The sequence below is a fragment of the Papaver somniferum genome, chromosome 5 (assembly GCF_003573695.1).
Source record: "Papaver somniferum cultivar HN1 chromosome 5, ASM357369v1, whole genome shotgun sequence".
NCBI lineage: Eukaryota > Viridiplantae > Streptophyta > Magnoliopsida > Ranunculales > Papaveraceae > Papaver > Papaver somniferum.
The window spans coordinates 191,739,018-191,811,106 of record NC_039362.1 but is presented as its reverse complement, the minus strand read 5'-3'; the positions used below and the strand labels follow the sequence as shown (position 1 = coordinate 191,811,106).

General features: G+C 36.6%; 4 protein-coding genes, 1 long non-coding RNA gene and 1 pseudogene across 16 annotated transcripts; 5 read left to right on the top strand and 1 right to left on the bottom strand.

Moving 5' to 3' along the window:
* The first annotated feature begins 34,983 nt into the window (after nucleotides 1–34,983).
* On the top strand, nucleotides 34,984–40,092 carry LOC113284099 (inositol transporter 1-like). The gene is made up of 6 exons (XM_026533504.1): nucleotides 34,984–35,689; nucleotides 36,500–36,570; nucleotides 36,681–37,016; nucleotides 38,487–38,594; nucleotides 38,675–38,860; nucleotides 39,151–40,092. Exons 1-6 carry the CDS (start codon nucleotides 35,542–35,544, stop codon nucleotides 39,856–39,858), a joined length of 1,557 nt encoding a protein of 518 aa, XP_026389289.1. The 5' UTR covers nucleotides 34,984–35,541; the 3' UTR covers nucleotides 39,859–40,092.
* Nucleotides 40,093–43,086: 2,994 nt separating this feature from the next.
* On the top strand, nucleotides 43,087–45,413 carry LOC113280415 (annotated as a pseudogene).
* Nucleotides 45,414–46,553: 1,140 nt separating this feature from the next.
* On the top strand, nucleotides 46,554–47,459 carry LOC113280414 (F-box protein CPR1-like). The gene has a single exon (XM_026529041.1). The coding sequence runs from the start codon at nucleotides 46,554–46,556 to the stop codon at nucleotides 47,457–47,459; it is 906 nt and encodes a 301-aa protein (XP_026384826.1).
* A 2,534-nt stretch (nucleotides 47,460–49,993) lies between these two features.
* On the top strand, nucleotides 49,994–53,423 carry LOC113284097 (THO complex subunit 4C-like). Of its 11 annotated transcripts, none has more exons than XR_003327916.1 (6): nucleotides 49,994–50,134; nucleotides 50,947–50,954; nucleotides 51,094–51,206; nucleotides 51,356–51,650; nucleotides 52,166–52,796; nucleotides 53,077–53,387. XR_003327916.1 is itself a non-coding variant. In XM_026533500.1 (6 exons), the coding sequence occupies exons 4-6, from the start codon at nucleotides 51,628–51,630 to the stop codon at nucleotides 53,249–53,251; spliced, it is 255 nt and encodes an 84-aa protein (XP_026389285.1). In that variant the 5' UTR covers nucleotides 49,994–50,134; nucleotides 50,947–51,206; nucleotides 51,356–51,439; nucleotides 51,509–51,627; the 3' UTR covers nucleotides 53,252–53,423. The 11 variants fall into 11 exon arrangements, 4 of the variants coding, with proteins under 4 accessions (XP_026389285.1, XP_026389287.1, XP_026389284.1 ...); XR_003327914.1 differs by having other exon boundaries at nucleotides 50,947–51,206; nucleotides 52,166–52,410; nucleotides 52,740–52,796; XR_003327915.1 differs by having other exon boundaries at nucleotides 50,947–51,206; nucleotides 52,166–52,410; nucleotides 52,720–52,796.
* Nucleotides 53,424–53,531: 108 nt separating this feature from the next.
* On the bottom strand, nucleotides 53,532–54,968 carry LOC113284098. 2 transcript variants are annotated; one of them, XR_003327921.1, is made up of 3 exons: nucleotides 54,758–54,968; nucleotides 54,590–54,667; nucleotides 53,532–54,460 (listed from the first exon to the last, which is right to left on the bottom strand). It is a non-coding gene; the product is annotated as an uncharacterized LOC113284098 (long non-coding RNA). The 2 variants fall into 2 exon arrangements; XR_003327922.1 differs by having other exon boundaries at nucleotides 54,628–54,667.
* Nucleotides 54,969–63,386: 8,418 nt separating this feature from the next.
* LOC113284096 lies at nucleotides 63,387–64,862 on the top strand. The gene is made up of 2 exons (XM_026533498.1): nucleotides 63,387–63,952; nucleotides 64,365–64,862. The coding sequence occupies exons 1-2, from the start codon at nucleotides 63,457–63,459 to the stop codon at nucleotides 64,442–64,444; spliced, it is 576 nt and encodes a 191-aa protein (XP_026389283.1). The 5' UTR covers nucleotides 63,387–63,456; the 3' UTR covers nucleotides 64,445–64,862.
* Nucleotides 64,863–72,089: the final 7,227 nt, after the last annotated feature.

Sequence of the window (72,089 nt, the reverse complement as noted above, 5' to 3'; positions counted from 1 at the left end):
ATGCATTCCAAGAATCTAGGCTAGAACAGGCACATGCTATGTTTCAAAAACAAGAGCATAACCCTTATTCACAGACCTACAACCCAGGATGGAGGAACCACCCCAATTTTTCATGGTCTAAAGGACCCATTCAAGGAGGACCATCTCAACCCACTCAAAGCTATCAAAACAATCAAGGCTATCAATACCCTAAAAATCCTCAACAGCAGTCGTACCCTCAATACACTGCTGACAAGAAATTGTCTAGCATCGAAGAGAGTATCAATCAGTTGACCCAACATCTGATGAAAATGAGAAAGCAACTGATCAACGAGTCTCCGCTCTAGAACTACAGATGGGTCAAATTTGCGATGCACTGAATACAAGAGAAAAGGGTAAACTTCCTAGCCAGCCCCAACAAAATCCAAAGAGGATATTTCAAGCAGGCACATCATCTTGCAATGAAACCTCACCCGATCAAGCCATTCCATCACCACTCTCCGAAGTGGTAAGATTGTTGAGAACAATGTAGGCATACCACAATCAAATGAATCTGAGCCAAACATATCATTGCCTACACCACCAAAGAACACCTCCAACTTAGAAAAGGAGCCTGAGCACATTAGCGAAGCCGACAATCCCACTGTTGTGAATATCCCTCTAACTCCTAATGCTCATGTTGCTCCATATCCTCAGAGGTTAGTTCGCCAACAGATAAGCACCCACTACAATGAGATGTTAGAACTGTTCAAAAGAGTCAACATCAACATTCCTTTTCTTGAGGCAATTAAGCAAATCCCTGCATATGCCAAATTCCTCAAAGACTTGTGCACTCAAAAGCGCAAGATTAATGTGCACAAACGTGCTTTCTTAGCTGAACAGGTGAGTTCCATCATTCTGAACAAAACTCCACCTAAGTTTAGGGACCCAGGTTGTCCAACAATTTCTTGCACTATAGGAAACCACATGGTCAATAAAGCTTTATTAGATCTAGGTGCAAGTGTGAACCTCCTGCCATATTCTGTTTATGCGCAGTTAGGTCTTGGAGAATTGAAGCCAACACCCATAACTCTCCAATTGGCGGACCGATCCGTCAAAGTCCCTCGAGGTGTAATTGAGGATGTTTTATTAAGGTTGATAAGTTCTACTTTCCTGTAGACTTTATTGTCTTAGACACTCAACCTGTACAAAACCCGGATAGTCACATTCCTGTCATTTTAGGACGTCCTTTCTTGGCGACGTCTAATGCGATCATCAATTGTCGTAATGGAGTGTTGAAGCTGTCTTTTGGAAACATGACTGTAGAGCTGAATGTGTTTAATGTTAGTCAACAGCATGTGAATCTTGATGATGAGGATGTACATGAGGTCAATATGATTGAGAGTTTGATACAAGATTCATTGACTGGCATTATGTCAAAAGATCCCTTGCAAGCATGTTTGGAAGATGTTAACTTGGAGTTGTATGATGATGAATACATTGGTGAAGTCCAATCTTTGCTCGAATCTGTACCTCAAATGGACATCACTAAATGGCAGACTACAGTGGAACAACTCCCACTTTCTGAGAAGTCTGTTATATCTTCGGATGAGTCTCCTAAGGCCAAACAGGAATTGAAACCATTACCTGATACTTTGAAGTATGCATTTCTAGGTCCTTCTGATACTTTACCTGTTATCATTTCTTCACGATTAAACATAGAACAGGAAAACAAGCTTTTAGAGTACTTAGGAGCAGAAAGAAGCCTTAGGATGGACCATCTCAGATCTCAAAGGGATAAGTCCCACCATTTGCATGCACCACATTAATCTTGAAGAGAATGCCAAACCATCTAGGGAAATGCAAAGGAGACTTAATCCTAACATGAGAGACGTTGTTAAGAGTGAGATCTTGAAGCTACTTGATGCGGGTATCATATATCCGATTTCAGATAGTAAATGGGTTAGTCCCATTCAAGTTGTGCCTAAGAAGTCAGGCATTACTGTAGTTCGGAACGAAAAGAATGAGTTAGTCCCTTCACGTACAACCACAGGATGGCGAGTATGTATCGACTACAGGAAGTTGAACACAGTAACAAGAAAAGATCACTTCCCCCTTCCCTTCATAGACCAAATGCTAGAACGTGTGTCTGGACACAGTCACTACTGTTTTCTAGATGGCTTTTCCGGTTATAACCAAATTCACATTGCACCGGAAGATCAGGAAAAAACTACATTTACGTGTCCATTTGGGACATTTGCTTTTAGACGTATGCCCTTCGGGCTGTGTAATGCACCTGCTACTTTCAGCGTTGCATGATGAGCATTTTTTCAGACATGATAGATAGTTTTCTCGAGATCTTTATGGATGATTTCTCTGTGTTTGGTTCCTCTTTTGATGAATGTTTGGACCATCTGGTCCTTGTGCTAGATGTAAGCAAAAGAATCTGATTTTAAACTGGGAAAAATGCCACTTCATGGTAAACTCCGGCATAGTTCTAGGACACATCGTTCGGAAAAAGGAATTGAAGTAGATAAAGCTAAAGTCGACCTCATTCAACATTTACCACAACCCCACTCTGTGAAGGGGATTCGATCATTTTTAGGTCACGCTGGGTTCTACCGGCGATTCATCAAAAACTTTAGCCAAATCTCAAGACCTTTGTGTAATCTACTTGTCAAAGATGTTGTCTTTAACTTCGATGCTGCTTGTGTGAAGGCATGGGAAGAACTCAAGACTCTCCTCACCTCAGCTCCTATTGTCCAACCACCCAACTGGGAACTACCGTTCGAACTCATGTGTGATGCCTCTGATTATGCCGTTGGCGCTGTTTTAGGACAGCGTGTTGATAGACTACCATATGTGATATACTATGCTAGTAAAACTCTTAATGATGCTCAACTCAACTATTCGACTACCGAGAAGGAGTTACTTGCCGTGGTATTTGCATTAGACAAGTTTAGATCTTATTTGATAGGATCTAAGATCATCATATACACTGACCATGCGGCTTTGAAGTATCTTCTTTCTAAGAAGGATGCTAAAGCTCGCCTTATTCGATGGATACTCTTATTACAGGAATTCGACATCGAAATCCGTGATAAGAAAGGTTGTGAGAATGTGGTTGCTGATCACTTGTCCCGATTAACTAGTGAGTCTATTGATGAATCTGAGCTGATTAGAGAATCATTCCCTGATGAACAATTGATGTCTGTGTCAAACCTTCCTTGGTTTGCCGACATTGTTAACTACCTTGCTACAGGTAGAATGCCCTCACATTGGTCGAGACAAGACCGCTCCAAGTTCTTGGCTGAAGTTAAACATTTCCTTTGGGACGACCCATATTTGTTTAAGTACTGCCGAGACCAAATCATTAGGAGATGTGTACCCGACATGGAACAGAAATGTGATATCTTTCTGTCATGACCAAGCATGTGGAGGGCATTTCAGTGCCAAGAAGACCGCTGCAAAGATCCTGCAGTGTGGGTTTTACTGGCCATCGCTGTTTAGAGACTGCCATGAGTATTGTATTGCTTGTGAGCGCTGTCAGAAACTAGGAAGTATCTCGAGGAGAAACATGATGCCGTTGAATCCGATTTTGATCGTTGAGCTATTTGATGTGTGGGGGATTGACTTTATGGGTCCATTTCCTATTTCTGAAGGCAAATTATACATCCTAGTTTTGTTGATTACGTTTCGAAGTGGGTTGAAGCTGTTGCAACCAAGACAATGACCACAAGGTGGTACTCTCATTTCTGAAGGAGAACATATTTTCACGTTTTGGTACCCCTAGAGCTATAATCAGTGACGGTGGTTCACATTTCTGTAACAAGCATTTGAGTCTTTAGTACGCAAGTATGGCATAACCCACAAGGTTGCAACTCCGTACCACCCTCAGACAAGCGGACAAGTAGAAGTTTCTAATAGGGAAATTAAGCACATTCTGGAGAAGACGGTCAACCCGTCAAGGAAAGATTGGTCATTACGATTGAATGATGCTTTGTGGGCCTATAGAACAGCTTATAAGACACCAATTGGCATGTCCCCTTATCGTCTAGTGTATGGAAAGCCATGTCATCTTCCTGTGGAATTAGAACATCGAGCTTACTGGGCTATCAAGAAACTTAACTTTTCTCTCGACAAGGCGGGTGCACAACGGAAACTTCAACTCAATGAGTTAGAAGAATTGAGGAACGAGGCTTATGACAGTGCCAAGCTGTATAAGCAAAAGATGAAGTTGTTTCATGATAAGCGTATTCTGCGCAAGTCATTCACACCGGGTCAGAAAGTTTTGTTATACGACTCTCGGCTGCATCTTTTTCCAGGAAAATTGCGGTCCCGATGGACCGGCCCGTTCCTAGTACGCACGGTATTCCCTCATGGAGCTGTGGAACTTGAAGATGTCTCCAACAAGAACATTTTCAAAGTGAATGGGCAGCGATTGAAACCGTTCCTTGAACCACTTCCGCCTGACATTGAGGCAACCGATCTGGAGGATCCCGTCTATGCGGCCTGATTGGTCCACCCTTGTACATAAACCAGGTTGAACGTTCCATTTTATTTTATGTTTTTCCTTTTCTGTACAGTTCTTTCTTTTGCACTTTTTAAACATTGAGGACACTGTTTAGTTTAGGTTTGGGGGTGAAAAGTAGATACTTTGATAATATGCCATAATTGAAAACGAACTCCTTCTTCTTTTGAAAAAATCGAAAAAATTCAAAAAAATTAAAAAATTAAAAATCATAAAAATGGAGCTCATTTACCTTGAAATGTTGACTCTTGTGCAAATATGTAATTATTAGGAGTCTTAGTCTAGATATTTAGGCACCCTGATTCTAGCATAATTCACATAGTGATAAGAAATTTGCACGCGCACGATCTACCAATACATGTATGGCCTCGATCTTCAAGGTGTTTGATAGGAAGTTACGATTGCCAATCACTTTAGAATACTGAACGAAACTTGACTAGCTTGTTCTTTGGTTGGTTGGGATAGAAGGTGGAGGTTACATTAAGAAAAACAACCATCGAATTTAACTGGGTGCATCAAAAAGGGCTACCTCTTGCAAAGTGTCATGTAATCTTTTGTTTTTTTTGTATTTGTATCAAAAGTGTTTCCTTATTCAAAAAAAAAAAAAAAAAAACAAAAAAAAAAAAAAATCAGAAAAATACAAAAAAATCAAGTATTTATCAATTCCATCATCTCTTGTTCCAAAAATAAAAGAGAAGTCAATGTAAATAAGAGTCATGTAAATAGTCATTTTGTTGTTTCATTGTAATAAGCAAGGAGGGTGTATGCCATTGATGTACAACGCGAGTAATTGTGAAATACCTCCAACTCATTCACAATTCTCGTAAAGTCCGGACAGCTAGCTAGATTTCGACCTTGGTTCTTAGCCTGAGAAACTATCTCTTGGTGATTAGTAGTCATAACTTCAGATCTTTCTTTACACATGTGTAGATACACTTTACACTCTTATCACATGTCTTTTTTTGTTATCAGTGCTAGGATTGTGCCTTTGATAGCTAGATTGACATCTCCATTTTGCTGTGAGCTTAAACTGTCTTGCACATGTCACATTTGATGGAATCTGAGCTTATATTTTGACCTAGAACTTTGTAGGTACGTTCTAAGCAAACCTTCACGAGACTTCACTCGTCCACTAGGGACACTTAGTGGTTTAAAAGGCTTAGTGCATACGCTAAATGCATTCGAGAGACCAGCGACAGTGGTATAGGTAGGATTTCCTTAGTTTTGTTTTACTTGAGGACAAGTAAAATTCAGGTTTGGGGGTATTTGATGAGTGCTAAAAAGTGCATATTTCTATATATTTTTCTTGGCATTTAACTCATCTTTTGTGCATTAATTCTACATTTTATCCCATATTCTGTATTTTCTTTGTTTTCAAGAATAAATATTTTTATTAATTAATTTTGCATTTTTAGGTAATAAATAAAGTTTGGATGAATAGCGGAGCGGAAAAGAGCAGAAAAGTAGTGAAAAGCCGGGAGGAATTACACAAGGAAGCCGCGAAGAATGTTGTGCACAAGACCAAAAGGCTAGAAGTGGGCTTGAAGAAGAAGAATTGTCCTTAAAGAAGATATGGGCTTGGCATACCCAAGGCCCAAAACCCTTACTCAAACACATTTCCACTATCCAAGCCCGTCTCGGATTTCAGCCGTCAGATCGAAGCATTTCAGCATCCTACGGTCGCTCCATCATCGCACATCAAACTCCGAAGCCCCCGCTTTACATCGCAACGCCCATCTCCATCTTGGGTCGTCCGTTTTGCTACATCCCTTCATCCGACGGTCGCTCCACGCTTACCTCCGTATCGCCGTTGGATCCACCTACCATCTTCCCATCCATCGCTCCTTGTCGCAGATCATCAAACCTCGCTGAACCCGCCTAACACCCAAGCATCGAACACCCTATACCCATCGCCAAACACACCCTTCTTCCAAAACCATCGAATCCATTCTCTTTCCCCTCACCTCCGTCTGCAACTCCATCACCACCACGCCCTGCCACTGCCACAACCACCTTCTGCCACCACCACATCCACCACCAAAGCCATCATGGCTCCTACCAACTAAACCCATCCCCTACATCACGTCCTATCCCTCTCATACCCTCTCAGCGACTAATTTCACCCATTTTCACACCTCTAATCCCTAGCTGTGGAGTTGGTGAAATAAGTTGATGAGATGGATGTAATTGAAGCATGGGAAGGAGTAGAAGACGTTGAGGAAGCATGGGTCGACGAAATAGAAGCAGAAATCAGAGAGTTAGGTGAGTGAATTTCGTATTTGGTGAAACCCTAATTTTACTGATTTGGGGGATTTTGAATTTTTTTGTTGTAACTATAAAAGGGTGTTAGGGGTTGTAAAATTGGGCATCTCTGGGCTAGCCAGTGAGCAATATTTGCAGTTCAATATTAATTTCGAAATTCATTTTCAATTCATGTTGAATCTCTCTTATGCATAAAAGTTGAATGTGAATTGTATGCTGTGTAATGTGGAGCATGTTTATACCTGTTAGTATCATGATTACAAGCATGTCCATGTTCTAATTCACTTGCTAGGGCTTAGAGGAAGCTCTTGATCATATGCTAGGAATGTTAATGTATTTGTATGTTCTTTTATTGAGCTGAATTGCCTTAGGTTGAATGCTTAGTCATTTGGGCTACCTGCTTGTGATCACCTGTGCTGTTAGAAGACAGCTGATACTAGGAGTGGAGCTAGGTCTTTGGCCAAGAATTCAATCCACTAGAGAGACTGCCTTAAGCTAAACTAGCTAGAGAAGCTAAATGCATGTGATTAGTTGTGCTGATTAAAGACAACTGATGCTAGGGGTAATTTGGCTAGGATAGTTAGTAGAATCCTCATTGTAATCTTTCAGGAAAGAACAAGACATACATTGCATCATAATTTCCTTAGCCTAGGGTCAAGTAGTGGAATCAAAAGCCTTAGTACCTTCCTTTGAACTCAGATAACCTTAGAAATTTAGAAAACTTTAGCAAATCCTCCAAGTCCCTGTGGACAAACCTCTATTTACATTCTATCTTCATCAAGACCCTGTATACTTGTAGGTAAAACATAGGTTGTAGTTTTTAGGTCTCATTCCTTGAGCTACCACAGAACAAGATGCTCTAGCAAACCTCAAAAGAAAGATTAATCCCAGGGCTGATTTACGGAAACGTAGCAGAGCTAATTCTAGTTTGACTAGTATTGCAACTATCCTTGAAGAAAAAATCTCTATTGAACCTGATTATGCTCAGGTATGTCCTCCAATTACCAAATTGGGGGAACTGCTAGAAATTGATCTCTCAACTTGTTCTCTCAACACCCAACCAATCCTTAACTCTTTTGGGAGCTATAATGTACCTACTGACACTTCCCCAGGCAACAATGTTGTCCGCAATAATTCCCTTCTCAATGCTACCAGTTCTAGTCTCGATTCCTCCCAAATGGCTTCTCAAAGTGGTGATGGTACCAGTGATTCTCTTGATGGTGGATCTGACTCTACCACCCAGGTAAATTACCCTCACCCTACCCCTTCTATTGATATTGCTAAAAATTCCATAAATCTTTTCCTGTCAATAATGTCAATCTGATTGCCTGGAATCTTCGTGGCTTTGGTAAAAAATCTGCTAATAAGGAGCTTAGCGTTACTTTGTAAGAATGTCAACCCTGACATCATTTTCATGTCTGAGACTAAAATGAACAAAGACATGGGTTCTAGAAATTTAAGAAACATGGGCTTTCCTTGTACTTTTAATGTACCCTGTGTTGGTAAAAGTGGTGGTCTTTCTCTTGCTTGGAAGAAGGAGGTTCACCCCAAACGTTATTTCATCCATCCTGAGGGGCATCTATGTTACTTCTACTGACATCATCCATTCCAAGACCTGTCATATTCATTTCATATATGGTGAACCTAATAGTAGTTTAAGGAAAGCCTTTTGGGAACAACAATCACTACACCATTTCCCCCGAATTGCAACTAAATTTTGTAACGGCCCAGCAGCCGTTACAAACTTTTATGTTACAAATGGTCGTTACAACCTAGACGTAACAGGGAGGAGCCATTACGACATTTTTTCCAGATTCGTAACAGGGGGAAACTGTTACGAATAGTAACATGCTAATTTTTTACGTGTGTCAGTCACACGCATTTACCTATTATAGAGATGGTGTGATTTGATTCTATTTAGTGTTCTCTGTCTTACGAGTAAAGGCACGCAGGGTTGGATTCGGTATAAAACAAAACGCGTTTATTAAAATAAACCTTAAAAAAATCTATGCTTGGTGACACTAGAGCCGGTAACAAATATTATTGCGCGTGTGCCATTCAGCTAGAGCTGGCAAACAAGCCAAAACCCGCGGGTTTTCCCGGCCCGGCCCGTAAAAAACCCGCACCCGGCTCGGCTAGTGCCTAAACAAGCCGGGTTAGGGTTGGAGAAAATCCGGCTTGTAGGGAAACGGGTTAACCCGGACCGGTTTGTAAAACCCGCGGGTTCAACCCGTTACCCGTAATTCTATTTCCCCACATTATTACGCCGCGTTTCACCTCAGGATAACTGTCCCCTCAGTTTATGTCTTCTTCATCTTTTCTTTCTCCTTCTTAGTTTCTTTTTCCTTCTTCGTCCGCAGAGAGATTCACAAAAAGTGAGAGAAATTGAAGCTAAAAATTATCTATAATTGAAGTGGAAGAAGATGATAAGTTCGATAGATTTTTTCATATGGATCGAAGTAGGGTTTGATTGGTGAACTGAGATCTAAAATTGATGAGGATTTAAGAATTCAGAAGAAAAAATTCAACTATCAAGATTCTTTTATTGAATCGAAGATGGGTGTTGATCTAAAATCTTTTGGGTTTTGATTTATTGAATACATAAACGAGTAATCATAAAACTGTCGGTGGTGATAATAAATTCAGGAGAGATCGAGAAGAAGTTGTTGCCGCTGAGAAAATCAAATTGATGAAGAGATGATCTGTTGCTGCTGAAATTGATGATTTAGGGTTCTGTTTGAGATCGATTTAAAGAATAGTGAATATGAGAATGCAGTTGATGGAGGTTTTGTTAGTGCAGAAATTAAAGATTCTTGGATAATGAACTGGTAGTCTGTAAATTGGAAGAAGAAACTGAAGCTCGATTTTAGAGATAAAGGAATTTATTGGAGGAGATGATTAATGGATCTGTGAGGAATCAAAATAAGATGGGTTTGGAGAGCTTCAGATCAACAATTAAGGAGATTGATGGATTGTTAGGACATGGTTTGATGGAGTTGATTAGTTGTACAACAATGGATTTGTGTTAGTAGCAGATGGAGTTGTTGTGGAGGTGAGAGATAGAGAAAAATTGAAAGAATCAATTGATAACGGTTGTTACAGGGAAGCTGAAGGTGTTGGTGGTACTGATGGAGTTGATTCTATTGGTTTTGGTGATGCAGAGTTGTAAGTAGAAGGGTTTGGACGAGAAGATCATGACTTTGAATGAAATTTGTGGTTGTTGGTATTGGTGTTTACTGCCATGGTTAGGAGATGCTGAGTAATTGTAGATGCAGAATAGTTTGTGTTAGCTGAAACAAGGTGGGATGTGAGTCTGTGACAGTGTTGCAGAACAAGTCAGGGAAGGCTAAATTCAAGTTGTGACTTTGGCTTGAGAAGATAATGGTGGTGATGTTCTTCTTTTCTTTCTTCTTTTTCTTCGTCTGCAGTTGTTGTTGCTATTGTTGCAGATATTGTAGGAGTGTGTAATGACTTGAATGTGCGATTTCAATAAATGAATTATATGAATGTTAGGGAAGGAAAATAAACCAAAAAACAGTATTAACGAAATTTGTTTACATAGTATATATTTGTTTCTCGTCGCTGATATTTAGGGGTTTCAATTTGATATGTTATTCTGTTTCCAAGTTAAATTCTATCGCTTTCTTCATATTTCTTGTTTCAGTTGCAATTTATGTAGCTATATTTTCATACATTCATAAGGGCATTGTTAATTGATTCATAAATCAGAGGCTCTCAAATCGGTTTCTGGTGAGTTGACTCACCATAAACGGGTTAACCCGTGAACTCGCAGGTTTAACCCGTTACGGGTGCGGGTTGATGAAATGACCACCCGTGAAGAATATCAACATGCGGGTTTTGACCCGTGTTAACCCGAACCCGTGTAACCCGTAACGAGCCATCCCCAGCCCGCCCGTTTGCCAGCTCTACATTCAGCCGTGTGCCCCCTTTTTCCACCCAAGTTCACTAAGATAGAGTATTATTCCTCCCCTGAAGAGATAAGCTCGTGAAGAGGTAAGGGTTTCATCGAGTACATTCATTACATTTTTTTCACTTTCTCTTTCTTTCTTCGTTTCTCATCTCGTTGCCTCCGCAGAAGATACCAGAAATTTATCAAAGACATTTTTTGATCTGTTATTTCAATCGTAAGTTTCAAATCAGTTAGTATTCAAATTTCTCGATTTGTTATTTCAATCGTAAGTTTTTATTTTTTATTTTTTTATTTTATTCAATAATCGTCTGTTTTTTCATTGGGTTTTTAATTTTAGGGTTTTTCCACTGATAAACTTATTGTGATTCTATTTCTGATTTCGTTTAGGTTTATTTTTATCTGATATAAATCTGATTTTTTTCTCTTATTTCAGGGTTTTATCTGTGGAAGAGCTGAAGAACTTTTGAAGGTATTTGTTTTATCATCTGTTAAATCAAGTTTTAGGATTTGAAGGATATATACTAACTGATATTCTGATTTCATGTTAGGGTTTGAAAGACTGAAGAACTTTGAAAAACTCCAAAAGCTGAAGTTGAAGGTATAAGAATTGATTTGTTTAATTTCAATTAGTATGAATTGATTTTTTTTACTTTTATTTTTAGGTTTTCAATTAGTATGAATTGATTTGTTTAATTTCATTTAGAGGGTTTCAATTAGTATGAATTTTTTTTCTTTATAGCATGTTAAGATTATGGTTTTTATGTAAACTAGCATGTGAAGTGTATCGGCCAGGGCTTCGACAACCCTATCACTAGGACTACGTACATTGTTTGAACATAATCGTCTGTTTTTGTCCATCTGTATAAACATATTCACCTTCAAATATAACATCATTAAAAAAAATGTGATGTGAGTCAGTTATTGAGACAATGTTACAAACCTTGCATACCATATGTATGAACTCTGTTTTCTTTGTAATCTGTTTTCTATGAACTACTTGTAGCTCATCCTCCCTCGTTGAGAGGATGTTTCTGTCGTTTTCATGAGGGCTTCGGCAAACCCACCACTAGGACTAAGTACTTGGTTTGATCCTATAAAGTCTATTTTGAAGGGTAATATGTCATCTGATGAGAACAAGAAATGGATGAAGTGTGACCGTAAGTCTGGTGAATACATACAAGGTGTGAGGTCATTTATACAGTTTGCCAAGAATAATGGTGGTGGGAGGGTTTTATTTTCATGTCCTTGTCGAAATTGTATGAATGGTAAAGGTTCAGTTTCACTTAGTGAGATATCATTGCATTTTCTCAAATGGTATTTGTTTGACGTATACAACATGGCGTCATCATGGTGAAAGTTCAGTAGAAGCACGGTCACGACATAGGGATAACACTACAGCAGGTATGGATGGGAATGTTACAGTAGGTGTGGATGTGGATGGATGTTACATCTGCTATGTATATGGATGTGAATGTCACAGGGAGGAGTGATGTGGATGAGAATGTACAGCAGGTGTGGATGTGGATGAGAATGTTACAACAAATGTGGATGTGGATGAGAATGTTGGGACCAAGGGGTGTTGTAAGAAAAATTATCAGCGGCCGAGCGAGCAAAGTACCATTGTATCCTTCGTGTCCTAAAGGAAAAGTCGGCGTTGTATGTAGCGATAATGGTGAACAACTAAAGACTCAGTATGCATTTCAGATAATGGTATGACTGCATGTTAGAATTGATAAAGCGTTGCTTCCGCGAAGAACAACACCCTGCCAAGTAAGTTTCCAGATGTCAAGATAATTCAAGAGTTGGGGATGGATTATATAACCTACGATGCTTGCGTGAATGATTGTATACTCTATTGGAAGGATAAGAGTTCATTGCTGAAGTGCCCTGTATGTCCGAACCCGCGGTATTAAGAGTTTTCAATGATGAGAGAAAACTTACTCAGTTGCGACAGACGTTGAGACACTTTCCAATAATTGCAAGGCTGAAAAGATTTTATAGTATACCATGGATAGCAGAGATGCTTTGCTTTTGGCATTTTTAGAGCACAAAAGATATCAATGTAGCGTCATCCCGTTGATTCTTCAGCTTGGCGTTGTGCGGATAGTTTTTTCCAGAGTTTGCTAAGGAAGCACGGAATGTTACTCTTGGTATAGCAACTGACGGCTTCAACCCCAATGGATGCTTTGGTCTCAATTACAGCTGTTGGCCGGTAATTCTCTGTCCGTATAATCTTCCTCCTTCGATGTGTATTAGAGGGGAGTTTTCTATGTTATGTTTGTTGATATCAGGCCCGAGAGCACCAGGTAAAGATATCGATTTTTACTTACAACCATTGATTGAAGAGTTGAAAGAGTTATGGAATGATGGTGTTATGACTTTCGACAGCTTCACCGGTTCTGAATTTCTGATGAGAGCTAGGTTGTTATGGGCAATTCATGATTTTCCAGCATTAGGGACTCTTTCTGGATGTGTAACTCATGGGTATTTTGCTTGTCCAGTTGTGGAGAAGAAACAGATGCTGAGTGGCTGCCATATAGTAAGAAGTTGTGTTTTGGGACATGGCACCGAAGATGGCTGCCAACGAAACACAAGTTTAGAGATGATAAAAAAACTTCAGTGGAGGAGTTGAGCATGGTAAAGCTCCATGGCCACTAACAGGATTGCAAGTTCAAGAGATGGTAGCTAATTTGAAAAGCAAACAGGGTAAAGGAAAACCACCATCAAAGAAACGTAAAAGAGGGACTGAAGGGTATGCTGATGAAGAAATTTCCGATCACTCTTTATTTTCTCGAAGGTCTATTCTTTATGATTTGCCGTATTGGGGAGCGAACACAGTTCGTCACTGTACAGATGTGATGCATACCGAGAAGAATATAACTGAGCACATTGTTAATACTGTATTGGGAAATAGCAAGTCAAAAGATGGTCTTAATGCACGTAAAGATATGGAAGCTATGGGGATTAAAAAGCGGTTATGGTTGAAAGAGGATGACAACACGGGCAAGACAACAATGGAAGATGGGTCTTTTGCCTTAACAAAGGATGAAAAAGTTGCTTTCTGTACAGTTTTGAAGAATTTAAGGGTGCCTTCAAATTTATGTTCCAATCTTCGCAACAACGTTGGTATAAATCCACCGGAGTTGAAGAATTTAAAGTCTCATGATTACCATGTTATGATGCAGTCTTTGTTTCCACTGCTTGTTCATACTGCAACTTCATTTCCTAAAGATCTGCGAGTTGCTCTTCTCCGGATTAGTTTATTTTTCAATATCTTATATGCGAAGGTTATTAACAGAGAGCATCTTTTACAAGCTAAAGCTAGTTTTGTGGAGGCGATGTGTGTTCTAGAAAAATACTTTCCTCCATCCTTCTTTGTCATTAGTATCCACCTGATGATTCATCTGGCAGATGAAGCTTTAATCTGTGGTCCGGTCAGATTTAGGTGGATGTACCCCTTTGAGAGGTAAATTTCCCACTTGACTATTTCCTCTGTTTAGCAATTTTGTTTATTGTGTTGTCATGATTAATTTCTTTTATGCTAGAGGATGACTTTATTTCGTGAATATACTATTTGCGAATCCGTAATGTCCTTATTAGAAATTTCTAGTGTTGTAATTATTTAGTGGAACTCAGTTGTTAAATGCATGATTGGACTAACACAGTAGTATAAAAATCCAATGGTAACCATAAAAAGGAGTGGAACTGTTAGTTCTCATTATTGAAAGGTTGTGTCTTTTAACATATTACTATGTGTGTTATGCTAGTGCTGATATGGATGGTACAAACCCTTGCTTTATAGATTAAATTGAATTTGAGAATGTTATATGGAATGTTAGGTGCTGAGTGTAAGATACTTTGATTAAGAAAGTTTATATTTGAAGTTTTTTTCTTCTGAAATTTTATGAAGTTGACAACTTAGTATAAGAATCATGCTTGATAAGGCCTTGACAGCTTCTACACTTTACTATTCTTTGTAGGTTAATGAAAGGCTTTAAAGCGTTGGTGCGCAATAAAAGGTACATTGAGGGATGCATTGCGAGAAGCTAGCTTATTTTTTATGGATGGCATGTCAGATGATGGTGATGGTACTCATAAACATACTCGACGGGCTTTTTTAGATGATGACTATGAGTTTGCAAATGAGATTCCTCTAAGTACTGGAAAGAGTATGACTTTAACTCAAGTACAATTTGAACAATGTCGCAGCTGGATCCTATCTAAGTATTTTGAGATAGAATGACTGGCGAAGGTAAACATTACTGCTTCAATATGAATTTTAAATTGTTGTGTAGTATGCTAGAGTTATGCTATTTGTTTGTTCTTTGAAGTATCAATGTCTATGTATTTGGTTTTATTTGAGATAGCAGTTTCATTGATGCATTAAGATGTTTTCATTATTTGATACTATTTTTATGTGGTTGCAGGAAGTATGATTCCTATGTTAGCGGCGACACGTCTAATGGTCAGCAGACCTCAAAGAGTTTTCATGTATGGTTGCGCGACGAGGTAACATGATATCTTAAATATTTCATCCCAACTTGTTATGTTTTTGGTTGTGATACTAACTCCAACATGAACTTTTATAGTTGATAGAAGCCAAAGAGACTGATTCAACACTTTGGAGACTCGTGCAAGGACCCCTCTTCAAGGCACGATCCTACAGGAAATACCAAGTCAATGGCTTTACTTTTAGCACACTAGGTTGTGAGGCGAAGAATATATCGCAAAACAGTGGCGTATCAATGAAAGCTTTTACAAGACTGAAAGTGAAGTCGGCCGAGGAAGCATAAATAACTTATTACGGAGTTATTAAAGAGATTATCGTCTTGAATTACATGGAGTTTGAAGAAACTGTTTTCTGTTGTGATTGGGTTAGTGTTGGAGATAAGAATGCGTGTAAGGTTGATGCAGTTTCAAAGGTTATAAAGGTAAACTTATCCAAGATGAAAAACAAAGTTGGAGTGTCCGATGAGCCATTTATCCTTGCATCTGAAGCGACTCAAGTGTTCTACTCGAAGGATATTACAGATGAGGGATGGTCCGTGGTGTTGCACTCACATCAGGGGTTAACTTGTTCAGTAGATAAATTTGAAGTTCCTACATCTTATCAATCAGTTCTTACTGATAATGAGAATTTCAAAAAGTTACTTTCAATTGGTTCTATTTGAAATAAAACTGATGCCACCTTTGCAATGTGTTGCGCTTCACGAATATCTATAAAAAGAACGACTTCCTTTGTTTTGCTCTTGTTTTGCTTTTGTTTTGTTTTATTTGATCGCTTATTATTTGAGAGGTGTTATTTGTTTTATTCGCTTCTTCTGTGATCTGTTTTCTCTTTGCAATATTTTCTTTCATGATGTTTGTTTTTTTTCCAGGATATGGCAGCAGTAGTCGTCAATGAGTATGGACAACCAGTTTCCAGGAAATGCACGACAGTTAGTCACCAGAAGGGCTCATTGGTTCGTACACATGTGCATGTTTCATACAAAAAACTGGAAGCTTGTGCCTCAGAAACATAAGGATGATGTTTGGAATACCCTTAAGGTACAAAACTTACCTTAATGAGGGTTGTATCCTCAGTTGTTGTTCACTCCTTTAACTTCTTTTATAGTGGTTGTATCCTCAGTAAGCCATTAATGAGATCTGACTTTACAGGAAGAATTTAATATCCCTGAAACATCGAAGGATATTGTTCAGAAGTCCATGGCTGGTCCATGGAGGAGATTTAAAACTGAGTTACGTACCGATCATTATGATTTGTACCCTACTCATGAAGAAAGGATTCTACATGTTCCACCAACTGTAAGAGAATAGGATTGGATAAAATTTTGTGAGAATGAAAAAGAAGAAAAGGCAGTGCAAAGTAGAATTGACCATAAGCGGAAAAGACAACAATATGGCTACACACATTGTTCCGGTCGCAAACCTCATTGTTTGGTCAGAGCTGAATTGGTACGTAAGTTTTCTCGATCTCTTCTACATTCACAATTTTCCCCATCTCTATTGTAGTTCAATAATGCCTCAAACTCTGATATATTCACAACTTGTCTCGATCTCTGTAAATGTAGGAGGCCGAGAATCCTGATGTAGAGGTCAGTTCTGAGGATGTGTGGCTTAAAGCTCATACACATGAGAGTGGTTCAATCTTACCTAGCGCCCAGCCATATGCTGTGAGTCAGTTCACTTTTCAGTTATTTCAAGTCTTCTCATTGTTTTTAGTTAAACATATTATAATTTTCTCGATTGTTATGCTTGGCACAACAGGATAAGCTGAAGAAGGCGCAAGAAGAGATCAAAGAAAAACTGGATGCAGGTCTTCCAGTAGAGGAACTTTGTGCACTTGCTGCGGTTTTTGGAAAGGATACTAGAGGACGGGCTCGTTCTCTTGGTCTTGTATCTCGTATACAAGTCCAACTTTCTTCTCCTTTGCGTCACAAGGTCAACGAGTTGAAACAGAAGGAGGGTGGTGTTACTCAAATGGTGGAAGAACTAGGTGGAAAGGTGGGGGTTCTAATCGAAGGACTTGGAAAATTATGCCACATAGTTCAAGATATCCAATCTGCAATGCCAGCATCAGTTGGCTCAAACTTGGCCAGCACCTCAAAAGCTCCATCTCCACAGGGTGTTTCTGCTTCACCTCTATCATCTCCACAGGATGTTTCTGCTTCACCTCTATCATCTCCACAAGCTGCGACGAGTTCACCAGCTGCATCAGGAGTACATGGCATGTCGCGTTGTTCATTACTGAACTTCGAGGGTCAAGTGGTTGCAACTGGTAACATCTGTACTGGTGGTTTAGGAGAAATAATTCACGGAGATCATGTACCCTTACATCTTTCCAAGGTGTGTATCGATATTATTTCCAAGCCAAATGCAATAACTGTGAGTGCCAACAAGTATGCAGCGACCTTCAGAGACGTTGGAATTGGAGGATATGTGCTTCATCCAAAGATGTGCCTCTCAAGTTACGACACACCATCTCTTTCTTTTTGATGTGTCAACCTTTTTGAGCATCGCGTAGTATCTGCCTCAACTCATATGGTTCTTTTTGGTCTTTTTATGCAGTTCAAACTTTTTTACATATGCTCTTATGCAGCGGTGCATAACAAGTTTTTAGGATTATTTTCCCCTTTTTTTTCTAGTTCACACTTTTGTATGTATGCTGACTGATACGCATACTCTTATGCAGTTGTGCATAAGAATAGATTTACTTGAAGCAACTTCTGCAGTGCTGCATAACAAGTATTTAGGATTATTTTCCCTCTCTTTTTTTTTGCAGTTCACACTTTTGTATGTATGCTGACTCATACGCATACTCTTATGCAGCTGTGCATAAGAATAGCTTTACTTGAAGCAACTTTTTTTGTCCGATGTAACTTTTTCCTAAATTATGTGAACACAAACCGGCTTATGAATGGATATGCACTTTCAGTTCATCATTTATTTGTATATGTGTGGGTGGCTTTTGTTCTGTTATATGTGAATGCACAGGGAACTTCTCGCAAGGTCAGCTGAAGCAGCAGTAGCCAGCCGGGGAAATATCAATCCCTGGTAAGTACTTCACTTGGTTATATTTGTACTATAAAGTTTAAGAGGCGTGGTTTCTGACCTTCAATTTATACTTGCGAGGTATTATGCTGGTGGGAAGTGAACTACACCTGGATTGGCATCAACTTGTGTACCTTCTAGAATACCGGGTAAGTACTTAACTTGTATATTTCTAGATTCCATGTTTCTTACAGGACTTTTGTTTGTTGCGCGTGCGAGAGAGCTTATGGACTTTGGTTTGTTTCAGAACCAATTGCAATGATGGCCTGGATCAGTGGTTGCAGTTTCAGTTGAAGCTCTTGATGACTAAATCATGGGCTTGTTCTTATTACAAAACCACAGTAAGTATTTCTCATTGTTCTTCTCCCCAATTTATATTTTTTGAAGTTTTATCTGCTTTTAACATAGGTTGGTATATATGCTTAGGAAGTTTAAACTTAGCAGATACTTTTCATCTATAACTTTATGCATGGATTTCGAACTTGAAGTCTTAAAATTTGCAGCTTCAAGTTGGTTTATCAGCTCTAGCTGTGAACATAGAAAATTTGCAGTAAGTTTCTATGTACAGTCTAAGTTATATAAATTTGTGAACATAGGAATTTCTATGAACTGATACTTATGGGAATTTGTAAAGATTCCTCTACTATTTGATACTTAGAAGAATTTAAGTTTTATTTTGTATGAATCCTTTGTATGAATCCATTTGAATGTGATAAGAATCCATTGAATGGACATGAATTTGATTGAAAAAAATATTGTTGATTGTGAAGGATAAATGAAAGGTGTATGCAGGTGGTTATTTTGAATTCCGGCGTATTCCGGCCGAGAATGAGCTGCCGGTCAACCTTGACCTGGTCAAAATTGGTCATTGCTGACTGATTTTGACCAGGTCAAGGTTGACCGGCGGTAATTTTTTTACTGTTGCAAAAAATTCGTAACGGCTTCAGCTTGTTACAACGTTCTGTTACTAAATAAATTCGTAACGGCTCTCGCATGTTACGACAGTGCCACGTAGTAACGACTCTTCGCTGCTACAAGCGCCGTTACAAAAAAAAAATCGTAACGGCTGTTGGGCCGTTACAAAAAAATTGTAGCACCCCTTTTCATAACGGTCCGGAACAGTTACAACCCCGATTCGTAACGCTCAATAACCGTTTCGAATCGGGAAAAATGGTGTAGTGAATGTCAACAGACTACCGCCCCTTCAGATGAACCAGTTTTCTTTCTAAGAGACTTCAATGCTTTATTAGGAACTGAAGACAAAAATGGTGGTCTAGAAGTAGATGATCCTGATTTCGAAAATATTAGGAATTTTTGTACTGTTTTTAATCTGCATTATCCTGCTTTTTCTGGTCCTAGGTTTACTTGGTCTAATATGCAACAAGGCCCTGACTTAATCATGGAAAGATTAGATAGATGTCTGATTAACCAAACTGCTGAAGATCTGTTTCCTAAAATTTGTGTTAACAATCTTCCTAGAGACTCTTCTGACCATTGTCCTATGCATATAGGTTTTAACTATGAAGATAATTTTATGTCGAGACCTTTCCATTTTATGGCCATGTGGATAGAGGATCCTACTTGTAGAGACATTATAGATAATTATTGGTATGTTAATGTGGTAGGTTCCCCAGCCTACAAACTTAAAGCCAAGTTTTTAAGTACTAAGAAATGCTTAAGAGATTGGAATAAATCTTCCTTTGGTAATATTCAAACCAATATATCTACCATTAGGAAAGAGTTGACTGACCTCCAAGTCTCTAATCCTACTGACACCAGTAATACTTCTAGACTTAAAGCTAGACTTGAATATATGTATAACTTGGAGGAATTATATTAGAAGGAAAAATCTAGAGAAGTCTGGCTCTTGGAAGGTGACATAAATTCACCATATTTCCATAGAGTAACTCTCTTTAGAAGAAAAAGAAATGCTATTAGTTGGATAAAGAACTCTATGAATACTATTCTAACTGATAGAGATAGTATTGGAAATTCTTTCATAGATTATTTCAAAGGCCTATATTCCTCCCAACCTCAGCAATTTCAGGATGAAATTCTTGCTAACCTCCCTGTTAAGTTCTCTGATGAAGATAATGCATCCTTAAATACTCCTCTGACCCCAGAGGAAATTAAGAATGTTGTATTCCAAATGGTGGGGGGTGGAAAGGCTCCAGGCCGTGATGATTTTACAGGCTTGTTTTATCAAAAACATTGGATATAGTGGGTGATGATGTTGTTGATATGACTCAAACCTTCTTCAGGACAGGTAACATTGCTAAGGTTTTTAATCATACCAACATAGCCCTCATCCCCAAAGTCCCTCTTGCTGAACTGGTAACCCAGTTTAGGCCAATTGGCCTTTGTAACTTCATTTACAAAATTCTTTCCAAAACCATGGCTAATAGACTGAAACCTTTTATGAACAATATTATTTCTCAAAATCAAAGTGCTTTTATCCCTAAGAGGAGCATTTCTGATAATATTTTGCTAGCTAATGAGGTCATTTATGTTGTCAATCATAATGACAAAGTTGAGGGCATAGCTACTATTAAACTTGATATGTCTAAGGCTTATGATAAGCTTGAATGGGATTTCTTGGAAAAAGTTTTAACTAAAATTGGTCTTTCCAATCACTGGGTTAAACTGATAAACCAGTGTGTCTCTACTGTGTCTTATTTTGTCCTTCTTAATGGTAGCCCCACTGGTCTCTTCCAACCTGAAAGAGGGTTAAGGCAGGGGGTACCCCCTCTCTCCCTACCTGTACATCATTTGTTCTGAAGCCCTCTCTTCTTATATTGATAGTCTGCAAAATAAAGGTGTCTTAGAAGGTATAAAAGTTTATAAAGAGGCCCCTGAAATGAATCACCTTTTGTTTGCTAATGATTCCCTCCTGTTTTCAAAATCTACTACAAAAAAATTTCAAGTTATTAAAGATTATCTTCAAAAGTATTGTCTTTCCTCTGGATAAGAAATAAATTTTGAAAAATCTGGCATTTTATTTAGCAGGAAAATCCCTGAACATAGGAAAGCTCTTTTGGCTAATATTCTAGATATTGATAGCAGAGATTTAGGAGAAAATATCTTGGTACTCCACTGTGTTCCAAGCTTCTAAAGTTCAGACCCATATGGGTATTCTCCAAGCCATTGATGCCAGAATTTCTATATGGCTTCATAAGCTATTATCTCAAGCTGCTAGAACTACCCTTATCAAGCATATTGGTCAAGGCATTCCTCTTTTTCAGATGGGTGCTTTTCTTATCTCTAAAAGTCTTTGTAAACAAATGGATTCTTACCTCTGAAAATTCTGGTGGGGTGAAACTTTAGACCCTAAAGATAGAAAGCTTCACCTCCTTGGATAGGATGTCTTATGTTTCCCGAAAGCTGAGGGAGGTCTGGGATTCAGAAAGGATGATTTAAACAATCTAGAAATGCTTGCTAGAAATGCCTGGAGAATCTTAGAAAATCCAAATTGTCTTCTGGCCACTGTTCTTAAGGCTAAGTACTTTCCTAAAACTGATTTTTTTAAATGCTAAATGCACTTCCAAATGCTCTTGGACTTGGAAATGTTTGCATGCTATAAAGGAACTCATAAAACCTTTTATTTCCTGGATTGTTGGGGATGGTCAATTTATTGACTCATGGTGTGATAAGTGGATTTCTTCTATAGGACCTGCTACACCCAACCCTCTTGTTCCTCCTGATCCTAGTATTAAAGTTGCTTATTTTATTGAATCCCTTACTAGGAGTTGGGATGTGTCCAGACTGAACACCCATTTTGATAGCGCTTCTGTTCAGAAGATTATCTCCGTTCCCTTAAGCCAGTTTTGCACTCCTGATATGAGGGCTTGGGATCTTTCAAAGAATGGAAAATTTTCCTCTAAATCTGCCTACTTGTGGCTCAGAGGCATTAGGCCTTCCCCTGGTAAAAACCTTTGGAAGATTATTTGGAAAGTCAGAGTTCCTTGCAGAATTCAGGTCTTTCTTTGGAGAGCAGCTAGAAATGTTTTGCCCTCCAGAACTGTTCTTCACACTAGAATGCCTATGCATAGTGTGGATTGTCCTAGGTGTTCTGACCTTCATGAGACTATTATGCATGCTTTGGTCACTTTCCCTTTTGCAAGTAGACTCTGGTTTATCTCTGATTTTAACATTAATACTCAATTTTTTCAAAAAAAATCTTTTACTGATTGGCTCCTGTTTTAGTTAATTGACTCTCAGTCCAAATTATCTGAGGATGATCAATATCTCTTTGTGGCTATCCTTTGGTCTCTCTGGACCAATAGAAATATTCACATGTTCCAAAACATTAAGGAAAACTTTACTACTGTCCTTGCTAGAGCTAGAGCCATGCTCCTCACCAGAAAATCTAGGAATCCTAATAGTTCTATTCATCCTACCTTGCATGTTAATATTTGTGATAAATGGATGCCCCAAAATTTTGGTTGGATTAAATGTAATACTGATGGTGCCTTTGATGATATTACTGGAGCAAATGGTGCAGGGTTTGTGATGCGAGATTTCTCAAAAAAAAAGCAACATTTTTTGCATCTTTAGTCTTCGGCGTTCATTTTGCTGAAGAAGCTGAAGCACGAGCAATCTGGGAAGTTCTGAAGAAAGCTGTGGAACAACACCTAACTCATATCATCGTTGAAAGCGACGCAAAATCTCTCATTGACCAATTTGTTGCTGGAAATTTTGATGGGGATTCGTGGACAGATGCTATCTTTAAAGACATTCTCTTTTTTCATCCAAGTTATCAGCTTGTATTTTTAGTTTTCAACCTAGAAGTTGTAATTCAATAACTCATGAACTTGCCCAATGGGAAAAACAAAATAGTTCTACCATGTACTGGTCTAAACCCCCTGTTTGGATTATTCCAACAGTTGAGGAGGACTATTAGCCATTTTGAAGGCCTTTGCTTAAAAAAAAATGGTGGTGGAGGTGTTGATTATTTATGTGTAAGAGAAGATATAATATAGAGAAGTGATAGGGATGTCATCTAGGTTAACCAAAGGGGACTGCAATGTAAGCTATGGTAAAGTTTACTTATTCACGGTGGTTGTGATGGGAATGAGAGTGGTGATGGAGGTGGTGATTGTGAAACTGTTGAGAGAGTTTAGGAAGGGAACAGATTTTCTTCAACCGTTTGGTGACCTAATAAAAGGTGATATGATTACGAGTAATATTTTGTGACTCATGAATACCTGAATTAGGTGTTAATTGTCTTCATTAAGGCCACGTGGAGGCACATCCACTCTGCTCTGGATCATACGGTTGGAAATGAGTAACATCTTTGGAAATGAAATAAATCTGACGATTGAAAAGAAGTAATAAGTACAATATTATGTTAAGATAAACTCCCCTCAAATCCTTGGTAGTTTGCATCTATAACGTATTTTGGTCCGGGTTTTGTTATCTTGTGCACCCATGTTCAAGATAAGAGCCGATCATTGACATTGGAAATGATAAAAAAGTAATAAAAAAATATGAGAGAGAGTGTCTTTTGCATAGGAGAAGGTTGTTCATGGATGTTTTGAATTTTTCTCTATACGAGTGCAAACTTTACCTTCTCCAATGCAAAAGACACTCTCTCATATTTTTTTATTGTTTTTTATCATTTCCAATGCCAATGATTGGATCTTATCTTGTGCATGGGTGCACAACATAACAAAGTTGATACTTGTCCACATTTTTTTTTATTTTTGCACGCATATAGCGCGTGCCGAACGCTTTTGTTAAGAAAAAAAAACTACACCTTTAAGAGCAATTCCACACTTTAATTAAATGTGAAGAATTGTATCCTAATTTGAAAAGAAATTATGAAGTTTGATGGTTTTTGGCAGGATCATAGTGTTGTCAAGGAAGCGATGAACATTTTAAAAAGATGCGAATGTTTTTTTTAGTTTCAAGTTCACAAGGAGAAGCGGAAACCAGATGGCAGACAAATTAGAAACAGAAGCGAGGAAATATTCGCTTTTCATGACATGAAGTGAGGAAATGCCGAACTTCTTATCCCAATTTCTTTTGGTTGATAGTAAGAATAGTAGTACCTCTAATGAAAGCAATCAGCATACTACTTACGTAAATATTGTTGGTTTTCAGCCTATAAATCCTATGGAGAATCATACCTCGACTTCTATTTTGCTTTATGTTGAAAGAACGTTGTTTGATAATCATACACAGGAGCCTGTTCCTGTTGTGACAATATGACAACACTCTTTTCAGGTTTCTTATTTTTTTTTCCTTTCTGTTTTCTCTTTGCTTTGGTAATATATCCAATCTTATGTTCACAAAAAAAATTTTTTGAAAAGAAATTAATTTGCATTATAAGCTCTAAAAAAATACAAATCAAGGGCCATAAAATAGTAAAACCGGTCTTTTCTCGAATAATATTTCACCTACCCGTGAGATTGTTTATTTTTCAAGCCTCAAAACTACTCCAAATATCATTAGGTTATATCCATAAAGCCTTAAAAGACTCTATAAAACATCCTATAGGTTGGGTACCCCATTATTCACAGAAAACAACTTATGTTTATTCTGTAAAAGGGATATGGATTGCTATGGGGATCATGCTCTGTATTGTGCACATGAGCTAGGCCTAAAATTTCAACATGATCTTGTCCGTGATACCATAGCATACATGTGTTTCCGGGCGGTATCCCATGCCAGCTAGAAAAGAGGTTGATATAGGTTTCGTGTCCAATGATGGTGGAGCCCTACGTCCGGATGATATTATGGTCTACAATTCGGACAATGGTCGGGATGTATGCATGGATGTCATTAGGGTTTCTCCTTTCACTGCGGGTGGGGTTCGCATTTTTCAGTCGGGGTTAGTGTTAAGTGCTACTGTTACTCGTAAATACAAGAACTATTTTGATAAGTGTTTGACTCAAGGTTATGGTTTTGGTGCTCTAGTTTTATCGACGTTTGGTGATCTTGGGGATGATATGGTGATATTTTTAAAGAGACTACAAAATCATTTTTCTAGGTTTCATGTTAATATTAAGAAACATAATTTCATTTTTCATAGATTAGGAATGGTAATTCAAAAAGGTGTTGGAGCTTACCTTGTTATCAGGATCCCTTCCAGTTTCTTATCTGTCCCTCTTTGTAATGATTTTTAAATAGCCAACTAGTTGTCAACATTCGAAAGTAAAAAAAATTGTGGAAGTGTATGGTCCACTTCCTTTTTACATAATTGTTATTAATAATAGTCAAAACTAATAATAATCATAAGTTGTACTATCGAAAGTATAAAGATAAAATGCCCATATTAATAATAGTCAAAAATGTGATTTAAATATTTAATATATATTTGTTTTCTTTATCAATAAATTTACTTCTTAAATTACACATTCAAAATTTTGATCCGATTTCAACATGATATACTTAACTAAAATTTTAGTGTTAAAATTAATTAAAATATAGTCATCAATTAATATGTCATATAATGTTGTAAAAGAGAATATTTATTGATATGTACAGGTCTACATCATCTCGATATCAACTTGAACAAGTTTTGTAATCTATATTTTAAGATACGAATTTAACGGGAACAAATCTTGTAGGCTCTTTACATTTGAGTAAATACTATTTAGGTTTAGATACGTACAACCTATGATATTTCAATTATAAAGATAAAAACATATAATGCGGAAATGAATAACACATACACCAGAGATTTTTGCTAACGATAAACTACAATCTTGTAGAAAAATCCCGGACCTAGTTCAGATTGAACACAAACTGATTTAAGTTGTTACAATATTAGCTACTACCATATTTCGGACTAGATATTATACCTACGTCTGTTTTATTCGTGCACCTGTAGAACTCCTAGCAGAACGCCGATTCTCTTTAGGAATTGCTATTGTAAATATTCTAGAAGATAACGTCAATTGTCTTTAGAAGATACTCTTGAACAATTAGGGTTTACCATTACGTAACCTAATTGATTCTTCCTCACAAGATCAAGTAGAAATAATCTAGAGATATCTTGATTTATCAAATCTAGGGTTTATGTAAAACACCTATAAACAGTTTCCGTAACTATCAAAGAAGATAGCTTGCCCGTGCTTTACGATCCCCGAGTAAAGGCTTTTGGCTCAATCTTGTTCGAAAAGAACAAAGATATGGAAAACAACCTTATGCAACATACACACAATTTTCCAAGGGTTTGTGTAATTACATGAAACCTCTATTTATAGTGAATGATCAAAGCTAGGTTGCTTGGAAACAAAACTACCTTGTCTAGGAAAGGAAACACCAAGTACATGGCTAAAAAAGCCTTTTAATCACGTATTTTAAGTTTTAGTTCGCGAACTGTTGCAAAATAGTTCGTGTACAATTTCTTATTCACGAACTTCCTTAGCAACACAGAATAAGTGTTTCTTTAATAAATCACTCATAACTTCTTCGTTATACCTCAAAATTGAGTGATTCTTGGCTCGTTGAATTGTGTTTTCATTCACTAAAACATGAGGACCATTCTAGGGACGAAGGTCATTTTCAAAAAAGTCATGGACTTAAATATCCTCAAGTGTATACATAAATGTATACTCATCGTCATAGGAATTTCTCCATATAGTGAGCACTTGTTTCGATAGAGACTGAAGTAGTGTAAACAAGAGAATCAAGTACTTGTTACTAACCTATAATGAAGTTATTCAAGATGTCTTCATATAGTCTCTAATCTTCATTATTCAAGGATAACTTTGATTCAATATTTTACTTGACTTTTAGGAGACTAAATCAAGAATGTGTTTTGTCATCTGAATTTGACAACTAAGTTGACATATCAACGCTAGTGGGTTCAACCGAGCAATGATCTAACATGTTAGAATATATGTTTCATCATTTAACTTCCATGTTAACACCACATATACAACATTAAAAAAAAACATAGTTTAAAACGAGGAAACATAAGATCCCACATATATTTAAACAAATAATGTTATTTCATCACATAAAGCAATAGATAAGGCTTTAGTATTATCAACAATAAGGGAGGGGTAACGAAAACAAAATACCCTTTTGAATCTCAACAATTGAGTATATATAGTTACATCATATGACATTTAAATAATTTTTTTAAGGTTGGGTACAACAAACAAGAGTATAAAAGATTACTGGATCACCTAGATATCTAAAAGATATTATGTACGGATTGTGCTATGACGACATAATCACATATTTCAAAATCGTATATGTTACATTTTGACTTAGAAACTCTTGGAGGAACATTCAAGTACACAAGCGCGCGCGGGCACACACACGCATATATAGTTTTCGGGTTGGATTCCTAGAGAGTTGTGAAAAGAACTACATGTAGGTTGGGATGGTAGTGCCATCCAACCTTTTTATTCAAACAATTTAGTCGTTGGTTTGGTGGATTTAATGCAGTTCCCTATTATAATATATCCATGAAGAGATGTCGAAGTTTAGATATGCCATAAAACTTGCACCATAAATATAACTGTATTAGAAAGATATATATGGATGTTTAATTGCAATAGATTGATGGTACATGTTCATTGTATGTAGTATTTGATTGAGAGTTAGGGATATAAGTGATGTTTAATCAATCTTGTTTATTGTAATAAGTGGTATTTGATTTTTTTAGGTGATAGTAAATCCTTTTCAAAATAAAAATAAAATACAAAAGTTATCCTTTGTACCAAATACGACTTAACAAACCAAATTACGTGATATGCATGTTATATTGGGCATACCCTTAACAATCAATTTTATTTTAAAATGAACAGCATGTTTTATAACTTAAAGATTTGAGATAAAAGCAGGTAACAATTGACATCAAGAATTACTACAATCTGAAAGGTTGAGAGATGCATGTACGCGTTTTAGGCCAAAGGATCGGGAGTGTAATTATTATTGTTTTCTCTTTCATGCTTCCAATTATAAGCATTTTTTAGTCTGTAGGATAAATATAAACGCTAGCTTTTATTAGTATTATATATTTTTTTTATACAATATCTAGAAAGAAAAAAAAACACTAACCGGTTCTAACCAATCTAGGTAAGAAATCCCAAAAATTTGTAGCAACAATCTTATCAACAATTAATTGAGGGGGACTATTAAACCACGTATTCCCTCTAACTATCTTTTAGAATCAGGTCAATAACAAAGTTTCCTTCTCTGTAATAATGATGGAAATTTATGTCTTCAAATTTATCATTTATTCTCTCAATATCTTGGACTAAGACTTTGAGGTACCAAGTAGCAACAAACTTCTCCCTTGTAAAGTTGAATTGTGTAAGCAGAATCTCATTCAACTTCAAGCTTTTTGACTTCGAGATGAATGATAATTTGTAAACCATACCTAACATCCCAAAATTCTTCCATATTGCTTCCATTTTAGAAGATACTAGAAATAACCCACGCCGTAACGGAACTGGTTAAAACTTGATCAATACTAAATATAACATGAAAATCTAATAAATTTGTTGAAACCTTTTTTATTTAAAATGGTATAAAAATATGGAAAACCATCATTTTATAATGTTAGTTCAAGTAATTATCATACGGCAATTTTGACAGGTACGTAGGTGTGAGATTTATAGATGGCCGAGTCATCTCGATCGAAATTTAGAATTATAAGAATCTCAAATTACAATACCCAAATTTATGCATTCAAATGATAGCTACTACCATTTATTTTATGAATTGATAATTCAACACCATAATTAAGTCCATGATTGTAAATGATATCAAACAAAGCTGACCTTAACTTGGTTGCATTATATTGTTCGACATCTGCTGCAAACAATAAGTCTGAATCGAGGAAAAAAGTTAAAATATATCAACAAAAGTCGAGCCTTACATGATCAATTGTTACTTGGCGAGTTGAAACCATTATTTACTGAAGTTTCTGTCCAATTGCAATTCCATTAAAAAAATATAATTGCTATTAAATATAAAACTACGCCTATTTGGAGCAACAATGTGCACCAACTCTCACAAGTAGGGAGCAGGTGCGTTGCACGTCGGTGAACACTATACGTACGGTTCTTGCGTGTCGAGTGGTACCTGCATCTATAGAAAGTTAGACAAAAAATCCGCTGTGTATCTTGCATGTCGAGCTGGGTATTAGACATGAACAAATATTTCATCGATACTTCTTGCAATACTACTCTAAAGCAAACTAATATATGTAATGGAAAAAATCTCACAATAATTGTTCTCAATTCATATTGCTCAAACTTAGTGGGAACATTAATTAACTTTTCATGCCAAAATTTGAGCAATTCCAAAAATTTCCAAAATTCTATTAGTCAAGGAAGCTAATGTCTTCATGGCATGACGCAAATTGAAAAGAGCTAGGTATGAAGCAAATCAAAAGAGATGTTGTACCATCACCAATAATGAAGCACACATAAAGATATTGGAACCCTACTTGTGTATTTTTTACTTGAATACATTGCGACAAATTTGTTTCCTCAAACATGCAGAGGCTTGCTTATTGATAAAGATTGTTTCTTCTTAGATACTTAAAGAACTGTAGATGGGATAAGTATACATATACCATTTTGTATAAAACCTGTACTAAAGCTTGAAAGGAACTTAATTCCTAATGATGATTGGATATGAACTATTTAAGATAGCCCATTACAGACCAAGAATAATAACTGGTATCTGCATAAGTGGATTGGTGTTGAGAAATTCTTTTGTCATGGCAAGGATCAAAGGGAAAAAATCATTTACAAAAGCATGAACATTGATAACTCACATGTATAGTTTGCCAAATATATCAATTCCATATTGTATTGCGAGAACATGAAATGTGACATAACTTATTCAAAAGGGTAGCTTCAAGAAAACCTGCTGCAATGACTAATGCAAGGATATGATTAATGAAATCTCTATTTGTCTTCAAATACTAACTGAATGACTCTCATTGACCGTTAATCCCACACCCTGCATCCAATTTGAAAAAAAAACAACAATTAACAATAAAAACTTACAAAATACAAATAGAAACTTTACGTAAGCCTAAGAACTAAAATCATTGATATACAAATGAAAAGGAACATAATATTAATCCATACCCACCAAAAATTCTTTATTATACTGCTTTGTCTTTAAGTTTCTTTAAAAGCGGTTCTCCAACTTGTTTGGTTTATAATTTAGACACACTTCATGTTTACTGAGTACTTTTTAAGTGTTAGTTTCTTGAGCTACTACTTCACTGATTCTCTCCTTGTTTTCTTAAGTTATTTTTCATGAATTTAACACAGTAATTGCATTTGCTAATCTTCGGTTTATAGATGTTCAGAAGAACAACTCTAGATTCAGTAATCCATTACAAAATCGCCCAAATTCCTTAAGAGGAAACAAATTCAAAACCTATATAGACAAATAATTTATCAGAAAAAACTCTACTTTTTTTCCCTATTCAGAATAACTGAAGTAACAATCAATAATTAGGATTTCAGAATCACATACCTAATCGAAGAGGATGAAAATCCAACTAATTTATCATCAATTCAATTAACTCTGAACCACCATCTTCATCACTAGCGTTAACTTTCTTTTGGAGAAATCGACATTCAAATGTTTGTTATCATCTCAATCTTTGTTAGTTAAAGTTAGGCAATTAAAACCCTAATTTCAATTGAGTAACTTTAGTGAACATAGATCGAATTGAAGTGGGGGGAGGAAATTTCGATTGAAGACTGGGGTCTAATTTGATTGAAACCCTAATTTATTTTGGATAACATATGATCATCGTTCATTGTATCCGTTTCTCAGCTCAGAGCCTAAGTCGACGGAAAAAAAAGAGCAAAGGAAATTATGTTTCTGGTTTAAGTTTGGTTTTATATAAGTCCTTCAAAACTCTATTTATATGAAATAAAACCCCCATAATAGGTAACATATTACACCGAATTTCTTATCATCTCAACGTTCTTAATCACATCAAAACGTTGAAAGTCAGATGATCCGATGGGTGCGATCAATAATTCAGACGGAAAGGAAATTCCTAAGATCCAACTGCTAAATTTTATAGTTAGCAGATCTAACGGTTCAAGTTTCTTCTGTGTTTTCAAATTGTGTAACAATCTCAATTTGGTGTTGTTGTCATTAGGGGGGGGGGGGGATCTTGATCCTTATATAACTCAGTTATATCTGTACCTTAACTTCCTTAAAACCCATGATTTTGAAATGTCTTGATTCTTAATATCCACATAACCAACATATCCAACTTTCAAGTAAGAGGTTAAAAAATGTGCATTACAATTGAAACCTCAAATTTAAGGTCTACAAAAGTCATAAGAAAATGAGTATATGATAAAACATTATAACCACATATAAGAAAAAAAAAGGATAATATTGTTAAACGAGATGAGAAAAATGAGAACAAAATCTGATAAGGAAACATAGAAGAACTGTTTCAAAGAAAGATAAGGGAAATGGAAGGACTGATACGGAAAAAGAAGAATCCACATTAAAACATAAAGATATTGATGATGATAAATAGTATAAAATATAAATCCTATAGACCAGCATCCCAATATTGAAAAAGTGGGCGAGAAGATACTAATCTGCGAGAGATTCACGGTTGCTTGCGCTCGAAGGAGTTTTTCGTATTTTATAATTACATGTGTTTTAACATATTAGATACATTTTCACGATTAAGATAATATTAATGAACATAATAATACATTAAGTTGATAATGGTATCTTTCTTACTATATGTTATAATTTTTTAAGATTTTGTAATAATTGTATATTTACATACATACATACATACAGGCTGTAACTTTTCCTTACTATTACAAGTTAGGTCATGTTACAACGGAAGCGAACTTTTTACCGGATTTCTTGTGTAGTTTAACACCTGGGTCAAATTTGCAATTTTATTGGAACGACCAACTTTACTATTGTGTCCATTACTATGAGTTTTGTTAGACACATGTATAGGTTTGGTCCAGCCAATATCAGACATCCTAAGGATGAATATTAGAATATAATTGGGGAATGCTCTGATGAGATATGAAGATACTTGTGTTTGAGATGCCTTCGTTGGTAGTTAAGTTTAGAGTTTGCTTGTGGGTGCATGGTTCAATAGGTCCCTTATAATGATTACAGACTTTTATAAAATGTCGATTTACTATCACTTATAATTAATATTTAATATAAAACATTGATATCTACTTATGTGTTTTAGTATTTCTATTCGTTAATACTAACTAGTTTTTTGGTTTGTTTAAAATAGAGATATATGCATTTTTTTTCCTTCTCCCCCGAACTGTAAATCCTGCTTGGTTAGAAGACGACATTTGTCATAGAAGGTGAATAGTTGTTTCTCAGAGCAAGTGATTAATCATGTTTGGTTACAAGATAAACTTGCACTAAAATAGATATAAGAAGAAAACCTCCCCTTATATCTATTTCTGGGGATGATTTTCGCATTTGCCAGAGCAAGTGAATAGTTTCCAGTGGTAGTAGTAGTTGTCAGTTGAATTATTTAGATTATATGCTCTTTAGTAATATTGTATTTCCATTTAGTAATGCTAGTCTAAATGCCCATGCGGTATGAGAGATGAAAACATTAATGTTTCTATGTCGATATCGTGTATTGCATCACGGCACATCCTACATATTTAACTTCCAGAATATATTATTTTTCAATATAATATGGCAATGATAAGGTCAGAATACTCGCAATTAATTATTTAATAATATTTTGAAAGTTTCTCACAAAAGAGTGAAATTAGTCATAACAATTGAGTGCAGTTAGAAACCACCTGAACTTTATGAGATCTTGTGGTGTTGCGAGCATCTAATGGTTATCCAAGAATTACTGGACTAGGTTTTGTGGATAGAAATAGTAATTGCAGCGTCATTGGGATCAAGAGTATTGGACATTTTAGATTTTGTTAATAATGATCTATCAAAGTTATGATCTTTTTTGCTAGCAGATTACAAACTTCAATAAGGTAATTTCCATAAATTTCAATGTTATAAGAAGTTTCTCGCTCTAACATCCCACAAGTTGCTTGTTTTTCTTTCCTGACTTACCTCATTCGTCTGGTCTCAATATCAAAATATGCTCACTAAGTTTGACATAACAATTATTAGAGTTATTGAGGACCTTCTGAATCCAGTCATTGATGTGCCTAATGAGTTGGGTACAAAATGATATCTAACTCAAATATCCCGAGTCAGATGTATGAGCCGAGTCAGACCTCGATTTAAACTCTAGAAAAATAAAAAACAAACCACCCGACATCTGATTTGGGCAAATTCAGATGTCGATTCAGACCCAAAAAAACGAGACATTAGAACTACAACATGCTGCACAATAAAATTTTCAAAGTATATACTATTATATAAAACATACGTGAATATAACTCGCATCTCCCCATATTACTAAACCAACCAGACGTTTCGCATTATCCACCTCTTTTTATATCCCTATCCATCTTTTATATCTCCACCCCACTCCACCAAAGCTCTCCTCTTTTCTCATTTTCCACCACAACCAAAAACAAAACCCCCAATTTTTCATTCAAACAAAAACCTTAATTAAGAAAATTATCTGGTCATTTATTGGATTATTTTGAGAATCTTCCCTCAGAAATTGTATTAGACATGTTAAGACGTTTACCAACTGATTCGGTTTTGGAGACCAATTTGGTTCCACAAATTGAAGAAATCTTGTTTCTTCTCATCATCCACCATTCTCTAAGATGCACTTAAATCATGTTTTTAATCATCCTTCTGTTGCTGATTCTGGTAAGTTAGGTTTTACATGTTCATTTTCAAAATTGCACAAGCTTCATATTATTTACCGGTTGAACCACCACATTTTGTAAGAACAACTTAGCACGTTTGTTAATTTAAAATGATGTATATCTTTATCGAAGGATCATTCATAACTAAAACGAGAATTCAAAACCAAAAGAAAGATTATTACGGTAAAATAAATTCAAAACGATGAATATAATGATAGCATAATATCAAATCTTAAAAAGAAGGAAACTTAAATTATGTATAGAGAGTTGGAATCTGCCTATTAACATACAATGTTACCTAGTTGTCTAAAGATCAAAGCCACAAACAAATTGTATGTCTCATATCCCAAGTACTGATATAAAATTGGTTGGAGGGAATAATAATTGTTTTTGTGACTTATCATTAAAGAAAGTCTTATGATGGAAGAATCCAAATTCCACTATACCTCACCACTTTGAATAATCTATATAAATTCAAGTTTATTGGTGGAAGGCAAAATGAGTTCTAAGATGCCCATTTGAATTTGCGTGTAACTCAATTTCGAACTATGTTCAATTTTGATTCACACAATCAATGATCAGAAAGTGACAATCATATTTATAAATACAACCAACCGCAAAATTAAACACAATTTGAAATGACGTTCAACGCATTTAGACTAAATATTTAATTCGAATTCCAAACTGGTTCCCATGAATCTTAAAACATGCCTTTGAATAAATAGGGATAATAACCTCAACTTCGAAATCAAGGTACTAATACTCCACACTTTTTCCAAGCTCCAAATATTTTGAATTCCACATGTAGACTTGCTCTAATTTGATAAGGCACCAACCCACTTGAAAATTTCCTAAACTCACGACAATAGATAAAGATGTCGTGCGCTGTATTGGATACAAACAAAATCTACCTAACAAAGGACACAAAGTTTATCCAAAATGGAAAGCTGGTCTATAAATTCATGGAAAGAAAATCTTCAATACAACAGCACCTATTATACCTTCATACATCTCCATTCAAAACACCCATAACAACCGTTCAACACTCAGAATATCACAAGGTCCCAGTATCTATACCACGTTTCACACAGACAGATCTTGGATTATAGTAGTAATTAATTAACTTTGTAATACACTGAATCATTCAATTTTCAGACATCCAGGCAGGATGTAAGTTCTTCTGCAGTAGTCTTCATCATTTCTCAGTCTGAAAATTTCTCCTCTCCTCCTCTTTCCGCCACCACCACCACCGCCAACCACCACCACTACCGTTTGGTCCGTTTCTCCCCCACCTTCTTTCTTGTTATTACTCTGAAAATTCAGAAGAAGGAAAATTTTCATCTCATCTTCTTATTGTTTACTAGAATTCTCGATCATCTTCATCTCCTCAATTTCTTTGTATTTTTTCATTCTTAATTACTAATAATCCAGAGAAAGGTATCTGAATTTTTTGTTTCAGATTTTTTCTTCAATTCAAAATTCCTTTTATTGGATGGTTTTTTTCTTCAGTGCAATTGGATCAGAATTAGAGTAGTTTAATTTAATTTAGGATGACGATAATTTCATTACCTGGTAGCTCAGGGTATTTGAATCCAACAGAAATTACTGGGAAAAAAGTTACATATTTCAGTAACCGTTATGTACTAGGGTTAACTCTTACTGCTGGTATTGGTGGATTGCTCTTTGGATATGATACAGGTAACTATTTATCCTTTTTTAATTTCTCTATTTTTTTTATTGAAATGTTAAATTAGGGATTAATATGAACTTATTTAGGTGAATTTTGAATTGGAAGTGAAAAAGTGATGAATTCGGGTTTTTAGAAATCTTGTTAGAGCTTATGGAACAAATGGGGTCAGTTCAACTGTGCTTGGTTATTGGATTAAAGCTTGTTTATTTTGGGGGATTAGAGTGGAACCTGTTCTTTATGAATGATGAAAGGAATCAGAGATCAAATCATCATGAACTTTTTTTTTTGATCAGATCATGTACTTACATTTGTGCTTCTGTGTTATTTGTGTTGTGGTTAACCACCTAGATGCTATTCCAGTAAGACTCTAATGTCTGTTTGCTTGAAATCTGTGAAAGAGTCGTTCAAACAACTTAGATGCTATCTCCAAGTAAATCTAAGTGCACTATAGAAAGTAATTATGAAAGTTGTGACAATAAATATGTCGTAGTTTTAGTTATTCAGAGGTTTACCGTATTTGAAGTAATATGCACATTGCTAGAACTAGGAATTGTTTTGTCGTTTTTTATTACCATATCTGTGGTACCACTGCTTGTAAGTGCTTCTTTTGTTTTATAAATCTTAGTTAAGGCTTTAGTTTCTTTTTCAGATCCTCGTACTCGTTTTTTGTGGAGTTTTGCTTGTTTTTTACGGTTATGGTTCCACTCTAAGCATGTTTATAGGACTCAGCTGTATATATACTTTTACTTGATTAAGAAAACAAAATAAAGAAATACTATAGTCTAGTGATTTATGCCGCGAGCAATTGTTGATGGCAGGTGTTATATCTGGGGCCCTTCTGTACATTAAAGATGATTTCCCGGTGGTTAATAATAACAACTTCTTACAGGTATGAGCTCAACAGCACCCTTGGTAATTTCAGGAAAATTCTTTTTCTTCATAGACAACCACTTGCGAGTGAGTTTTCGTTTGAGGCTAATGATGAATCATAAATTGCAGGAGACAATTGTTAGCATGGCAATCTTTGGAGCAATTATTGGAGCCGCAGTTGGTGGGTGGTTGAATGATGCACATGGACGTAAAAAAGCTACTCTTATTGCTGATGTAATCTTTGCAGTTGGTTCAGTTGTCATGGCTGCTGCACCAGATCCGTACGTTCTTATCTTTGGCCGACTCTTGGTTGGCTTGGGCATTGGTGCTGCATCTGTTACAGCTCCTGTCTACATTGCAGAAGCATCTCCATCTGAAATAAGGGGAGGACTAGTGAGCACAAATGTCCTGATGATTACTGGTGGCCAGTTTCTTTCGTATCTTGTTAACCTAGCTTTCACTGAGGTCAGACTTTATTACTTGTATTTCTGTTGTTTCATCCATCGTCAACTCTAATTCTAGGGTTTAGTTTGCTTCAGTGGGGGATGCTATAATATACGGAACTTGCAAGTTGTTAATAATTGTCAGTGCAGGAAGAATACGAGAAGCTATAATACAGCACTTATAAGCTTAAGAATTACAAATATCTCCTAGACTCTAACTCACAAAGCTACATAGAATTTTTCACTCTACCGATTATTAGGCTACTTACGAAGTTTGAAAAGGACCAAGCATTAAAGTGATAACTTTCAGTATCTGGATTTGATTGACAATCTTCAGTATGTTTAATTTTCCGGGAACATCCCTAGAAATGAAGTGATTATGTGCATGAACTGGTTTAAGTTTGTCTTATAAGTAGAAGATTTTTGTATTAAAAAGTTTTGTTCATCCAAGCATTGAGCTATTTCAAAACTCGGATTGTTTAAAATTAAAGGGTATGCTTGAATCACTGATAATTTTCATCAGGAAAAAAAGAGTAGTCTGAACCTGGATAGTTCTTATTAAAATACCACATCATAATGTTTGGAGATGAATTTGCTGTTAATCATATTCGAATAGAGTGCCTTTATTATTGGAAAAGAATCTTGTTTTGCTTTCTGTGCTCATTATACATACTCTAGAGCATAAGGTTATCTGCTTTGCAGTTCCAACAGGCACCATCAGGATAAATTTTGTGGGGACATATATGATTTGGAGATTGAGCAGCACTACAGAAGGGGGATTCTCTCCTTTTCTTTCTTGTTATTCTTTCTTCGCCTTTTCCAGCTGAATATGGTGTTGACTTTCGGTGGTGTATTTGTTGACTTTAGATTTCTAGGTCCGCAAAGAACTATGTATATTTGTGGATCCAGTATCACTGGTATCCCCAGTAGAGTATATACTTGTGTAATTAGCGGCCTTTTATGTTAGAAAGTGATGTAGGCCTGTTTTAGTGTATGACACGGTGCTTGACACAAGGAATTAGAGGATCCCGAAGCATAGCCACCATTAGGGTTAAAAGTTTGAAATGCATTTACCCTGTTTCACTATGGATAGGGGATCATAAAACATGACAAAGTTGGTTTTAACATTTAATTGGTCTTGTTCCTTTTCTTATTATGGGCTACTAGTGTCAGGATGAAAATTGTCTTGCTGTGTATGTAAAGTGATGCACCTATGTCGGTCCCAAACTCTTGAAACATACCCTCACCCCTTACTTTTTCCTTCTTCTGTAATTGAAGTTGTTTTACATATTTAAATAGGTGTTTACTACTCAATAATAGTTTAGGCGGGGATTTGACTCCATGCAGTTTCATTAATAATATTTGGTAAAGACTTTCTTTGAGTAGTTTAGCTGTGTTTCATGTCATATTCGTTCTGTATGCATTTTTCCTTGGAAAATATCAAAACTCAGCAGTTCTCATGTTCTTCAGTGTTTGATTTCTGGTGAATCAGGTTCCCGGGACATGGCGTTGGATGCTTGGAGTTTCTGGTGTACCAGCTGTTGTTCAGTTCATTCTGATGCTTTTCTTACCTGAATCTCCTCGCTGGCTCTACATGAAGGTGCATATATTATGGTTATCCTTGTACATATTGAAGTCTCCCTTTTATTGTTGCTAAACCTAAACATTCTTCATCTGCAGAATGAGAAATCTGAGGCTATTGCTGTGCTTTCTAAAATCTATGATCCCGATCGGTTGGAAGTGGAAGTAGACCTGCTATCTGCTGCTTTAGAGGAAGAAACTCTATCTAAAAATTCAGTGAAGTACACCGATGTATTTAAATCTAAGGAAATCAGGCTCGCATTTCTTGCTGGAGCTGGTCTGCAGGTATAAGTTGTTGAACTTATATCCCCTTGGTTTTTTTGGTACTCGAAAAATATGGCTAAGATTTTAAAAGCGGCAGTACTTTGGTAGTGGTTTCCTCATAGGCGCTTTACTGTACTGTACTGTTAGAATTACTATTCATCTGTGGCGAAAAGAACAAACTTATACTGCACCGCATGTTAGACCTCAAGGCGTACGTACTCAGATTTGCTTTCGGCTGATGACATATATCATCTTCATTCTTCATGCATTGAGTTTATATGTTTACTTTTTGTGTTGGAATGTTTTATCAGGCGTTTCAGCAATTCACTGGAATCAACACAGTAATGTATTACAGTCCCACAATCGTACAGATGGCTGGATTTACTTCAAACAAGTTGGCATTACTCCTCTCCCTTATTGTGGCTGGCATGAACGCTATTGGAACAGTGTTGGGAATCATCCTAATAGATCGCTTTGGAAGACGCCGACTAGCCCTTACCAGTTTGTTTGGTGTGGTGTTATCTCTAATAGTTCTTTCTGGAGCATTCTTCTTACAGTCATCGCAATCTTTTTCAGAAATCTGTGAGGCTTACATCCTCAACGGAAGCTGCAAAAGCAGTTCTGCTTGGTTCGCTATTGCAGGATTAGTACTTTACATAGCCTTCTTCTCCCCCGGCATGGGTCCTGTACCATGGGCGGTAAACTCTGAGATATATCCAGGGAAGTACCGCGGAGTTTGCGGTGGGATGTCTGCTACAGTAAATTGGATTTCAAATCTTATTGTAGCACAATCTTTCCTCTCAATTGCTGCTGCTGTGGGCACTGCTTCCACATTTTTGATTCTTGCTGGGGTGGCTGTCATCGCCATCTTTTTTGTGCTCGCTTTTGTACCGGAAACAAAAGGTTTAAGCTTTGAGCAGGTAGAGAGGCTCTGGAAAGTAAGAGCTTGGGGGAGTGCTTACGAGACAGAAAGTCTCCTTGAGAATGGTAGTGATAGAAATGGTATATATGTAGCATAGCTTCTTCCACTATTTCAATTAGATGAGTTTATCTCTGTATTGATATGTTTACTAGGAAATGAGCTCTGTAAAAAAGAAGTCAATAATTTGAAGGAAAGCACTGTAAAGTTTGAAGGGTTTGTGTTGAATAGTCGCTTGGTTGCAAACAAACAGTTCAGATAAAGTAGGCTTCTGAAGTTTTATGCCTAAATTTATGGGGATTGGCATACAGTTCAGCTGAAGTTTGCTTCTAAAGTTGTGCCTAATTTTCTAGCTTGCGTATATGGACCTTGGTTATGACTATAAAACGTGCATCGAGTTTAGGCTAGAATTTCACGAACTGGCCTGAAATTCTACATGTAGAACTTGAAATTGGTAATCAGAAATAAAGGAGAAACCTGTGGACTTTCGATCAACAGAGATCCATTAGAACTAGGAAACATGAAACTTGTACAAGACCAGAACAACACCGCCAAAAAAAAATAAAAAAAATAAGAAGACCTTGGACTTTGACTAGGTCAACTTTTTTTTTTTAACCAAAAGTCAAGCTGATTTCTTCTTTTTTTTAGAACTAGTGACAAAACCCCTAGGTGAACAAACTAGTGATAAGAAAAAACCGGTCATATTATTTCTACCAAATAAAAACCGTTTCAAATAAAATTGGGACAAAAACCTCAAGTCAAATAATAATGTGTAAATTTAGTTTTCGTTACTTTTAAAAAAGCCAAACATACCCTTCGACCTTTTCTTCTTCTTCTCTGATTTCTTCTTTCTTCCGTCTCCTTCTCCCACCACCATCATCACCAGCAGCAACAATGGAACTGCACAAGAAGAACGACGCTGATTCAAGAGATGAAGAATTCGAGAGACGTTTTCTCTTATTCATTTCCCTAAAACTGAGAAAAGAAGAAGCAGCAGCTGCCGTTGTTTTATCTCCTGAAACTGAGAGTAAATATCGTTGCTGCTGATCGAGAATTGGGAGATGAGAAAAGGGTAAGATAGAGATGATGGACTTTGGTAAGATTCAAGATGGGTTGAATCTGAGATTGCAAGAAATTGGATCTGCATCTCGTCTGGGGTTGATTCAGAAATTGAAACTCAGAGTTGAGTTAGATTGAGAAGATGTGAAGATGCGTTCTGCTAGCTTTTGTTGAAGTCAGTTGTGGAGTTTTGGATGAACTAATATGGGGATCTGGAGAAATTGAGGGTTTGTGTTGGTGCTCTTGAAGAAAAAATTAGGGATTTTCTGTCAATTCGAGAAAAGAATGAGGCCGCTGGTGTTGAGGATGGATCTGAAGAACGATGGTGGTGGAATTATGAAACAGAGATGAGAAGAAATCGAAGATGAGCTGCTGTGGCTGCTGGTGATAATGAAATCAGTTAAGCCGAAATGGAACTGTAGATGATGGAAATGATGCATTAATGAACTTGGAAAACTACGGTTCGATTTGAGATGGGTTCTGGAGTCGCAAGATGCTGTTGCTGGGCAGATTCAGATGAGAAAAGAATGAGAAGAAGATGAATGGAGTTTTTGGTGTTGTGTGTTGACTGAATTGATGCCTCAGCTGCTATTGAAATTGCAGGTGACGATGGATTTTGACTAAGCAGTGGAAGTGTTTATTGGTGGTACTACAATTCAGTGAGGTGGTCATGGAAGTGAAGAGAAGGAATTGAATAAGAAGTGCATGTTATGCTGAGAACTGGTGTTTAAGAAGATGTAATGTTGATGCTGCTGTTGTTACTGTGGTCTGATGGCAGAGATGTAGGTGCAGTTGTCTGGTGGTGTTAGCTCTAGCGCAAGGACTGAAATTGCAGGTTAAGCCATGGATTGCTGGTAGGATTTAAACCAGTTGAAGCCTTGTGTTGGTTGGTATGAAGGATAAAGAAGATAATGGCATTGGCTTGTGAACTGAAATGATTGCAGGTGGAGGTTATGGAGCTGTGAATGGGTTAAGAAGCTATGTGTTGCAGTGGTGGAATGTGGAGCTGTAGATGACAGGGAATGGTGGTTGCTTCCATGGTTCAGCTGGAGCAGTGGAAATCTAAACTTCAAGCATATTATAAACTTCAAGCACATTATAAACTTCAACTGGAGCAGTGGAAATCTAATAAGAAGAGGATGACAGACAATGCTGAAGATGTAGATTATATGGCCGTCGCTAGTATGGCAGAGGGGATGGTAGGAGCTGAGCTAGAAAATATTATTAAGGTTGCTGCCATTAATATGATGCGTGACGAAAGAACTGAGGTATATATAACCTGCTTTTTTATTTTAATCCATCTGTTTGAGTATATAGAATTGGTGATCTCGTAATTGTCTTAGTTATAGGGAAACTTTAGGATTCTTATTTTGTCTAGGTCATGCAAGTTAATGAATGGTAGATGTTTTAGCATTCTCAGTGTACGTTGGCATAGGTTTCAAGTATCTGAGGTGCACATCAATGGAACCCGCAGTATGTTACGAATGTTGATACTCTAGAATAGAGCCAGTTACTTGCATATCCTTAAAACACAAACAAAGTTATCTTGTATCTGCTTATCTCTTTTTATTCTTCTCTGACTGAAAAATAGTTGTAGGTCTATATTTTTCAAGCACGGGTTTCAGAAGTTTCTTAAGTTTGATTAACTAATGAATCTATCGTTTAATGTACCTTAACCAATAGACGATTTAGTCATTTAGTGAATATATATTAATGTTATCCAACTGTACACACTTGTCCTTCTCACTTGGCTTTTACATTTGACTCATCTTAATTACGTATCTGATAGCTAACCTAATTTGCACACTGCCAACATCATCAACATCACAATTTTTTTGTATTAAGAAGCAGAGCATCAATTCAAGTCCATATCAGAAGCCTCCCAAATTGTCAATAAGGCCACCACTAATCCCAATCGGTGACGAACAAGAGAGTCAAGAAGAAAGTATATTAGGTTCACTAGGGAAGTTGTTTGTCAATGCCGGGGAATCTGCAGCAGAAATTATGGTTTCATCTTATTTATGATGAAACCAAAACTGGTTTCATCCTATTTACGATGAAACCAAAACTGGTTTCATCATATTTTAGCTATGAAGATGACGGTAGTGGTGGTGCTGGTGCCATTGGTAGTCGAAGATGGAAGTGGTCTGTAGTGCTGGTGCCAGTGGTGGCAGCAGTGGCAGATTTTAGCGGTGACATGGGTGAATGACGTTCGGTGGCGGTGGTAGGTGGCAACGGTGCTGGTAATTAGTGATGGCGGGGGGCGGTCATGGTGCAGGTGGCGGTGCAGCAGGTGTTGGCGGTGGCTGGTAGTGGTGGTGCAATGGCGCAGTGCTGGTGGTGCTGGTCGGCAGTGGTGCTGGTGGTTGGTGATGGCGGTGGACGGTTTTGGTGCTTGTGGTGGTGCTGGATGGTGGAGGTGGTTGGTAGTGGTGGTGCAATGACGCATTGCGGCGGACTGTGGTGATGGTGGCAGCGCGGTGGTGGTGGTAGTTGGTCACGGTGGTTGGCGGTGGTGTTGGTCTCGGTGGTTATTGGTGAAATGACAATATGTGGAAAAATGATGAAACCAATTTCGGTTTCATCTATTTTTGGTGAAACCAATTTTGGTTCCATCATATTTTTCAGTTCAGTTTCATCATTTTTCACGAGAAATTGTTTGCACGAGAAATTTTGGTTCCATCATTTTTTCAGTTTGGTTTCATCATTTTTTCTCATTTCAGTTTAGTTGCATCATTTGTTCTCATTTTGTTGAACATTGATCAATCAAATTAATTATTTATGGTGGTGGCGGCTGGTTGTTGGTGGTGGTCGGTCATAATGATGGTGTTTGCTCGGTGACGGTGGTGGTCGTCGTCAATGATTGTCTGTGGTTGTGGTCGATGGCTGCGATGGTAGTTGGCGCAGGTGGTGGCGTGGTGGTGGTGGTTGGTGACGGCGGCGGTTGGCAGTGAGGGTAGTCGGCGGTGGTGATGGTGGCGGAGGTGGTGGTTGACGGCGGTGACGGAGGTCGGTGGCGGCGGCGGTCAACGACAGTGGTCGGCTGCGGTGGTTGGCGGTGGCGGTGGTCGGCGGTTGCGATGTTGCTGGTGGTTTGTTGTTGGTGGTGGTGATAATTAAATAAAATTTAAAGGTGGGGTTGATTTTTGTTTTTGTTGAGGTGATTTAAATAGTAGAAGGGTAATATAGATAATTTATAATATTTGGGGTTTTTGTATCACTTTTTTTTGGATGGATTTTTTGTGATGGGTTATAACCCCTTTGGGGTTATAACTCGCGGACCGTTTGCCAATTGCCATATCCGGATCTTACACCAGTTATCTGTATTCCCCCACGAAGATTCCTTGCTATTGCGGCCATTGCAGTCCCTTTGTCTCAGGCTGCACCGTCCACATCGATATATACCATATTCATGTCAGGTCTCAACCCCTTGAGTCATGCATATGCGGGCCTGATACTTGAGTCTCAAGAGTTTGTTACTAAACCGGTTTCCAGTAGAGTTTCGTAATCACAATCCCTTTCTACTCTAGTTTCCTATGCATCTAGTTTCCTATATGCCTATATATTCTTCACAAAACCAATTCTCACATGATGTCTCTCTAGATATCTTTCATCAGAAAGTCTCTCTGAATCAGAGGACCTTGTTTTTACAAGTATACGTTCTTGTTTTTACTGTTAAAACGGAAAGATGATTCTGCAGGAAGCTGATAAAGATGAGAAGAATTTGAGACGACGACACATTCGATACATTAAAAAACTTGTATCCGAGGCATTGAGTGTGAGGAAGGTTATTCATGTAAGGCGGCATAGACGGAAGGAGTCTGTAATTGATATCGAGAAAGAAGATGTCAATAATAGCTTGGCAGTAGTTGAATATGTTGAAGATTTGTACAAATTTTACAAAGTCGCAGAAAGTTCAAGTCAAGTCGGTGATTACATTGACTTGCAATACGACATTAATGAGCACACGAGGATGGTTCTTGTGAATTGGTTAATTAATTTCCATAAAAAATTAAAACTGTCACCAGAAGTTTTATATCTTGCTGTGCATATTATTGATCGATACCTTGCGACGAGATTAGTTCCAAGAAAGGATTTACTGTTGGTAGGGATAAGTGCTATGTCATAGCAGGTAAATATGAAGAAGATTCACCACCGAAAGTAAAAGAATATGTTACTATGGCAGAGGGTGTTTATAAGAAGGATCAGATATTGGCCACGGAGAAAGCAATGTTGGGCAAGCTTGGATGGACCTTAGCTGTCCCAACTACATACCACTTCCTTATTCGTTTCATCAAGGCCGCTGTGGCGGATAAGGAGATGGAGGACATGGCGTTTTTCATGGCGGAATTGAGTCTGATGAAATACGCAATGATAAACTATTCCCCGTCTATGTTAGCGGTATCTGCTGTTTATGCGCCGAAGTATTTCCTCAAGATGACCCCTTTATGGAATGAAACACTCAAGTACCATACAGGTTTTTCCGAATTTCAGGTTATAGAGTGCGCCAAACAATTGATAAGCTTCCATTCTGAAGCGGCACACCAGCTTTGGGCTTCTTACAGAAAATACATGAGTTGTTGGCTGGCGTTGTAGCTTTACTACTTCTAGCTAACGCATGCGAAGACATGAAGATGATGTTGATGCCGGTCATAAAATTGTAACTGTTTTTAATTAAGCAAATTGCTACGGGTAGTAGGCAACTGTGTAAGCTTTTTTTAATACATGGTTCAGTTCCAAAAAATATTAACAAATATTTTACCCATTTTATGTTCACTCTAATCTCCTCTGTCAATATAACGTATTTATCAATAAATCAATGTTTCCTATACATGTGTTTTACTCTAACTAAATAGATAGTATCAGTTGTTATATGATATATGCGGTGAAGTTCTGTATGAATTTAATACGATTAATTGGACACTTGCCCAAGTAGTAATGTCTGTGGTGCAGAAATCATGTCAGGTAATGGAAAAAATCCTTTTAACCAGTGAAAAGACAAATAGAGATATTCCCTGAAGACATCTGTACTTTTATTTCCCTCATAGGGTTAAAAATCTCACGTTATTCTTAATTTGAATCATAGGGTTCGGTTTATACATTCTACACGGTGGGTTCAACCTCGGCCTTCTTTTATTGTTCAGTTCAGGAGTAGCAAAAAGATCTCTACGTTTCCAATGGAGTAGCCAAGCTTTTGTCTAGCCTACATATGACCGTGGTTGGATGCCAAGCTGGGGTCAACCAGTCTTTAACGTGCCGTTGGTCGTAGCTATTCTGACCTTATTGTTACCCAAACAATAATGAAACCCTAGGCTCTCGTCAACATATATCTCTGCGCAAATTTTAAGGAAATCGAAAACAGAAGAAGCAATTCAGCCGACTGATGTCGATCCTGGCAGACGAAATCGTTTATGATATTCTCTTATTGTTGCCCGTGAAATCAATCTTAAGGTTCAGGTGTGTATGCAAAAACTGGTACGAGTTATTCAGGGATCCTTGTTTTTCTACAAATCATCATAAGCATGCTATCGAACAGGGGAGGTCTACATCCATTATCACAAAAAAAACTACTGGAGCGGTCAAGGTTTTTTAAGAACATCATTACACTCATTATCTACGTTCTGTGAGAGTACTGATAAGCCAGTTGGAATAGATTATCCATTCTCATCACAAGAGGATAATATCGATAAAGATACAACCCTTAGTATATATGGTTCCTGCGATGGTTTGATCTTAATGAAGGTAGAAAGTCATATCTTTGACATGCGCCGTCATGCTGGTGAGGATCTTGTTCTTTGGAATCCATCTACCAAGGAATCAAAGAAATTATCAGAACCGGTGGTAACAGATAGTTTCTGGCGGTACGGGAAAAGCCAGAATAACGGGCTTGGACTTGGTTATAAAAGTATAATTGATGATTTCAAGATTATAAGAATTGATGTCTTTTATGATTATCCGATTTGTCATGGTTGTAAAGTCAATGTATACACGTTGAGATCAAATTCATGGAAAGAATTACCAAATATTATTCCTTATGATGTTTGCCTGCCTCGACCCTATAGGACTAAGCCTGCGCTTGTTAATGGATATCTTCACTGGGTTGGCACTCCGGTAGATGGACAGGGAACCAGAACTGACTCCAAGGTTATACTTTCTTTTAATTTGGAAAACGATGTCTGCAGTGAAGTTCCAGTTACCCAACAACTCCGTAAATCACTTTTTCAAAATAGGAAGGCAGACTCCACTGCAGGGTCACCTTCCGATGAATTTTTGGTGGGTAGTTTGGATGGTTGTCTTTGTATACTCAGCGGCTACAATATACCTAATACCTACTTTAGGAGTATCAAGAATATTGAGTTATGGGTCATGAAAGAGTATGGAGTTATGCAATCTTGGACTAAGCTTTCTACATTTACAAGAGATTCTATACAGAGGTCTACTATAATGCTCTCTCAGATGGAATCAATCGATTTTGTGGACGATAAGGTTTTGTTTATGGGTGGTGCAGGAGATAGGGTTTATATTTCAATACTTATATATGACCCAAAACATGGAACATCTAGGCGTGTTAGAATTCAATATAACTCGCTCCATTGTCCTAAAATAGAGACTTACTTTGAGAGCCTAACATCACTTAATTAATTCCAGTACTGCACCGCTTAGGAAATAAGCATCGCACGACAAAAAAGAAAGTTATTTCATGCGAGGAAGAGAAAGAAAAGGTAAAAGAGTTTGCAGGTAGATTTTTTTTTATTTATTTTTTTTCAATTTCCCTAAGGAGTAAGGACCGTCTATCATGGGATTCTAGGAAGTAAATAAACCAAGTTTCCATTACTCATTTTTATTTTCCATTCTCCCAGTAGTTTTAGATTCCATTATCATAATTCTATATTGATTCTAGTAAGAAACAGAAACCTTACCCTATGTTTGGACAGCAGCCACCCAAGGGTTATAACTACAACTGTATAAACTACCTATAACCCTTCTAAAGATGCAGCTCCAATTTACAGACTGCAAAAAAAAAAAAAAAAAAAAATTCATTGCAGCTTCGATGAGAGAAAAATAAAGAGGGAAACGTTGAAACACTGAAGGCAAGGTGCAAAACCAAGAAACAATCACTAACACAGCAATTGAAGAACATATCCTGTGTGTAAGCCTAGAAAAAAGAAAAAAAACAGTATCTTGGTCAGCCTAGTATACGAGAAGCAGAAGTGTATCTGCTTTCCCACAAGTAAAAAGTTTATCCCAAAAGTCGGAAGCAATTTTTACTTTACTTTAAAGTAAATTAATTATTCTACTTCTAGAAATAACTTCCGGCTTTCCGTCTTCTAGCTAGAGCTTCTCAAGGGAGACCCCACTGTTCATGTTGCACTTTACACCAATCAAGGTGAAAACTCATGGGCGCGGATATTAATAACTCCGGTTAATACTTACCATCAACTAATCGTGTTTTAGTTGAATATATGCACTATTGAAGTCAAGTTTTGCAGCATTACTGGCTGAATGAATTTAACTTGTACGACAAGAACAGGTACAAAATTCAGACCTTTAAACCGAATTCAGAACTAATTAACAACAAAAGGAAGCTTGAAAAAAAAAAGGACAATGTAGCATGATTTAAGAGAGAAACATTAAGTTTATTGTAGAACATAAGACATCTAAGGACAGCCACAACCATACACCTTTAGCCTCATTCATAGGGGAAGGAGTAGGGAGGTCATCAATCATAACAATAATATCATCCTGCTACGGGTTGATCCTCAAATCTTCAAGTCCTTGCCGCAGCAACCGTTCTTGTTGTTCTGTTTTTAGACGTTGTATCTGTCGTTCTAGTTCTACATGTTGCCTGCATGCCCTCTCCAGATGTTCATACACCTGACAGTGTGTTGTATACAAGTGATGCAAGTGAAAGTGATTTTCTGGAGTTGGTGGTAAACCAAGGCGAACTATTGGAAATTTCTCGTTAATAAGTTGTATCCGGTTCTTTATTTTCTGTAGTCGTTCTTGTAGTTGGGGTAAGTCTTGTCCAGAAAAAACTCCAGGAGTTGCTCCAATCTGTATAAGAAACACAAACAAACTTGCATAGTTAGATAAAACCCAAACTAGAGAGTTTGCCATATTGAGAAAGTTAACAGATTTGTAACTTAGAAAACACAGCTTTAGCAGAGAACAAACCATGCATGATTAAACAAATTGCAAAACAAACTCATAAAACAAGGACACGCGCGTTCATCTTACTACAAGCACATTCGGAGGCAGCTGCGCCCCCGTGTGTCAACTAGGTTTTTAAGTTTATTTATGGTTATAAAATTTTCACTTCTGAGACCATCTTTTTTTAAGAGAAAGTCTTGGATGAATTTGCAGCCATAACAGCGTAAGGGTACATTTACAAGGAATATGTCTTTTCTTAATCCACTAGAAAAACACGAGAGTAAAACTTGACATGTAGCCACTAGCCACCTAACTTAATCGAAGGAAGAAGATCAGTACGTGTAACCCTCTCAATCTGCATCAAAGCTAGTCAAGCAGTTTTAAGTAACATGAGTCCATTACCATCAGATGGAGAAGCGATGGAGATTGACAGGGATGGCTTCCCTAACTGCCATTAGATTCACTTCCAGGATTTTGCTCTAGGAATATACCTAGTAATAGTAGAATCATTGTTTTTTAATACCAAGTTGGATGCTAGATTTCATTCCCCAATTTAACTTTTGAACGGAAAGAAACAAGTTGAGATTGATTAGAATTTAGTTAACCTTAATTAAATGGATAATGTTACTGGTTTAAGTAATTACATTTTGGGATGATATTTAAATTTTTGGGATGGTGATTCAACACTCCTACTTTGGCAATCTAACATGGTAATTTGGAGTTAATTAGTATTAAATCCAACTTAGTTCACGTGATGATCGATATTATGAAGCAAACAAGATTATGATTAGCTTACCGACGTATGAATACCGGCGCCATCAACGGACTGTATAAGGGAGGAAATTTCCGTAGGTGTCTCTTTTTATTTAGGAATTACCAAAAATATTCCAAATTACCAAAAATGTTTGGTACAGTAATTTCGTTAACAAATTGGTCAAATTGTAGAGTATATTTACTCTAATGCCACAATGTGCCTACATCGCATGCACATTATTTTTCACGGTATTAAGTCTTCCTCTTCCTCCTCCGTCTGTAACTCTATCTCTCTTACTCCTTCGTCGCCTGAAGTCAGAGAACTTCCATGGGTGTTCGTTAACAATGTTTGATACTGCTTAGAAATTGAAAAATAAGACCGGCATGTTCAGATCGATAGCAATTAAAATCAGGTAAATTTTCTATCTAGGGTTTTCAATCATTATTTTTGGATTCATCGATTAATAAGAGATGATTGAAAGTTTGAAAGAAATGATTGTAACCCAATTATTTTTCAATCATTATATAAAACCCAATTTTCTATTGAAAGAAATAATAGATGATTGTTGTGGATATTGTGGAATTTATTGGTTAAAGTTGTTTTCAACTTTTTCAATTTCAGTTTGTGAAAACCTTTCTTTTCGTGTATGTGCATGTTTTTCGCATACACATTTCTGTCTTTGTGTCGATTTGATGATGGTGTAGGGAGATTGTCTCATTTTCTTTGTTAATTTGATTAGGGAATGTGGTAACGGAGATCTGCATTGTTGAATTGATAGTGTTGGTGGAATGCTGTGATTTTTGTATGTAAAAGAATACTGAAAATATCTTAATTTTGTAGTTTTTCTGGAATACCCAATTAGTGATTTGAGCAAATAGACTGGAATAACTAGAGTTTACTTACTCAGTACTGCAATACTACAATATGGCATCCTCATCCCTGAAGGATGCCACATTGCTTGATAATGTTAAATTGAAAAAATCCCTGAAGGGAATAACTAGAGTTTTCTAGAATACCCAATGTTTTGCTACTCGTCTTGATGAAGTTGATCGAACCATGTAATCAACTTTCTGTAATGCAGCAAACACATTTCAGGCAACATATGGAAGAACAACAATCCTTTTCTTACTTAATTTGTGGCAACTAGACCGATGTACAAGTAATTACATAGGATATTTGTTTATGCTTTATGTAAATTCAATTTATTTATTTTGCTTTTGATAGGTGTTGAGGTACAAATTTTCAGTTTGTGGACTTCACTAATTCTAGATGGTTGCTGCTACTTTACATCCAAGGTTTTTAACTGTCTAAGAAAAGAGATTAAGAAAATGCTTGTTTTCTCTCTTTGTTCTCTCTCAATTGGTGGCTCAGTTTAGACTATCAAGTCAAAGAGGTATTTGGTTCAGCTAAGTGTGTGCGTGACTGCTGGTGGTAAGTGAGTGACTGCTGGTTGTGAGTGTTTGAGTGAGGGAGTGGTGTCGGTGGTGAGTACTTGGCATTAATCACTATGAAATTTCAATTATGCTCCAAAGTTCAATTGTTGTTAAGTGTGTCACATCTGGTGGTGAGTGAGTGAATATGAGTTTTTTTAGATGTTTGATTATTTGTTCCTCTTTCTTTCTTTTTTTTGCAGCATGATGGCAAGAGTATTCCTTACCTTTTGATCGAGAAACACCAAGTTTTACTCATATGACTTTGGCTGAACTCGAGAAAGCTGGTATTTTGAAGTTTCTTATTATACGGGTGATGCCACATTATCTTATTTATGATGTTTATTCTTTCGCAGTTCCATAAGAGTTGTAAGCAGCTGGTGGATTAATTCATGGAAGGCGCTTTCGAGAATAAAGAGAAGCTCACTGAACCAGAGCAGGGAATTCTTGATTGGTTAAGCCTAAGGGAGCTTGGATGGAGCTGAAGGCACTGGCTGTGTAAGTTTAATGAATTCTTTCTTATGAATATTTTTTCCATTACATATTGCAATTGTATGGTTTGATTGATCTTAAGGTTCAAAGGAAAATTGAAATTTGTAGGTATCTTATTATAAGGCTCAATTAATTGGTCACAAGGTGAAACAGGTGAAAACTTTGTTAAAAAAACAATTCAAGAAAAAACTTTAATGTCTTTTGTAGTCTATTATGGGCTTAAATCTGTCCATTGGGTCTCCCTCTGATGAATTTCTTTTTGGTTGAATTTTGCGACTTTTTGAATTTCTTTAACAACATCAGCTTATGCTGAGTCCATGAATTAGATCATATGTTTGGTAGGTCAAATTGAGGATTATTTCCCATTCTTGATTCTTGAGAGGAATGACTTGGTCAATTTCTTGTTATCGAAATGAATGAATGACTGAAGCTTCTTTCCACATGCTTGTAGTTCTCTACTTGAAACCTTAGCTCTTGCGAACATAAGAATAAAAGCTCACTTTAATTTTCTGTTCTTGCAGGGAAGTGCTAAGAGGCCAGTGTTTTTTTAAGAAACTGGACAAAGTTTACTATATATTTACAAGCATGCCATACCTTTGGTGGAGGATGTTTCTCCGATCACTACAAGAAAACCTAGCTTAAGCGACCAAAATCCTAGCAAGAACCCAGTTGGCTTGCTATAAATTTATGGCCATTAAATTTAAGCCACCACCGGATATCTTTGCTCCACCACCTGATATGTTTGCTCGCTCGATCTCTTTTGCAAGTAATTCATAACGACCAAAAATGTGCTCTTATATATAGCTATTTACTTTGAGGCACCATCTAGTAACAACCAAAAACAAATGGGTTGGTTAAACTTCTCTCAGCGACTAACTTCCAAACTTCCACCTACCACCTATTCAACCGAGAATAGGATATTAGTTATGTTGAGTCCTCCAAGACATACCATTAGCTTTATAATTTGTGGTTCATACTTGGTCGTCAAGTTTACTTTCGGTTAAGATGTTTTTCTGGAGTTATTTTGTGTCTTGATCATGTCTGAGGAAACTTTCATGTTGTAACGATGTTTCAGCATTTTTGAAAATTTTGCAGGCCGGGCATGGGTCGAGGAGGAGGCTCTGGTTTATCAAATCGTGGAGGTAGTACAAGGTATGGTGTCAATACAGGCTCCTTTAAGTTTTGCTAACTAGTCCCAAACGTATTGTCTTTAGTTCTAAGGTTTTTGGGCGCAGTCACCGAGCCTTTCCCATAATCTCATCACAATTATTATTGTGAAGATTAGAACCCTTCCAAGATTAGGACCCTTCCAAATGCCAATAAATGTTTGTTTTTTTTCTTCTGATTTGTAACTTTTGATTGTATTATTTTATTTCAAGTAATGCTGCATTGGTGACAATTGCCTGTTTTTTTTTGCATTTTCTGCTTGTAGGAACAACCGTGGTGGTGGTGGTGCTCAACGTGGTCGTGGTGGAGATAAAAGCCGTGGTGGTGGTGCCGGCCGTGGCCGAGGTGGCGGTCGTGGAAAGACTAAACCAACTGTTAAGTCTTCTAGCGAGCTTGATGCTGAACTAGAGAGTTATCATGCTGAAGCTATGCAATCTTAGTAAATATTTGCAGCTAACTAGTCGATTACAAGGAGTGACTCTATTGTATAGAAACCATCCTCCTGTGGTAGCTTCTTTTGAATCTTTTGCTTTGGGATACTTGCTTTTATTTTGTCCTCAGCAAGTTAGTTGCTCATCTTTGCAGTTTGTCAACCGAGAGTTTGTTTTTGAAGTAGGCATTTGCAATCTTAGTCTTAATGCAGCAATCTTACAAAATTTATATGATGGAACATGAAAACTCATTCAAATTAATGCTTTGATTCACATGATAAAATGTTTGGACACGCAAATGGGAAAAAATTGAACATGAATCGACTTAATTAACATTTTTCTTTTACAAATCCACAACCCACATCTCTCAAGTCAGAATCTGAAACTTTTAACAGTCAGATAGTCAGATTCAACAATTTCAAAAGTAAAACCCAAGTTTTGCCTTATCCTTACCTTCTCAATTGCTGGCAATTATATCAAGCCTAAGAATACCTGAAGTTATGCAGAATAACTAAATCAATAACTGCCTTATCCTTACCTTCTCCACTGCCGGCAATTGTTTTCCATTCTCAAACACAGGTGAATCAAGAAAATAATGCTTCCATAGATACAAAATAAGCCCCAAATTTATAGTAATTGAACCTAAGAATCAACCAAATTTATCAATCTTACAAAATACTCTGCATAAGTATAGATATGAATTTAATTTCAATAAACCCGATTAAAAATCAAAACTTTAGAGAACCCAGAATCTAAAAACTTAGAAAGTTTCATGTACTAACCGTACAAAACCTTAAAGAAGCTACTTAGAATCAAAACTAGCATAAATATATCAAAATCCATTAACTAAATGCCTCCCTAGCATACTAATTCACACGGCTTGACCACCTGAGTTTAAAACTCATTTACATCTTAATTTAGCTGATAGAAAACAACAAAAGATACCTATACACACATTTACGAAAACAGATTTCTTTGAACATGAATAGACTATGAAACTCACCTTTAACTGTAAATCTATGTTAAGAACAGAGTGCTTGAGATCACATTATGCGAACTTATGTATTTACTGACAAACAATAGCACTAAGAAGTCACTGCACCAATACACACAGTCATACACTGTGATGTATTAACGTTTTCAGTAGTGGTGACCAAAATTCTCCAATTCATCTTCTAATTCCCTTTCAAACAATCTCATTAAAGATCCAATCTCCATCTGAAAACACAAATCAAGTTCGTCAAGAATAAACTAACCAAAACTGAGAGAAAATTCTAAGCATAATTTTGTCAAACAGATTATAAGCATATGTAAATAAATAGAGATGTGGAACGTAGCAAACTTAACTGTCGGTAAATAAACAGAGATATGCAAATTTCTGATACCTTTCTCCATCAAACTCTCTCAATGTTTTGCTTCTTCTCCCTGGAGTGGAAATCAGACATTTTTTTCTTCAGTAACCAAAATTTAGCAACACCCAGACATAAAAAACCCTTCACAAGAACAAAGGTTTACCTATATTTACAAAATCCACTTCAAATATCTCGGATTTCCCCTGTTACACCATCACTCAATTCTAAAATCTAGACCCTAATAACAATAAAATAAAAATTCACTTTGAAGAAAATCATCGATTGTTCTTTAATTGTAAGAAAGGGGTTAGGGAAGAAATAGAATCTTTTTTTTTTTTGACGAGTGAGACCGAGAAAGATGTAATTTCTTGAAGAAAGTGGAGAGAGTTTGAGGGGTTTGAATTGAGGTTATAATTTTTAAAGTTTTTATCAGAATTTAGATTCCAACCAAAATTATTTTTGGCGGCAGATTTAAACTAACGCGCCCAAAATTCCCGCGTAACTTTTCACCAAAAAATGTTTTTGGCGGAAAATAATCACCACCGTTGGATAAGGAACTGATCCGTGTGCGTTTTTGTATTTGAAAATCTGTTCATTCGATGAAACAGTCCAGTTTCTTATTGGCCGAAAATGTGTCATGCGGATTGGACTAGGTAGCGAGCCACACTTTAGTTTTCTATTGGACGCAAAATGTATCATACGGATCGGACTAGGTGGCGAGTCTCTTTTCGCTTGGTGATCCAAGTTTTTCCGACGGAAACTTTCTTTTGTGGCCTCCTTGGGTAAGATTTATTGAAATTTAGGTAATTGCTTGTTATCCGCGCGAAGTAAACTGGTATCGGATAAGATTAACGGATAACAAGCAAAAGTAACTAAAGTCGATGAAAAAATAGTTTTCTTACGAAAGGGATACAAATTTTCATCACCAAAAGATTCCTCATTTCAATCGTCGTCCAAATTTCTATACGACTGCTTTACATTAATGGGACGACAAAAAATTCAAATTGAAGGGTTATCTAAAACACTACCTCTAAGTTGAGCGAATTCGAGTAAATTTCAAGAAATTGAAAATGTAATCATTTTGAATCGAGACAATTGTGTCAAAACTGAAAGATTAAAATAAGAATTTGATAATCTAATTGTAACAAATCGAAAAATAATTGGAAATTTAAAATCGATTGAATTTGAATAAATTCGAATAAAACTGAAAATATACGAATCCTAATGCTTAGTTTTCTTTTCTGAATTAGGTCTTGAGTTTCTTGTGTGACATAAATTTACATGCAATCCTAATTTGGTTGGGTGATACAATTTTTTTGGCATGTTATGTTAATAAATAAACACTTTTCCAACATTTTTCCTGATAGCTCAACCAATAACTTTAACATTTCTTCTGGTGGTCAAATTTTTTCTAAGTGCATGCCACATTTATGTTATGGCCTCCTTGTGTTGCAAATGCATAAGGAAATGACATGTACAACGATTGGTGGATAATATGTAAATGAGGTCAACGAACATTAGGTTTAAATTGATGGATGACCATATAAACGAATCGAATCCAAGAGAAATTGAGTGAGGTCGAGTGATATTTACAAAATTCATAGATAACATATCAAACTTACGAAAGTTGGTGAACATTCGGTTAAATTGGTGGCTAATTAGAGAACGTAATGAAATCAGAGAGAAATTATGTGAGGTTGAATGACAATATGTAAGATTGATTCTAAAAAAATAAAAATAAGGATAATAGGAGGTAAGATTTACAGGAAATAAGTGAAATTTAACTAATTAAAACAAATAATAATTTAATTTGAATTTGAATTTAAATTAATAGGTAATAACACAACCCACGGAAACCCGAATAAATCGAGCAAAGTCATTATTTGATACACAAGTTATTTGATTTTTTTCCCCCTTAGTGGTTGTATATGCTAGATGCACCCACTTTACCAAACGAGAGTAAAATTTCTCTTCCATGGCGTAAAATATGTTACGAGTATTTATGTCTTTTTTCTCTTATTTAGCAATGTCCAATAATTTTTCTTTTTCCATGAGAATAACGATTTATTCTTTTCCGGGCCTGAGATCAAGACCCATTTTTGGTATTGATGATAAAATATGTTTAAAAATTATGTTTAAGTCCATTGTACAAAAAAATTAATCAAGCCTTTTGTCAAGTTGTTAAGTCCCATCTCCAACAGATGGATTCCTAGTTCAAATCTGATTTAAGGAGAGAAAAAGAAACATACAGATCACTTTATCTCTCGTTGTGGATGCACTTGTGTTCCTCACTGTTGTCTAAATCTGTCTTTCTAGACATTGCATCGGAAATCCCCACAATTTACTGGTTTGTTGCTGTAAGAGATTTTTATCATTGGGGCCGAAAAGGGTGGTTTTGGGGGATCACTACGTGACAAAAAAGGGGTACGAAATAGTAATCTTGAAAACTCCTTATCCAACTAATTTTAGTAATGGCTGGTACACCATTGATCAGTGTTAATACAAATGATTAAGTGCATTAATTAAAAATTAGTGATTGCATTAACTTAATGATTCGATTGATATTTTGAAAAAATATGTTTTTTATTTTTATTCTGATTTACAATGACAAGGAGGATATTTTTTTCTTTTTTGAAAACCTTGGAAGAATGTGATAAACATATCTTAAATATATTCAGAAAAACCTCATACCTAATCCTTATTACATTTTTGTTGAGTCCAATCTATTAAAATATATTATTTTATTTTTTACAGTTACGGCTAGGAAAACATCACATCCCATCCGTAATCGACATTTTTCGGCTGGGAACTTCTGGCCAAATGTACTAGTTAAGGTTGGAAATCCTAACCGAAACCCAACATTTTTTTTTGAGTATCAGAATCACTTACATCTTGGAAATCCTAACCGTAAACAATACTCTACAGGTGGGAATCTTAATTTTCTTAACCGTATACCTGCGTTACGACTAGAAAATCCTAACCGAAACCTAACCTCTGTTCTTTTTTTTGTGTGATTACCAGAATCACTTACGACTGAGAAATCTTAACCGTAAACAATATTTATGGCTGTGGATTTTAATTTTCATGACCATAACCTTAATTTTACGGCTAGGAAATCCTATTATCTTAAACTTAAAATACGGTTTACAGATGGATAACTAAGAACTCCCAATAATAAACATTTTCAAAAATTTATCTTTTCTAACTCTAACTTAATCGAATAGAATTTTTTTGGCAATCAAAAGAAAGAGTAAATGGTGGGTTTTCTTATGTTTATGAAGAAGAATAATAGATTTAGTTATTTTTTTCTTTTTATAATCATCATCTTCATTTTCACCGTGATTTATGAGTGAGAATAAGGATGGAAGATAATATATATTTCTTTTTATAACAGAAGGAGAAGGAAAATATAATAGATTTGTTTTTTTTTTCCAATGAATAGTTAAATCGGGAATAATTCTATTTGGATAAGGGTATTTTGACTTTTCATATACATTGGGTGTCCTTCTTCATCCATTTTTTTTGGGCATTAGAATCACTTGAAGCCCTGAAACCGAAAAGTTTTCAGCCCTAATAGAATTCCTCTAAAAGGTCTGGACACCTGGAGTCCGGCCCATCAAATTTCTCAAAAATGTCCAACTACGCACTAGTGCACTACAGCCAATTAGACACCACGTATATCCCAAAAATGTCAATAATTCGTGTGAACAATCTAAATACAGACGGTATTATACAAAAAGGTGAAAACACATCAAATGATTGGCCTTCCCCGTCGACGTGTTAAGAGAAAGTGGATGAGATTTTAGAGACAAAATTCATTATTTACTTCCACCACTTTAAATAATTAAACTATTTTAATCTAACGACCACTCACGTGGTTAGGTGATCCGTGATTGTCTTCTCTCTTCACACTTGTTCAGTCCCAGCGTGGGTCCCACATTCCCCTTCTTCTTCTTCTCCCGTGTATCATGCATATGTTGACATTGTCCACATCCGGGTTATCCATGTCATATAATGCATGCATCCATGAAATGTATTTTCGGTGGGGACTCGGTCGGTTGTAATTAAAAGGTTCGAGGACCCATTGGAGTCTCGACAGCTAGGCTTGCTTAAAATTCCCTAATTAGGTTTTTTTGTTTTTTTTGGATCACGAAACTCTAAAGTAAGCTGCCGGAAGTGGCAAGGCAACTAAAATTGGTTCAGCGGCTAAACCGACTAAAATTGGGATCTTGCCAAGAAATAGTAAGCCACGCTGCATATGACTAGTACCATAATGCCGGCAGGCAACAACTATATCCCGAAAATGCTAAAGCCGTAAATTACACTTTCTCTGCATTCAAAATACGTTCTTTTTTGTTTCTAAAGCATTAGAAATATACTAGTATAACGGTATAATAGAGACGATAATTATATTCTATGCTTTTAAGGCACTATGATTTGTCCTTTGTATACAAAAGTAATACGTAAAGTAGTTACAAAAAAGACTACTGGCTAAATGAGCTTTTTAGAGGCTCGGCTGGCGCCTCAAAATTACAGCAGAAAGCAAGTGTTTGGACTCTTTTTTAATCGGTTTGTGCTTATCGGGTTGGAGTATAATAAATGTTGTCAATTATTAAAGTTTCCAATAACAGCAGTACTAATAATAATTTTGTAAAGAGGGATAGATTATGTGGTTGCAATCAGAACATAACGAGTCATCAAATGTTGACCCCAACCCCATCTACACAAACATGGGAGCTCAATTTTAGTATCATTCTATGCCAAGCAATTGGGGTTGCCAAGTCAGAATAATCTGACTCATACTTGATGTGGAAAATCCATATTTTATCAAAGGTATGGGATTATATTCTATACTCTTGTGTTTAGTCAAGAAAACAATAGCGTGTTTAAATACAATTTAAGAAGTTGCTTTCTGATTTCCGGATGCAAAACCTAAATGTCGGTTTAAAAGTTAAATACAACTTAAGAAGTTATTTTCTGATTTCTGGATATAGAAAAAAATCTAAAAAAAGACTACTTAACTACCTATAAACATATGCCAGCGCTCAAAAATTTGCATCTAAAAGCCTTAATCAGAGACGAGTTTGTGAGAAGACTATTTAACCTGCTTAGTCCACAAGCATAAAACAAATTTTTACCAAGTGCTAGCTCAATTTCTAGAAGCAGAGGGAGTATTAAGCTTGACCAAAGCTATTAGTCCGGCTTAAATTTACTTTTCTAACCTCTGATTACGTCCCTGGACTTAAAGAGTACTTGGAGCAATGCTCGAAGCACAAATGGTCCGATGAGCCAAAGGTTCACGTAGAAAGTACATCGACCAAGATAGAAAAGGAAATATTCCCACTAAAGTAAACTCAATTGCTTTAAGGTAAAAATATTCTCACGTAATGGGAACTTTATAGACCCACTTTGAAAGGGTTTAAGTAAAAGTGGGTCTAAAGAATTGCACACTTGCTCAATTTAAATTTTCAAATTATGACTTTTCTCATTATGTGGAGGGAAACATTTGAAATTTTTATGTGGCAAACACTTGTTCATGGATTACGCTCCTCTTTAATCCATCATCACATATGGTCACATGTTAAAAGCAGTGTTGGAAGTCCATGACCTTAAACACTTCCTTTTGGGCGCTACCAAGGGAACCCATGGTTGGGGTGGATCCACAGACGACGTGCTTTCAGGAATCAGGGGCAGAGCCATTGTAGACAAAGCCGACTAAAGGTAAGTGTGGGCCTATACCCTAAGCTTCCTAATTTTAAAATCACAAAATTCACAAAATTGGTTAAAAAGACTAAAATCATCAGTTTATAGGTGAAAAAACATCTAGATTTTGATACTATTTAAATGGACAAAAATATAAAAATGGTCAGGATGTAAACAGTTTCATCCTACCCATTTTCAAATACTTTTTCTTACGTTTAATTTACATCAGGATGTATCCAGTTTCATCCTCGCTATTTTTTAAGTTTAAGCCAGGATAAATCCAGTTACATCCTTGCTATTTTTTTGGTGTTCATTTCACTCATATTAATTTTTACTCGTCCATTAGAACATGTTTTAAAAATATTTGGACAAATGACCCATTTTCCGTTTTAAAATTAAGATGGCGCACTTTGTTTATATCATTATTTTATTTTACCATTTCTTACTGCGAATTCTGGCTCCGACACTGCTATGTGTGAACATTTATCAACCCTTTATGCATAATATTTCAATCTGGTTAATTTCTATGTTTGATGTATCGTTATCATCATCGATTCAATCAGATCTTATCCGATATGTGCCATTGATGAGACAGAATAATCACGGTGTATTCACTAGATTTCTCAAAATGATGATTATATTTCCATATAATCAATGGTTTAGGTAGTAAAAGGCCAACAAACCCTTGATGGAAATCATTTCTAAATTTAAAGGCCAACCAATTTCAACAACCAAGCATTGCCATAGACATGGAAGTCATGAGTTAGATGGAAATGCTGTCAAAAAGACGGCTTGAAATCCAAACTAATTGCCAAATTTTCTCGTCAAGCTTGAGGAGAGAAAGATTGGCCGTTTTTTGTTTTTGGAGAAAAACTCGCTCTCTTTTATCTTTGGCGGGGCTCGATTGCATTTCAAACTTTAGAGCTTGTGAAGTAATTTTTCCTCTTGTTGATAAAGCATCGTAGACGGCCGAGCTCGTTAAAATAACTTAGATATTTTTGTTATTTTTCTTAAATAAATCATCATAGACCGGCTGAGTAGCCTTTCATTTTATACTAAATCAAATTAAGGCTTCAATAATTCACATTTTTATATTAAGAAGACATGATTATAAAATCAAATGCAACAGCAAATCTTAGTATATAATATGAGATGAACAATACTTATACCAACAGTAACATTATTAGCAATTTTATAATGCAAAGTTGATTAATGTTTCTCTTCTGATTACCAACCCCTTAATTAGATGTAATGTACTATCAACAGCACTGATTTTTTTTTTTTTTTTGATGGAACAACAATACTAGATTCACCCTCGAGTAAAATCAACTGATCACCATTTCACCCACCCAAACACTTACATTATACTGACAACTTAGAATATAACCCCGTAACAATCTTCTGATTTAGCTACATGAGTTAAGTGAAAATTTGGTGAGATCTGAAAATATTTGCAAACCATGTCGGATGCATACTGATGACCAGATTCTCTTAGCATGCTCTGCGGGCTTTTCTTAATAATTCTCAAAACTTGCCTTTTAGTCTCTTGTTTTCCCGTTTGGTTTAATAAAAGGCTAAAAGCTATTGTTTGGGCTTACCACATTCTCTAGACATTCAAACATGCAGGTTGCCGTAGAACTGAAACCTTTGCCATGATCGGATACAAACCGATATCGGAAATTTGTCGGTTTGGGTTTTGGTCGAGGCCGCATATAGAAGTTGTGGAAATACGTGTCATCCTACAGTCCAAGAGGCAAGAGGAGTAAGCACTGAGATGATGCACGTGATGAGACTCCCAATGCGAAATAATTGTGGGCCCCATGTGTATAATTTGTGTGTTCAGAAGGACACGTAGCTGTGTATGATTGGGAAGGGAATTGAATAATCGTGTGCCCCACTTGCACTATCATGGGGTTTTGTGTAACAAAAACCACTCATTGGTTGTTCGGTGTGACGTATCTTACATGACCAAAATACCCTATCCATGATTTTTTTTTTTTTTGCAATTTTCTGTTTTTATTTTTTCACAAAACTGATATGATTTTCTCGTCTGCAAAGAGGGATTTTTCTCAAGTCTAGCTACCTGCTTTGCAAAATTTCAACAACTATAGACACGGCACCACAAATTCCAACCTTCCGTCATATAACAAATTGCGTGATGATGTTATTCTTAGTCAAACATGTTACTGCAAATTAGATCCATATTTTACCAACGGTAAAATCGCGAACGAGGTAAGGAATTGTTTAAGAAAGAGATTAGCAGCATTAATTTTTCTTTGCAATCAAATTTTAATTTTTCATTGATCCAATAAACAACAAAACACATTTATAGCTTGATTACTAGATATTCACAGTTGGCCTAATAAAAACAAACATTTTATGACATAATTACATAGTAATCTGTATAATTAATTATTACATGTTAATAATCACAATTTGAAGAAAAACTTGTCGCAGAAGTATGAGTCAATACACCCTCCTAAATGAGATTAAACATCTATATTTACATAAGATAATGCTAACCTGAAGTAAAACTACAACCTGAATTTTCCTTGCTGGATAAATTTTTGTTGGGCCAAATTTAATATACAGATCTGTTGACTCAAGTCCAGAGTATTAAACTGGTTAAGCACATAATATCTGACAATTCCAGTTGCACCGTGATGGTAAATACACATTTAACCAGCAGTAACACAACAATCTCCCAAGCTTGGTAAAACCCCTAAGAAAAGGATGTCAGTAAATAGTTAAAAACTCTCAATTATCACCATTTTCATCCAATGGCACAACCATAACACTACAAGGACAAATTCGTCTTACCAAAATTAATTCCAAGTGGGCACGAAACTCAAGGTCCCACAATTGGGTCCCAACTCCATAGACCCATTGCCCAATGCAACCACTGATTGCGATTCCCACGTGGATTGCTTCATCATTTTGTCAATTTCCACAGCTGGTTAATAGTTATCCATGTCATCACACCCCTCTTCCACATCCATCCATCCATTCAGACATACCATAACTCACCCATAGGTAATAATACATAGCCATAAAAGCCTTTCTCCACCTCCTTTAAAAGCAGACTTCAACAGAGAGAAACCCTCACAGAGAAACACAAAGAAAGAAAGAAACCAAGAAAACTTCAGAGATAAGCAAAAAATGGAGAATTACCAAAACCCTAGTGAAGAATATGAGAATGAATCATCAGAAGAAATCAGCAGCTATAATTACTCAGAATTCGCTTCTGCTGCTGCTGCTGATCCATGGGTATTAAAAAAGAAGAAGAAGAATCAAGTGTTCCTTGAAGGTTGTTATATTGATGAAGAGGATTCATCTGAAGGTGGTGGATTAGTGTCAAGGACAATGAGTTTAACAGATGAAGATTTAGATGAGTTGAAAGGATGTGTAGATCTTGGATTTGGTTTTAGTTATGAAGAGATTCCTGAACTTTGTAATACTTTACCTGCTTTGGAATTGTGTTATTCAATGAGTCAGAGATTTATGGATGAACATAGTAAGGGGAATGAAAATGGTGGTGGTTCTGTTACTGGATCTCCAGCTAGAACTAGTTCTATGAACGGCTCAGAATCATCTTATTCTCCCTCTCCGTCTGTCACTTCTGCTCCTGTTGCTAATTGGAAGATTTCTAGTCCTGGTAAGTTATCATTAGAATTTCAGATTTTGAATTATTCATTTCATTTATCTGATTTTACTATGCTGCATATGAATTTCCGAATTGAATTTGTCAATTCTTTTTTGAATTGAGTACTACATTTTAGGAAAAATCAGTATTTCAGATCTGAATAAATTGTAATAATTGAAGTAGAATGGTTGAATTAGTCATTAGATCTGTAACTCAAAATTGTTTAAGCATAAAGAATGTGGTAAGATCGGTCACCGGAAAGTTCATGGGATATTTTGTTGATTTTCATTCAGAATTTGATTAGGATCAATATAAAACCAATCTGAATTTTCGGGCTCATATTTAGAAATAGGATCATAATGGTGTGAAATATATCACAAGGCATATTATCTAATCTTCTTCTGTTACTTTTTGTGTTCTTCAGGGGATCATCCAGAGGAAGTAAAAGCAAGGCTGAAATTTTGGGCGCAAGCTGTGGCATGTACTGTCAAATTATGCAGCTAAGATTGCTGCAAAACCCCTGCAAAGGAGAGTAATTGGTTCATCGATGGTGGGGATTGATGAACCGATAAATGCTTGAGATCTTGGAAAGTCGATTATGAAATGTACAAATTCGTAGACTTTTAAAGATGAACGATGATTCCCACTACAAGGTTCATTTTCTTGGATAACAGACTTGCTAGATGGATGAGAGAGTTAGTGAGAGTTGAGAGACAATGATGGTGGGTGGGTTCGATCTATCCGAAACAAGACAGCAATGAAGAAGATTGAAGGTGAATGAATGAAAAGTCTTGTTTTGAGAGAGATTCAGTTGCTTAGAATTATTTACCTACTTGAGTCAAGGCAAAAATTTGTACATTGTATGATTTTTGTATTTCCGAATTAAGATTATCAATAAAAATTCCATATTCTTCACTTAACATTTTACTGCTTTTCTACAAATTTGGGCATAGTTTCTGCAACATAAAGATCGTGAGACTACTTTACTATTGTTCTCCGGCGAATCTTCATTTTTTTTGGGATAACTTAACCATTGTTCTCCGGCAAATCTACAAATCTTTTACATTCGAAGTCTAGTTCAATCATTGTCCCTAAAATGTTAGAAGGTTTCATGGGAGAAATCCTGGGTAGCTGCTCTTTGGTAGGCGCAGAACTACTCTTTCACAGGATATACCATACCATATTCTGAAAACAAAATACAGGTCTTCCCACAAGATCCCCGAATATCCTATAACCCAATTTTGATCACTTGTGACGCAATGTTTTGGTGCACATGGCTTTGCAAATCTCAATAATTTGATTACATGGTTCCCAATATTTGTGCCTCATTACTCTCCCACCCGCCACCGATACCAAAAGCGACATCGTCTTAACGGTTTAGATTGTTTCCGGCACAATTTACTCGCAGTTTTGATGCAAAAAAACAACAACCAGTGGCAATAAAGCTTCTACCGGTGTGAGGTTCATGACAAATTGAATATGTCTCTGCGGACCTCATGCCCGAATCCAAGCTGGTCAAATAACCGACAGGTAATTCAATGAGAATTGCAGTGTCAGTTTCAGGCAGATGGCAATGAATTACTATCTTAATCAAATTAGAGAAATGTAACGTAACCGATTTAATGTAGATCTCCCAAATCAGATACGGCACCGATCGAGTCGAATATATCTTTCAATCAATCAATATACACCAAAAAACACTGGTCCTGCCTGCTGTGAAACTTTCTAGAGTTTTCAGACACTGTACTCCACAAGAACAAGACTGGCTGACCCATCAGAAGTCCCAAGTCTGTGTCGGATTCGGAACTGTGATTGGTCTCTTTGTGTTCTTGCTGTAATAACGTGAATATTCATCTGAAAATAATTTTTTATTTCGTTATCAATTATTGCGAGAATCTATAAACAGTAGTATTATATGAACATAGATGCCAGAGAGATCTGAAAAATAAAATAAAGCATTTCCCCCCCCCCCCCCCCCCCGAATATTCCTTCTCCTCCCACTGAAGCTGGGAGCCTGGGATGTGATTTTCTTTGACAATTTAATTACTATTAAACTTGACAAAATTGTGCAGTGGGACTAACTTTTCTTAGAAGAATCTTCTGTTCTTGAAAATTTTAGACCACGGTTTCTAATGTGTATTTTGCAAAAGATTGAATATTTTGGATCACTGTGGTGCAGCGTATACGTGTTTTGGTGTTACGTAATTAAGCGTGTTTAGTCATTGTAAAGTCGTCTAGATTAGGTTGTTTAGTTCCAAAACAATCTCATTAGGCAAGCAAGGTCTAGCTGGCCGACGCGTTGGCTTGTCCGGTTGTCATGTAGAACAAAACAATGGTCAAAATAACTATTCTTGCATATATGATTATGAATAGAACATCCACTAAAATGCTGTGCGTTCTTTATTAACACTTGCAAATAGCAGCTGAGTGCGTATTCATACACGATCTTTTGTCGCACAAGTCTTCCTTCTTTTATAAAGGTGCGCAAGCTTTTCTTACTGTTTTTGCTGTAACATCGTACACGTACCTGGTTACTACACTGTATATATTGCTCAAGTGGGAGTAACTTTTCCGGTGGAATACAAGCAATAAAAAAATGTGGCAAATGTGTGCAAGATCAAGGCCACTGGATTCCAAGTTATTTCTGCCAAAAAAAATTTCTTCGAAATATCTTCCAAATTCCATGGAAGGGTAGCCACTCAATCTGAGGTTTTGGAGCGTTCATTAACTTGAGCTTCTTTGTTTACAGAGATTTTGCAGTCTAAATGTTTGTCGGGTCACTTAAAATCCAGCATCAAGCCATTTTCAGTCTTCACTGTTAGACTTATTTTTCCGTGATCTACTACAGGTGCTGAAGCGGCAACTTGAAATTTGATTTCTCGAACCAAGTGGATTACAAACCATGATACTAATCAACTTGCGGCTCATGGTTTTCTTTTCCTTAGCTCCGTGACAAGAGGGTGGACAAATTAAGATACACCACTTGGACAATAAAACACTTGAACTTAGCCGCTTAACATCAATCAGTCAAAAACAACTGACTGTATAAGGGACCACTGCATGTAATTAAATTCTGTCCAGAAAATGATTCATGGTCCATAGACTCCATACTACTCTGCATTAAATTTAGGATAGAAATATAGACAATGATGCTTGAACTAGATACATGACCAAGATTAACCCAGATACATAATGAAGAATTCATCCTCGTTTATGGCATAATCAGAGCTAGAAGAAATGAAATGTATTGACTAACTTCAGATAACTCAGAGAAAGAGTATTACAGGACAGGTTATCACAACTGTCAAGATTATTACAGGACTCAATCTATTTACACTCTAAAGAAAGATAAGGACACTCCCACTCTATAACAAGAACTGAAAAATACAGTTACATGCAATTACTCTTATACTCCCCTTCAAGTTTAGAGTGGGTGAAAAACATAAGCTTGGAAACTAGAGTAACAAACAACTCAGAAGCAACCCCCTTTGTGAATATATCATCCAGTTGAAGAAGAGAAGGCACAAATTTGATAGTCAAGAACTTAGACTGAACTAAGTCTCTAATGAAATGGTAGTCTATTTCTATGTGCTTTGTTCTTGCATGAAAAACTGGATTGCAGGAAAGACTACTGGCATTAAGATTATCACAAAGAAGAGTAAAAGATCCAGTAGAAGAAATACCTAATTCCTTGAGTAGATAAGACAACCACAACATCTCTGAAGAAGTATTAGCAAGAGATTTGTATTCAGCCTCAATTTTCAATGAGGTCCAAAAAATAAGTGAAGAACCCAAGAAAACAGCATAACCTGAAGTACTTCTTCTTGAATCAGGGCAACCAGCCAAATCTGAATCAGAATATGCTGTAACAGTAGAGATGTCTGAAGAACCTAGAACAATTTCAGATCCTTTACTGCCTTTAAGATATCTTAAAATCCTCTTAACCAGTTGCAGATGAGCAGTCGTTGTTTTATGCATAAACTGTGACACATAACTGACAACAAAAGCTATGTCAGGTCTTGTCATTGTGAGATACTGCAATCCCCCAACAAGGCTTCTATAATGCAGTGGATCTTGTAGTGGATCACCATAAAAAAGAGAACATCTTGGACCCTTTGCAACTGGAGTACTACAACGCTTGCAATCTACCATATCAGCCTTAACCAAAAGCTCAAGACAATATTTCTTTTGAGTAAGTAATAAGGACTTCATATGATAATTTCTACCATTTCCTATCATCACATTTTGAAGAAACAGAGTAAAGAGCACGATCAGTCAAAATAGAGGCATCACTAGTCATATGATTCGTTGCACCAGAATCTAGAATCCACTGAGTAGCAGTTGGTAAAGTAGAAGCATCTTCTGTTGGATGATTTAGTTCAATTCCTGCAAAATCTCTCTGCACATAGCTAATAGAATAATTATCTGGTTGATATCTTTAATAACACCTACTTGCAGAATGACCAGTTCTTCTACAAATTTGATACTCAACTGAAGACCAATCAAAAGTTCCTCCATTATTATTTCTTGAACCAAGATAAGAATGATTAGGATTACCACTTGAAGAACTACCAGAAGAACCACTTTTGCCTGAGGAACCACTCTGCCGGATCCAGAGCCATTAGTATAAACACTATTCTTTAAGTTACTCTTATTCTTGTTAGAATTGTTATTCTTCTTACCAGAATTGGTATTCTTTCCATACATAGCTGAAGCATTCTGACTATCAAACATAGTGTTCATATCTGAATCTTGATCTTTTAACCATTGTTGATGATTAATTAGCGTAGCCTTAATCTCAGCAAAATTGAAAGGAACTTCACGATTTTGGGCTGAGATTACAAAATTATTGTAATCACGACCAAAACCATTAAGAATGTGCATTTCTCATTAATAGCCGTAAGGTTATCAGTAATTGACTTGATTTGTTGTAAGTAGTCTTCAACAGAACGACTTCCTCTACGAATCGTCTGAAGTTGATTACGAAGCATTGATTTGCGAGAAGCAAACTGAGTAGTAAAGGTAGTTTCAAGATATTCCCAAATCTCACGAGTAGTAGATAATCCAAGAACATCACCTGAAACAGATTGTGTGAATGTAGCTTTCAAAAAACTTGACACAAAACGATCCACCTTTCTCCAATATAGCCACGCCGGATTTTGAGTTTGAACAACATCAACCGTGATAAATCGAGGTGGTTCGACAACAGTTTCATCAACATAATCAAACAAATCAACTGAGATTAGGACCGACTCAAATTGATCCTTCCACAATAAAAAATTAGTATGATCTAACTTCAAAGAAATGAAGTTTGTAATATTAGTAAATGGAAGTCGAAAACTGTAACGATCTTGAGTAGATGAAGAATCATCAGAATCATCATTATTATCAGCGGAAGAAGCTTGAGTTGCAGGTTTTGGAGGCATATTGTTATCAAGAAACTCAAAGATCATTCAGGAAATCGATCAAACCAGAAAGATAGGTGAATATTGAAAAGAAACAAGATCCAGAACGAGATCAAAGTAGATGAAAAATGATGAAATTCTACCAGATCTGAAAAAATTTGTAGTAATCTGATCAAAGATCAAATTTGAAATAGGTAATGATGAAGTTGTTGTTAGGGTTTGCAATCTTAAAGGATTCTAACCTAATCTGATACCATATGAGATAATCAGAGCTAGAAGAAATGAAATGTATTGACTAATTTCAGATAACTCAGAGAGAGAGAGTATTACAGAGGTATTAATACAAAACACCTGAACCAGACAGGCTGTCACAACTGTCAAGATTATTAGAGGACTCAATCTATTTACACTCTAAAGAAAGATAAGGACACTCTCACTCTATAACAAGAACTGAAAAATACAGTTACTCTTATATCCTTAACTAACAACTAAGAAGTAAGGCAACATTTTCTCGTGACTTCGCACATATCCATTAAAAGTTTAATCCCTGTGAGAAGCTATCTTTTCCGTTAACTTTTGCCTTGTAATAAACACAGGCTGAATGGATGCTTTTAGAAAGAACAATCAAATTCATCAATTTCTTCCTTTTCTTTCTAAAAGCTCATTTTTTGACTAATTAAAAGAGTGCGTACCATTTCATACTTGTAGTTCTTTGATTTTATTTTAAATTTGTCTTTCATATACAAAGAAGCGCCAATTGAAAAGAACTTCTCGTACTCACTCGATCACTAGATTAATCACTGAATGCCGATTTGTTTCCAGGGATTTCATGCACTGTCTACAAGACTGATCCATAAGTGGTCGCCGGTCTGTGTGCATGTTCGTTCAATTCTTGCCGTGCAATCAATGTGGACATTGAATCATTCATCTGAAATTTCAACCTATCTTTTTCGTCATTCAATTGTTTTTAGAATCTTTCAATATTCTAAGACTACTATATATATACTATATTATTGATCTTGCCAGATGGGAGATCCTGGCAAATAAAATAACGCAGTTGTAAACTTTTTTTCAGTACACTACTGACTTTTGTTGATTAGACAAAAATGTTTAGATATAACAACTTCAAAAGGCCTAAGAGCAACCACAGTCACGACCAAATTTGGGTACTAAACCCAAATTTGGTCCCCGAAAGTGCCGCAGTGGTGAGGAGTAAACCCAAATTTGGTCGCCAAATTTAGGGTTTGAGACCAAATGTGGTCGTCGACCCAGACTAAAAAAGATATAGTGGGACGGAAGTATTAGGAGCGTATGATACCAGGCGTAAGTTTAATCACCGTATACAATCAGGCGTAAGTTTAATCACCGTATGAGTCATGCGCATGTATAAACTCCGCCCTCTTCAAACGCGTCAGACGCTGTTAATACTTACGCCTGAAATGGGACGCATGTATAGAAAGCGTATGAATGAGGCGCAGTTATAAAAAACGCCTGGGCTGGGCGCATGTATTTTGAGCGTCTCTGTCTAGGCGTATCTTTAATGTGCGTTTAGGTGAGGCGCATTTATAAAGAGCGTCTGTTAGCAACATCCACTATAAGAGAAGATCAACTTGCAAGCATGTCAAAGGTGCTTCCCTCGACCTACCACAAAGAACCTTCTTTCCCCTTAGTCACTCACCCAAAGACTGGTCCAGTTAGCTGTCATCATCCGTTGCCCCTATGTATGTGAGTTCTGCTCTTCTAACTCTAACTGATCCTCTTAGCAAGCTACACGCCTTGAGATTGTTTAGAGATGATGGTGGTGATTGCTCAGCAGTACCACTAGGTAAAAGACCAGCAGCAACTACCACGCAGCTGCTGCTGCTGTTGTAATTACTACTACTGCTACTATTGGACAAGATGAGACCGCTGTTTGCTGGCAAGAAAAGATGTGTGGCATGTAAGGAGGGAGAACTGGCATTGCAGACTGAATGGGACGCACTTTATATCTCCGTATGAATGGGACGCACTTTTAATCCCCGTCCCTGTAGACGCACTTACCATCCCCGTCCCATATCCGGCGTTAATTATACCTACGCCTCAATCAAACGCGCATTATACCTACGTTTCACTCAAACGCATAATATAAAGCCGCCTAATCAACAAACGTGAATATAATTTCCGTCTGACATCGGGCGTGTGTATAAGTTACGCTTCACCAAATTTGGTGTTCTACCACTGCGCTTGAACACCCAGAATACCAAATTTTTTTGGTTTTTAGTCTTACTTTTGGTATTTGGTCCGTCTCATGGCTGTGGTTGCTCTAAATATAGTTTCTTATATCTTAACTCTAAGAACATTCAGCAATCATTGAATCTTGACGTGTTCTTACACGATCAAGCCACGGCTTTCAATCAAAGTTTGGTTATCAAATGATTTTTTAGTAGAATTTGAGCATGTTTTTACTTCATAGACTTGTTGTGCTGTTCCAATAAAAAATAGAGACGTGTTATTTTGTTGCGTTATTGAACGAGTTTATAGTCGTCTAGATGTTTTACTCTAACCACCAGTCAAACACTAAACAACCTGCAACCGGAAGCGGCCATTGCATTGACGTTGCAGCATTCACATAATTCTTTGCTCTAATATGGTTTTATGTTAACTTGCACGTTACAATCAGCTGTAAAAATGCTTATGTAACAAATCGCATAGTTGTATATGTTCAACTGATGCTTACGGTGCACATTTTGTCGAACTCATACTCT

Bases quoted from the DNA above. Each gene is read 5' to 3' on its own strand.
- LOC113284099 (XM_026533504.1), top strand. From the start codon at position 35,542: ATGACGATAATTTCATTACCTGGTAGCTCAGGGTATTTGAATCCAACA. The intron at 35,690-36,499 runs GTAACTATTTAT...TGTTGATGGCAG, and splicing joins GCTCTTTGGATATGATACAG to GTGTTATATCTGGGGCCCTT. The intron at 38,595-38,674 runs GTGCATATATTA...CTTCATCTGCAG, and splicing joins CTCGCTGGCTCTACATGAAG to AATGAGAAATCTGAGGCTAT.
- LOC113280414 (XM_026529041.1), top strand. From the start codon at position 46,554: ATGAAGGTAGAAAGTCATATCTTTGACATGCGCCGTCATGCTGGTGAG.
- LOC113284097 (XM_026533501.1), top strand. From the start codon at position 51,628: ATGGAGCTGAAGGCACTGGCTGT. The intron at 51,651-52,739 runs GTAAGTTTAATG...AAAATTTTGCAG, and splicing joins GAGCTGAAGGCACTGGCTGT to GCCGGGCATGGGTCGAGGAG. The intron at 52,797-53,076 runs GTATGGTGTCAA...TTCTGCTTGTAG, and splicing joins AATCGTGGAGGTAGTACAAG to GAACAACCGTGGTGGTGGTG.
- LOC113284096 (XM_026533498.1), top strand. From the start codon at position 63,457: ATGGAGAATTACCAAAACCCTAGTGAAGAATATGAGAATGAATCATCA. The intron at 63,953-64,364 runs GTAAGTTATCAT...TGTGTTCTTCAG, and splicing joins TTGGAAGATTTCTAGTCCTG to GGGATCATCCAGAGGAAGTA.